Consider the following 71,830-nt stretch of genomic DNA (forward strand, 5'->3'; position numbering starts at 1 on the left):
AAAGATACGTTCCTGCAGAACTCGGTTTGGGTTATTTGTGATTTATATCTTTATATATTCTTAGATTTCATTTGGCGAAGCCGCCGGGGTGTGCCGTGAGTGCTCCAAAGGAAGCGCCGTTTTGACGAGTGCTTGGCAGAGGATTTCTTCGTAGAATTACACCAATAATCTTAGTATTGAAGGTGTTTAAATCTTGTGGTAAGATATGTGTGTAATTCTTTTGTGAGACTAAGAGATTATTTCGTGAGGAATTGTGGAGTTAAACACTGCATGAGTTCTTGAGTGCAATTAGGGGATGGGAAACAATGATTAAGAATGTTTGAGCGATTCGAGTCTTTGATTGGTTTAGCAATATTTGTTACTTTTACACAAGTAAAAGTTGCTTTATAAGTTAAACGAGTAGTGGCACGTCCACACAACTCTATCAAAGAAGTATCTCAAAAGATTCGGAGATAAAAGAGGAAGAGGGTACAAGAAAGGAGGGGCACATAAGTCATCATAAATAGCCAAGAACTCTCCTCCTTTTCGCCCAAAAGCCTCTTCTTAAACTTGTCTGGTCATTCCTCGGACAAAAGAATGGCGACGCAAGATCCTGAGCTCAACGTCTCCAACAACGAGCTGCTCGCGGTTCGAAACCTGAGGTCGGCACTTGAACGAAGTGTTCTTCCCTTAAAGAGATTGTATGGGAAACACTACCCTCCTGGTTTCCGCAGAAAGGTGAAGTTTCCATCTTCTTCCTCCTCCACCTCCTCCTCCGCTGCTTCTTTGCTGTGGTTTTCCCGTTTCGTCTGAATTTGTGGCCACTCGTTGCCCCAAAAGCTACATGCGTTTGCTTGTGTAGTTAGGGATAACACTTCGCGCATGATTAAACTTGCGAAGGACGCGTATGTACTGCAGGTGGTGGCCGAGATAATAGCGACGTATCTGCTGGTGTTCGTGACGTGCGGGTCGGCGGCGCTGAGCGCGAGCGACGAGCGCAGGGTGTCGAGGCTGGGGGCGTCGGTGGCGGGAGGGCTGGTGGTGACCGTCATGATCTATGCGGTGGGCCACGTCTCCGGGGCCCACATGAACCCTGCCGTCACCCTCGCTTTTGCCGCCGTCCGACACTTCCCATGGAACCAGGTAAGAAAAAGCTGCGGAAAGAACACTTCAGCAAAAGTCGATCCTCCTATAATCCCTATGCCATGCATTTTTCTCATCGTCCTCGTCACACTCTTGGCTTTTGCCTCATTCAAAGAACACGATCGCTACAGCTTTTCCTGTGTTTTGGACGCATTTCAAACTCGTGGATTCATGCCATGCGGCTCTTTCGAGCTTTTGGCATCAAGTCTTTAAGAGGAATATTTAGTTAAGCAGTGACTATTTGCAAATGCACTTTGCCTAGGTATAAATTTGCATCACAAGCTTTCTACTTGGGAGGGAGTGCGACAAATGTTCCCATTTAGAGAATTGACTTCACCTTTATCTTTGGGACCCATGATTTTAAAACTAGATGCTGTTCCCATTGAAGTGGTCATGAAATAGGAATTAAGTGCAATAGAATTAACTGCGTCTGAAATTGAAAAACATATTATGTTATGAACATTGTTATATATCTTTTTCTTTTATGTGTTGAGTGATTTTTTGCAAATAAGAGAGATGTAATTTTCGGATACGGAAGAACATGAAAGGCAACACAACTTTAAGGAAAAACACCGAGTACAGCACAGGGGATCTAGGTTCGGACATAGGGACTCGCATTTGGGCTATTACAGAACCACGTCTGGCACCTGGGTCCTTGATCTGGGCCATGGGGACCCGAGATCTGGCCTCGGGATCGATGCTCTAGGCCATCGAAATCTAAGTTCGGGCACCACGAACCCAGGTCATCACTTGGTCTTCACTCAAAACAGCAAGTACGATCCTGCAAATTCTAATGTTGGATTTGGACCCGGGTCATCACTTGGCCTTCCACTTCAACATAGCCCGAGTTAAAGTCGGAAAAGTATTCCAACCCAAAAGAAAATGATGGAAAGGCATGGACTTAGACGCCCATGTGTCGGTTTTGCCCGATGCTGATCTATGGATTGAATGCAGGTGTATTTCCTCTCACTTTGGAACGAATTGGGATAATTGATAGAAGGGGAAATTAATATATGTGGCACAGAAAATGATGCGGTGTGCGACACAAATTATTGTAGGAGACGGCACGAAGTGATGTCACCTGTGCCGGTGTGGGAGCAAAGGATATTATAAAGAACTCAAGTCATTGTAGGGTTTTAAATGAGTAGAAGCCAATTAATGGGGGATTAGGTGAGTTTGAATACGTAAGGAAGAGTAGCATTGTTAATTAGCCAGAAGAAGTCACATTCGCGACTGGTCATACATTTTCGTTAACATCAAAAGGGACAGAAGAGCGAGAGCGACCCGATGCCGAGACAAGATTAAACTAGAGAGAATGTTATTATCGGAGTTACATCAACATAGTAATATAGTAACGATAGACTGTATAATATAAATGCAATTGGATAGGAGACTTCACTCGAGAAGTCTCCTAATGGAAAGGCTGTAGAAAATGATGGAAAGGCATGGACTTAGACGCCCATGTGTCGGTTTTGCCCGATGCTGATCTATGGATTGAATGCAGGTGTATTTCCTGTCACTTTGGAACGAATTGGGATAATTGATAGAAGGGGAAATTAATATATGTGGCACAGAAAATGATGCGGTGTGCGACACAAATTATTGTAGGAGACAGCACGAAGTGATGTCACCTGTGCCGGTGTGGGAGCAAAGGATATTATAAAGAACTCAAGTCATTGTAGGGTTTTAAATGAGTAGAAGCCAATTAATGGGAAATTAGGTGAGTTTGAATACGTAAGGAAGAGTAGCATTGTTAATTAGCCAGAAGAAGTCACATTCGCGACTGGTCATACATTTTCGTTAACATCAAAAGGGACAGAAGAGCGAGAGCGACCCGATGCCGAGACAAGATTAAACTAGAGAGAATGTTATTATCGGAGTTACATCAACATAGTAATATAGTAACGATAGGCTGTATAATATAAATGCAATTGGATAGGAGACTTCACTCGAGAAGTCTCCTAATGGTCAGAGCCCCCCCCTCCCCCAAATGGCCGACTCTGACCAACCAAAAAAGCTATGAGTGGCCTCATGGTTGGGTCCATTCCTCTTAATTGAGGAAGGAATTGGCATTGTCAATCCATCTGATGACATCGAGCACTTCTTTGGGCTTTCTCCTTCGTACCTTGATTGTAAGGAAAATTATCTAAAAAGTTCTAAACTTAATGCAATTGTGCTAATTCAGTCTCTAACATTTTTTTCATTACCAATTCGGTCCAAAACGTTTTGCATTTGTGCCAGTTCAGTTCATTCGGCCACTTTTGGCCCATTACAAATCTAGTTTTAATTTCAAGTAACAAAAATGAACTGACTTCTCAACTAACTGGTTTGGCACTTTCATGTGTATTGCAGGTCCCATTTTATGCTGCCGCTCAACTACTAGGAGCAGTCTCCGCTGCATTCACGTTGCGCGTGCTCCTCGATCCTATCAAACATGTCGGTACCACTTCGCCTTCGGGGTCAGACGCCCAAGCCTTGACCATGGAGATTGTGGTCACGTTTTCCATGATGTTCGTCACTTCGGCTGTGGCCACCGACACCAAAGCTGTTAGTATCACGACAATGCTTTATTTGCAGCTAAAATTGAAACTGTAGAGCTTTTCTTATCAATCCACTTCCATTGCAGATTGGAGAGCTCGCAGGTATAGCAGTTGGCTCCGCCGTATGCATAACATCTATATTGGCTGGGTAAGAAACAATATCACTGTCTGTACTGTAAAGTCGAATCTATTAATCGCATTTGCGAAGCAAACAACAGATGCAAGATAGGCATTGCTAGGTAAAACCAGAACAAAGAATAATAAGTCTTGAATGGGCAATCTCTACAGTAAGTACTGTGTTCTGGCAGGTTGAATCTTATAATATGACATGCTGTCCCATAACTAGAGACTGAATTGAACACCGGAAGATTGGGGAACCTTAGCTACTTGACCATTGTTATAGGTGCTAAAAAGCCATACCAAAAATCGAAGGGACTCAATAACAGCAATTTGGTCCGCAAAAAAATTGAAATTTTGCGAGGTAATTGGCTGACCGTTGTATATAAATTAGTCACGACGATAGCTGAAGTTTAGCTCACATCGTAATCCCCCACTACTTGCCTCTAATACTAATTGAATTCTGCCCATTTTGTGCTTTCTCTCTAATACGGAAATTAAGCAAAATGATCCAACTTCACTGGAAAAACATGCTCCAAAAGATTCGAACAAAAGAATATGTTGCTAAGCTGTGATATGCAGACCGATATCGGGTGGATCTATGAACCCAGCAAGGACCATAGGACCAGCACTTGCCAGTCAATACTTCGAGGGACTATGGGTGTATGTGGTCGGGCCGGTGACAGGGACTCTTCTAGGGGCTTGGTCTTACAATCTTATCCGGGTCTCGGATAAGCCGGTACATGCGATTGCACCGTCGTTTTCATTCCAACTTCGAAGAACGAGGAGCTGCGATGGCCAGGCGATCAATGAACCCTCTTGATGCTCTGTTAAAAAAGGGAGAGGTTTGCATTGGTTTTTAGGAAAGCCAGCGTAATACATCTGCTTGATCCTTAGTATGGCTGTATTTCTCGTGGTGACATATATATACAGCAATGCCAACGGATGCACTAGTGTTCTGACATCTAAAGTGCTGGCACATCTGCATTTTTCTCTCTTTATGTCAATATGGAATGTAATGTTCAAGTTTGCTTAGTTAAGCGAAAGTCCATTTTTCGATCCCTTAACTTTTGCATTTTTTTCCCTATTAAGTTCTCAAACTATGTGTCTAATCGAGTTCTTCAGTGCGCCTAACTTTTCTAATCGAGTCCCTCCTGCTCCAAATGCGATTAATTGGAGTTGCATGTGCATTAGAGCCAACAAGACACTGACTTCCCCATAGAAATAAGTGGAAGTACTGATTGAAACCAACAGTCTAGACCTGGTCAACACCTTAAAGGAGTTCAGGTCAATTCACGTGGAATGCTTACGCCCTTATCGTGAACTCTCCTTTTCAAATATTTAGGTAGCCCAATACTTTAAGCTAATTTAAGATCCGTTTTTTTTACGGAAAATATAAGAGCACTTTGTTAATCTTCAGATACCACGCGAGTTTGTGCAACAGTGGCATTCTCAGGGTTATACTTATCTCCATTTTGGAGCAGTTTGCCATGCTCTAACATTCTCTGGCAGAAAGGGTCTTCGTGTGGCTGCGCGCATGGCTCTCCTCGATACCAAGTTCCTTGAGTGTCAACATGCTTGTATACGGACCGTAGAAATCACCCTAAATGCTGGCACAGTCTTTGTGACCCTTTTTCCCAATTTCAACTTGGCACTGTCTTATCGTCGCCAGTTGAGTGTCCTTAAAGTCCAACTGGAAATAACTGGTGCACCTCAAACTCCTGATTCTATTGCAGCCACCCTCCATTACCAAATGATATATCGTGTCTAGAATCATCTTAAAATTGTCTCTCTATTTATTTCTGTGGACAACAACCAGGCATCGTTTTGCATTCATGTTCCTAGACAAATTTCTAGATCTAAGTTGGTTAAGCTCTTACCAGACACATGGGTGATCAACTACGAGAAACTCCATAAGAATGCTGCTCCTATCCAAGCCACTAAGTCCAAGTTTTCTAAAAGGAAAGATGGTTCTGTGGTCATCACATTTGATCACTCTCATGAGAAGGTGGAAAATTCTATATTCCCCACCATTCTCACTTTGAGACCGTGTCTCAGACAACTATCAGAGGATTGCTGTTCAGATCCCAAGGATCTAATTGAATCATTTGATTTTGAAGGACGGCCAATTCATTACTTTAAAGACCCATGCATAGGCCATTGTTTTTGGGATCTTGACTGTTAGTGTTATGGCTACTCAAATTTTTATCACTTGCATCAGTTTGAAGAATTCTCTTCTTGTCAGAGGGAATTTGCAGCAGGGGCAAAGATTGTAACTTTTGTTTGAGTGACTGGATTACCTTGGTCTGTGAGGATCCTCAAAGAGGTGGATCTTTCTTTAACATCTTCCGCAAAGGATACATATACCTGGTGATTTTAGCAACAAATTCTCTCAGGTAATTGACAATTCCAAGAAATTGTTTGACTTGTTTGTGAGAAAGCTTCTTATATGGAAATTTGAGCAATTCTTTGGCAATATGATCACTAGGCTCGAATGCCCCATCTTTTAACTGCATGCCCAAGAATTCTACCTCTGTTTGGGCAACCTTCATTTTTTTTTTTTCTGAGAGAGGACGATGCTATATTGCTTGACTATGGCAGCAAACCGGGAGAGAAGGTTGCGGTGAGATCTCTCATCCTCGCTATAAAGCAGGATGTCATCAATGTAAATCAGAGAATTTGAACACCAGTATCTATGAGTGCTATTAGAGAGATAGGGTTTGCATAATTGGATGGGAAGATCAATATTCCCCATCGCAAGTTCGTGAACCGCAACCCTCCAAAAGGGTCTCTCTAAGCCCCAACCTTTTTATTCTCTCGTCCCTCCTCGACCCCACAATCCTTGGACCGATCAACATATTGTCCATAGCAAAACTTTCGCGCCCTCTGAAGCGTTTGGTGGATGGGGGACCTTCTCCTGTCCTCACCACGATCAGGTCCCCGATATTTTTCATAAAAATTCCATTTTTCATGACCGTATTTCACTACAACCTGCACAACATGTGCCTATTGAAGCCATACAGCAAAAGCTGATAGACTGTAGAGAACAACAGTTCATACTTGGAAGAGTTTGGGGTTCTGTTCTGCATGTCCAAAGATATCTATATAATAGTGTCCCAAAACGAAAAGAGAAGAAAAGAATGTTGGTATGATAGTGAAGTCTGCACAAGCCTTTCGCGTCTTAAAATATCAAAGGATGGTATGGTCTTCGAAATTGCAAAGGCGAAGGTGTACCTGCCAAACCTGAAAATGATGAATGTGCTTCCATGTTCTTTTTCTAGAACTTAGTAACTTTTTCCCTAACACGCACTCGGACCATAACAAACATAAACCAAACTCCAGTATTTAAAAACTCATCGTATATGCAAAGGACTTGACAAAGTCTTTGTTTTGTCTATTGTAGAGACAGTTACCAGGTCGGGTCGACTGTACTAACTATTTATACGAGACATGGACTACTTTGCAGATGCGTTTGTTTCACTAAAACTTCATGAAAATTATGGTTAGTTTTTATTTGTTGGGTGGTTTAAGGAAAGTAATCTCATTCTTACCAAAATGGGAAATCATGTTAAAATATGTCTCGAGTTTAAGCCCATAGTATATAATCCGATCCGAATAAAGATTGCGGAAAAATACAGAAATTGTTTCTGCGTTGAAGTGACTTTCAATAATGGATAATTAATCTTGAACCTTGTGTTTGAATACAAGTTCGTTGAAGCACACAACAATTTCCGCACATAAATTGAAGTCTATGTTCTCTGACAGGAAAGTCCAAAATGAAATTTGATTTTGGACTTTGACTCGGTCAACATGTCAGAGAAAGAATTTGAAGAAATAAAAGATACGGTTCCTGCAGAACTCGGTTTGGGTTATTTGTGATTTATATCTTTATATATTCTTAGATTTCATCTGGCGAAGCCGCCGGGGTGTGCCGTGAGTGCTCCAAAGGAAGCGCCGTTTTGACGAGTGCTTGGCAGAGGATTTCTTCATAGAATTACACCAATATTCTTAGCATTGTAGGTGTTTAAATCTTGTGGTAAGATATGTGTATAATTTCTTTGTGAGATAAAGAGATTATTTCGTGAGGAATTATGGAGTTAAACACTGCATGAGTTATTGAGTGTAATTAGGGGGTGGGAAATACTGGCTAAGAATGTTTGAGCGATTCGAGTCTTTGATTGGTTTAGCAATATTTGTTACTTTTACACAAGTAAAAGATGCTTTATAAGTTAAACGAGTAGTGGCATGTCCACACAGCTCTATCAAAGAAGTATCTCAAAAGATTTCGGAGATAAAAGAGGAAGAGGGTACAAGAAAGGTGGGGCTCATAAGTCATCATAAATAGCCAAGAACTCTCCTCCTTTTCGCCCAAAAGCCTCTTCTTAAACTTGTCTGGCCATTCCTCGGACAAAAGAATGGCGACGCAAGATCCTGAGCTCAACGTCTCCAACAACGAGCTGCTCGCGGTTCGAAACCTGAGGTCGGCACTTGAACGAAGTGTTCTTCCCTTAAAGAGATTGTATGGGAAACACTACCCTCCTGGTTTCCACAGAAAGGTGAAGTTTCCACCTTCTTCCTCCTCCACCTCCTCCTCCGCTGCTTCTTTGCTGTGGTTTTCCCGTTTCGTCTGAATTTGTGGCCACTCGTTGCCCCAAAAGCTACATGCGTTTGCTTGTGTAGTTAGGGATAACACTTCGCGCATGATTAAACTTGCGAAGGACGCGTATGTACTGCAGGTGGTGGCCGAGATAATAGCGACGTATCTGCTGGTGTTCGTGACGTGCGGGTCGGCGGCGCTGAGCGCGAGCGACGAGCGCAGGGTGTCGAGGCTGGGGGCGTCGGTGGCGGGAGGGCTGGTGGTGACCGTCATGATCTATGCGGTGGGCCACGTCTCTGGGGCCCACATGAACCCTGCCGTCACCCTCGCTTTTGCCGCCGTCCGACACTTCCCATGGAACCAGGTAAGAAAAAGCTGCGGAAAGAACACTTCAGCAAAAGTCGATCTTTGGGACCCATGATTTTAAAACTAGATGCTGTTCCCATTGAAGTGGTCATGAAGTAGGAATTAAGTGCAATAGAATTAATTGCGTCTGAAATTGAAAAAAATATTATGTTATGAACATTGTTATATATCTTTTTCTTTTATGTGTTGAGTGATTTTTTGCAAATAAGATAGATGTAATTTTCGGATACGGAAGAACATGAAAGGCAACACAACTTTAAGGAAAAACACCGAGTACAGCACAGGGGATCTAGGTTCGAACATAGGGACTCGCATTTGGGCTATTAGAGAACCAGGTCTGGCACCTGGGTCCTTGGTCTGGGCCATGGGGACCCGAGATCTGGTCTCGAGATCGACGCTCTAGGCCGTCAAAATCTAAGTACGGGCGCCACGGACCCAGGTCATCACTTGGTCTTCACTCAAAACAGCAAGTACGATCCTGCAAATTCTAATGTTGGATTTGGATGAGTTAAAGTTGGAAAAGTATTCCAACCCAAAAGAAAATGATGGAAAGGCATGGACTTAGACGCCCATGTGTCGGTTTTGCCCGATGCTGATCTATGGATTGAATGCAGGTGTATTTCCTGTCACTTTGGAACGAATTGGGATAATTGATAGAAGGGGAAATTAATATATGTGGCACAGAAAATGATGCGGTGTGCGACACAAATTATTGTAGGAAACGACACGAAGTGATGTCACCTGTGCCGGTGTGGGAGCAGAGGATATTATAAAGAACTCAAATCATTGTAAGGTTTTAAATGAGTAGAAGCCAATGGGAGATTAGGTGAGTTTGAATAGGAAAGGAAGAGTAGCATTTTTAATTAGCCAGAAGAAGTCACATTCGCGATTGATTATACATTTTCGTTAACATCAAAAGGGACAGAAGAGCGAGAGCGACCCGATGCCGACACAAGATTAAACTAGAGAGAATGTTATTATCGGAGTTACATCAACATAGTAATATAGTAACGATAGGCTGTATAATATAAATGCAGTTGGATAGGAGACTTCACTCGAGAAGTCTCCTAATGGTCAGAGTCCCCCCCCCCCCCCCTCCAATGGCTCGACTCTGACCAACCAAAAAAGCTATGAGTGGCCTCATGGTTGGATCTGTTGAAAAAGAACAAGCGGTAAGTATGGTTCAATAACCTCTAAAGAGAGCAAAGAGTAGAAGAGGACACACCCAAAAAATTGCTGCTGAAAAACTCACGTACATTCAATTCAACAGATCACAAGCCTATTGAATAGGCATAACATCAAAAACTACTCAGCAAGAAAATAACAACAGGATAACAATAATAAAGACCCACTAAAATATCCCACTAACTAAAACGTGTAGAAACAAACCCCTACAAATTGGGACTCCACTACTACATTATTGAAGACATGTAAAACTGAAATTTGACCACTTCAACACTACTTCACGTGCTGGTGTTGTGTTTATTCAATACTCCCTCTCAACACCAGCTTCTACTCTTTTCACCATACCGAGCTGATGACAGAAACTTTTGAACTTGTTGCTACTCAAGCTTTTTGTAAACAAATTTGCAACTTGGTTTTCTGTTTTGACATGCTCCAACTCAATTTCTTCTTGCAAGACTTTATCTCTGATAAAATGATGATGCACCTCCACATGCTTAGTTCTTGTGTGAAAAACTGGATTCTCCGCCAAACGTATTGCCGACAAGTTGTCGCAGTACAAAGAGACACCATACTCTGTTGGTTGATGCAAGTCTTTCAATAATTGCATAAGCCAAGTGCTTTCTTGAGCTGCCATCGCTGCTGCTCGGTATTCTGCTTCCTTGGTTGACAAAGACACCGTTGGTTGTCTTTTACTACACCAAGAAATTACCCCGGACCCAAGCATGAAGACATATCCGGTAGTTGAACGCCGGGAATCATGGTCACCTGCATAGTCGGCATCACAGTAGCCAACTAGTCTGCAATCTCCACCTTTCTTGTACATAATACCATAGCCAAGCGTGCTCTTCACATATCTCAAGATTCGACGAACTGATTCCAAATGAGTCTTCTTTGGATTTTGCATGTAGCGACTCATCACACCAACATACCGAGCCCTCGGTGCTTGTTTTAGCCCATAGAGAGCCTTCCGGAGCTTACACACAAACTCAGGATGATCTTGATTCTGAAAGCCCATTGGTTGGCTCATGTAGATCTCCCGATCTAGCTCCCCATGCAAAAATGCATTTTTCACGTCCATTTGCCACAAGTTCCAACTTTTGCTTGCTGCAAGTGCCAGTAGGACTCGCACAGTTGTAAACTTCGCAACTGGACTAAACATTTCATCATAGTCTAGTCCATATTGTTGAGAGAACCCTCGAGCTACCAGACGAGCTTTGTGCCTCTCTATTGATCCATCTGTGCGGCGCTTTATCTTGTACATCCATTTGCAAGAAATAGGCTTCACATCTCTTGGCTTTGGTATGAGCTCCCAAGTCTGATTTCGCTCTAATGAAGCAATTTTCTCTTCCATAGCCTTAATCCATTCCGAACTCTAAGACGCTTCCTCAAATGTCTCAGGCTCTTTTGCATCTGCCTCTTCTACTATGGCGGCATTAGCATACTTAGGATTTGGCTTTCGGGCGCTTGTTGACCTTCTAAGTGCAGTTGGTGTACTTGCTCCACTTGGCTCATCTTCTTCGCTTGGCCTTTGGTATACACCTGTTTGCCAAGGATTTTGAGTTATGCCTTCTTCAACATCTACATCGTCGTCTGCAACCTTTGTTTCACTTGAACTCAACTGGAATTGAGAAATTTCTAACATTTCCTTAAAAACATCCGAGTCCGGTAGTACTTCCTTGTTCGAGGACCACTATGAGGAAGCTTCATCAAACACCACATTCCGAGATGTGTAGCATTTCCCGGTTGTTGGATCGCAACATCGCCACCCTTTTCTTTGACTGTCGTATCCTACAAAGATACACCTAACAGCCTTTTTCTCCATCTTACTACGTAACTAGTCAGTTACAAATACATAGCACACGCATCCAAAAACTCGAAAATGACCAACAGCAGGCTTCATGTTCCATATTTTTTCAAAAGGTGAACAAAAGCATAACCTTTGTTGAGGAAGCCTCTTGGTCACGAAGGCCGCAGTCTTCATCGCTTCCGCCCAAAACCGTCCCGGAACATTCTTTGAATGAAGCATACTTCGACAAACTTCTGCTAGATGCCTGTTTTTCCTTTCTGACACCCCGTTTTGCTGCGGAGTGCTAGCACATGTGAACTGATGGCGTATTCTGCACTCCTGAAGGAAATCTGTGAACTCATTTGAGATGTACTCTCCCCCATTGTCGGTGCGTAGACAATGGACTCTTTTACCAACCTCCGCTTCCGCTACCTTCTTGAACTTTGTGAATTTTGAAAGAGTTTCAGATTTTTCCTTCATAAAGTAAACCCACACGTACCTCGAGAAGTCGTTAATGAAGGTCACCATATACTTCATCCCACCAACGGAGGCTTGCTTAATTGGTCCAAACACATCAGAGTGTATCAACTCTAATGGTTCATTCGTTTTAAATTTGGACTCTTCATACGGCAATTGGTGCGCTTTTCCATACTGACAGCCTGCACATATAATGTCTGTTCTCACTTCAAGTTGTGGAAGTCCCTTCAACATCAACTTCTTCATCATCACATCTAGCTTGGAATAGCTAACGTGACTTAGCCGCATGTGCCATAAGTTTGCCGTCTCATTCCTTCTCGTCTTGTCTACATATGCGGTTTCCGCAGATATCACGTAGACAGACTCCATTTTTCGTCCCTTCATTACCGGCTCTTCTGTAATCTCAAGGTCTCGATATATCTTCGCATCTGGAACATGATAGACATTTTGGAGTGACACCTCGGCATCGCTACATTGGGGAGAGACGGCCGTATTACCGATGTGGGCTATCGGTAACTTTGAGTTATTCGCAGTCACCACCACCCGACTTCCCTTGTACTCCGACAAGTTCTGCAACTTTTCTTTATCACCGGTCATATGGTTTGAGCAGCCCGAGTCAACGATCCAATCATTCTCATAATCGATTTAACTGAATGTTGTTGCTGTAAGGGATAGCTCCTCCTTATCTACAGCAAAGAAAGCCTCAGCATCCCATTCATCTTCGTTTTTTGAAGTAGCAGCATTACTCTCGATGGCCTTCTTTTTTGACCAGCAATCTTTTGCCATATGACCTTTCTTATTACAGTTGTAGCACTTCCCTTCAAACTTTTGGCCATTGCCATGGTTCTTAGAATCTTTCCATGCATGAACGCTCCCTTCATCTTGATGACTTCTCGCCTTGTCATCGTTCTTTTTGGATCCACCGTCGGCATGCCGCTTGGAATTCCACTTGCCTTTGTTGGCATAGAGTGCCTCTTCTTCATTCTTCAACGAGACTCCTCCCATTTGCTTAGCTAATGCTTCTTGACCAGCTAGCAAGTTTTTGAATTCGACAAGCGACGGCTGAGTTTGCCATCCTTGTATGGCAGCAACAAAACTCCTGAATTCTGGCTTCAAACCATGGATGATCATCCGCTTCATCCTGGTATCGCCAATCGGAGCCTCCGGATCCAATTCAGTAATCTCTCAGCATAACGTCTTCACTTTGTGGAAGTACTGAGCGACCATCATGTCGCGTTGCGCCATCGACAACAACTCACTTTCTAAGAGTTGGAGCTTCATATCGTTCTTCTTAGAGAACAGCTTGGCGAACGTATCCCAAGCTTCTTTGGGAGTTTCCGCATTTCGGATATGCTCCAGCACATCCTCTTCAACTGTCGTCTTCAAAACGAACATGGCTTTGCCTGCTTTAATCTTCCACTTCCGCAATGTCCCATTCGCATCTTCAGCCTCTGGTTGTCTCACATCGTTTCCATTGACAACCTCCCACAAATCCTGGCCCTGCATATAAGACATCATGCAAGTGGACCAAGAATTGTAGTTTTGGTTGCTGAGCTTCTTGATTCTGCCAACGACTTGAAGATCACCCATCTTGGCAGTAGAGATGCTCACAAAATACCCAGAACCTGGCTCTGATACCGGATTATTGAAAAAGAACAAGCGGCAAGTATGGTTCAATAACCTCTAAAGAGAGCAAAGAGTAGAAGAGGACACACAAACAATTGCCGTTGAAAAACTCACATACATTCAATTCAACAGATCACAAGCCTATTGAATAGGCATAACATTAAAAACTACTCAGCAAGAAAATAACAACAGGATAACAATAACAAAGACCCACTAACATATCCCACCAACTAAAACGTGTAGAAACAAACTCCTACAAACTAGGACTCCACTACTACATTATTGAAGACATGTAAAACTGAAATTTGACCACTTCAACACTACTTCACGTGCTGGTGTTGTGTTTATTCAATAGGATCCATTCCTCTTAATTGAGGAAGGAATTGGCATTGTCAATCCATCTGATGACATCGAGCACTTCTTTGGGCTTTCTCCTCCGTACCTTGATTGTAAGGAAAATTATCTAAAAAGTTCTAAACTTAATGCAATTGTGCTAATTCAGTCTCTAACATTTTTTCATTACCAATTCAGTCCTAAACGTGTTGCATTTGTACCAGTTCAGTTCATTCGGCCACTTTTGGCCCATTACAAATCTAGTTTTAATTTCAAGTAACAAAAATGAACTGACTTCTCAACTAACTGGTTTGGCACTTTCATGTGTATTGCAGGTCCCATTTTATGCTGCCGCTCAACTACTAGGAGCAGTCTCCGCTGCATTCACGTTGCGCGTGCTCCTCGATCCTATCAAACATGTCGGTACCACTTCGCCTTCGGGGTCAGACGCCCAAGCCTTGACCATGGAGATTGTGGTCACGTTTTCCATGATGTTCGTCACTTCGGCTGTGGCCACCGACACCAAAGCTGTTAGTATCACGACAATGCTTTATTTGCAGCTAAAATTGAAACTGTAGAGCTTTTCTTATCAATCCACTTCCATTGCAGATTGGAGAGCTCGCAGGTATAGCAGTTGGCTCCGCCGTATGCATAACATCTATATTGGCTGGGTAAGAAACAATATCACTGTCTGTACTGTAAAGTCGAATCTATTAATCGCATTTGCGAAGCAAACAACAGATGCAAGATAGGCATTGCTAGGTAAAACCAGAACAAAGAATAATAAGTCTTGAATGGGCAATCTCTACAGTAAGTACCGTGTTCTGGCAGGTTGAATCTTATAATATGACATGCTGTCCCATAACTAGAGACTGAATTGAACACCGGAAGATTGGGGAACCTTAGCTACTTGACCATTGTTATAGGTGCTAAAAAGCCATACCAAAAATCGAAGGGACTCAATAACAGCAATTTGGTCCGCAAAAAAATTGAAATTTTGCGAGGTAATTGGCTGACCGTTGTATATAAATTAGTCACGACGATAGCTGAAGTTTAGCTCACATCGTAATCCCCCACTACTTGCCTCTAATACTAATTGAATTCTGCCCATTTTGTGCTTTCTCTCTAATACGGAAATTAAGCAAAATGATCCAACTTCACTGGAAAAACATGCTCCAAAAGATTCGAACAAAAGAATATGTTACTAAGCTGTGATATGCAGACCGATATCGGGTGGATCTATGAACCCAGCAAGGACCATAGGACCAGCACTTGCCAGTCAATACTTCGAGGGACTATGGGTGTATGTGGTCGGGCCGGTGACAGGGACGCTTCTAGGGGCTTGGTCTTACAATCTTATCCGGGTCTCGGATAAGCCGGTACATGCGATTGCACCATCGTTTTCATTCCAACTTCGAAGAGCGAGGAGCTGTGATGGCCAGGCGAACAATGAACCCTCTTGATGCTCTGTTAAAAAAGGGAGAGGTTTGCATTGGTTTTTAGGAAAGCCAGCGTAATATATCTGCTTGATCGTTAGTATGGCTGTATTTCTCGTGGTGACATATATATACAGCAATGCCAACGGATGCACTAGTGTTCTGACATCTAAAGTGCTGGCACATCTGCATTTTTCTCTCTTTATGTCAATATGGAATGTAATGTTCAAGTTTGCTTAGTTTAGCGAAAGTCCATTTTTTGATCCCTTAACTTTTGCATTTTTTTTTCCTATTAAGTTCTCAAACTATGTGTCACGCCCTGAAATCTACCGGAACGCAACATCCCGTCGACGGTTGATTATGGTGCAACGCTCCCAGGAAGCATTGCCGACCCAACGCCCAATCAGAGATCAAACACATACGGAAGCCACGTATATAAATAAATATATACACCCATACAATAAATCGCATGAGACTAAGGATAGCCAAGCAATAAACAACGATCAACGCAGAAAATATGTACATACTTATATCGCTATTTTAAAACTCTTTTACAGTGCTCCCAACAACTCAAATAAAACACCAACTCCTAGGAATAACCAAACAGCCACTTCTCCGATCTGCTCCGTCTCCACAGGGGTGCACGCTCAACGACCGCTGGATGAAATGCAGCATCCCAAAAAGTGGTGGTGTCCTCGGCATCCTACGGATGGGGTCTGAAAATGTTTCGGTTTATACAACCGTGAGACGAATCTCAGCGAGTATGACCCCCTAAACCTAGGCTAGGCTAACATGCAATCTCCTGACCGGAAACAAATATTTATAATCACAACACGACAATAATCAAACCATTCTCAGACCCTGTAGGTTAGACGGATCAACATATAATAATCACGGCACATACGTGGCACGCATGATCACCCGTATGCCAATCACATGCTCATGCACTGATTCTCACACCTTCGTATGCCAGTCTGTGCATGTTCATGCATGCAAATGTCGTCGACATGTCATGCGCATTTCTCCGGCCCACTGGCCCACACTGGCACACTTGCCCAATTCATCATTATTACGACTCGAGTCATTAATTTTTCACGGCCCGGTGCGTCTAGCCTGCTTCAAAGTGCATGAGGCGCAGCAACCGATCTGGCCCAGTGTCTCTAGCCTGCTTCAAAGTGCATGAGGCGCAACACCGATCTCCTTGCGAACCAGAGCCTGCTTCAAAGTGCATGAGGATGGTCGCCTTCCGGACATACCGGGCATCGTCCTGCTTCAAAGTGCATGAGGACGGTATCGACCCGAAGGTCCTTAGGTGATCACACAACTTATTATTATCTGAACCCAGCGTATAACGCTTCAGGGTATTTTAGGTGATCACATGCTCATGGCAGACACGCATTCTCGCACAATTTCACCACATGCCACACTCTTGGCATACACAATGCGTGTCCATGTTATGCAATGCAATGCACCACGAGCGCCAATGAAATCCAATCACTCAATATCACAGCATGTGCTCAATTGGCCCAATTAATACCGTGTGGCCCAACGTGCGATTCACAATTCAAACACATAATTCAAACCAATCATTGGCCAATCGCACTCCACAAAATCAGCCACACAATGTCACGAGAGATGAATACAAGCCAAGGCACTCAAGGTCGATCTCCCACACTAATATACCAAACATACTCATGCTCGATTTAGACGCATTCAACTCATCCTCAATACAATCAATTTATTTCCGTTCTCACCCAACCCATTCAACATTGATTCCGCACATTTATTACAATTCAATGTAATGTGCCTAAGGCCCGCCTTGGCAAATTAGACTTAGTCCTCATTCTCATTGGTACGGGGTCAATAGATAGGATTTATATAAGTCCTAAATAACCACTAAAAATGCCTAATTCCTTGCCATCAACCAATGACTCAACTAAGTACTCAACTTGGACAAATTGCACAAATTCGGTACTCAATGAACAGTACCAGGGGAGGACACATTTTGTCCACTAAACCACAATTAAACACCCTCATTAGGCTCTAATCTCAAACTCCAATCACCCAACAACCAAATACACTTAATTAGGCCTCAATTAAGTCCAAATAACACTTGAATTGCCTAATTTCAAGTCTTGAATCATTGAACTCAATTAGTGCCACACTTAGACAAATTTGTGCAATTTCGGTACTAATGAACAGTACCAGGGCAGATTAAGCCTTAGTCACTAGTTCACACTTAAACAATCACATTAAGGCCTAATCACATACCCTAATCACCCAACTACCAAATACACTTACTTAAGCTTCAAATAAGCTTAATTAGCCCCTAAAATGTCTAATTCTAAGTCATTAACCATTGAACTCAATTAGTACAAAACTTAGACAAAAATACACAATTTCGGTACTCAGTGAACAGTACCAGAACAGGGGCTGTCTTGGGCCTTAATCCACCATTAAAACATCTCATTAGATCCTAATGACCCATACAAAACATCACACGCACAATTAAACCTAATTAACCCTCAATTAGGCCTAATTAACCCCTAAAAATGCACAATTAAACTAATTAAGAGTTTAGGGGTTTATACTCGCCTATTAACGATTCGGGACGACGGGAACGGGCGGTCGATCACCGACGAGCGGTAAGGATCGACGGCGGCGTTCCGGGTGCAAGCCGGCGGTCACGGCGACGACGGAACCGACGATTAGCTGCTGTTCGGTTCTGTTTGAGGCCGAAACAGGGGCTGATGGTGGCTGGTCTTGGGCAAAACTGGTTGCTGGTGGTGCTGAATGGGCGGGGACAGCTCCGGCTGGTACTGTTCCGGCGTGAACAGTACCAGACCCAGCAGAAACAAGAAACGGAAGAAGAAAATACGAAGAAGAAGAAGAAGAAAATGGGGGTTCTGGTTCTGCCGAGTGAAATGGGAAGAAAAGAGAGAGAGAGTGGTCAAAATGAGTCAAAGTTTGGTTGGGTGGAATCCATGTGTCAAAATCTAGGGCTAATGGACAATTTTGCCCTTGATCCAAGGGCTAGAATTCAATCTAATCCATTAATCCAAGGGTGAAATGGTCATTTGTCCTTAACCATGGTTGACCAGACCTGAGTTAAGCCCTAACTCACCTTGGTTAGTCCCCTAATTAAATCCAAAATTCGGAATTACCAAAAATGGGTCCAAGGGTATTTTGGTAATTTTTCGGTCCCGGGTCAAAATTCCAATTTTCGCACACACGCGTTCCATATGTGCGTGGCCAACATAATATGGCGTCGGAATCGCGAAATTCACTTTTTAAGTCCTCGAAAACTGACTGCAAAGTTTTGGGAAAAAAAATAATATTATTTTTCCAATTTTTGTTGATATTCCACTTTTTGGTCAAAACCACTCTAAATGTGCGTGGCCACCCCAAAATGACATTGGGCGCGAAAAATAACCTCAAACGGCCTCAGAATCCGGCCTCGGTGCCTACAGGGGCAAAACCGTAATTTCTCACCCCCGGACCGAAATTCTAATTTTCACTCGTACTAACCCCAAACGTGTATGGCCAGCGTAATATGACGTCAGATTCCCAAAAATAGTCTCTTAAGCCTTCGAAAATTGACCTCGAAATCCAGGCTCAATTCCGTGAACAAAACTCGCTAAACTTTCAATTTCAGGGTCTCTCGCTAACGGGCGGCTGTTAGGAGTTACGCGTATCGACCTAGGGCTATCCATATCGTAATGGTCTCGATCATTGAGAGAATGAGAAATTATCATAGTTCCAGAGGTCACGATCGCTCGGTTCAAGTTCAAGACTGGTTGGCCACGTGTACTTTCGGTCTTGCAGAATCACCTGCGATCCGATGGTACATCATTGGCCTTGGCCAAACCAGATCCGTTACCTTTCCTAAGATCGGTCCATACTGGTTCATAATATTCTCTCGTCATTTCTCGAGATCGGTGCCCAATTCACGATCTGGTCCCTGGTCCACGTACCATTTTCCTAGTTAGCCGTACCCCATTGGTTAGTATCCCGAGAGTGATCAGCTCTGGGCGAGACTTACTAAAATGAAATGCGAAATATGGTCAATTTATTGATCCCGGAATTACATCGAAATTCAGGCTGTTACACTATGTGTCTAATCGAGTTCTTCAGTGCGCCTAACTTTTCTAATCGAGTCCGTCCTGCTCCAAATGCGATTAATTGGAGTTGCATGTGCATTAGAGCCAACAAGATACTGACTTCCCCATAGAAGTAAGTGGAAGTACTGATTGAAACCAACAGTCTAGACCTGGTCAACACCTGAAAGGAGTTCAGGTCAATTCACGTGGAATGCTTACGCCCTTATCATGAACTCTCCTTTTCAAATATTTAGGTAGCCCAATACTTTAAGCTAATTTAAGATCCGTTTTTTTTACGGAAAATATAAGAGCACTTTGTTAATCTTCAGATACCACGTGAGTTTGTGCAACAGTGGCATTCTCAGGGTTATACTTATCTCCATTTTGGAGCAGCTTGCCATGCTCTAACATTCTCTGGCAGAAAGGGTCTTCGTGTGGCTGCGCGCATGGCTTTCCTCGATACCATGTTCCTTGAGTGTCAACATGCTTGTATACGGACCGTAGAAATCACCCTAAATGCTGGCACAGTCTTTGTGACCCTTTTTCCCAATTTCAACTTGGCACTATCTTATCGTCGCCAGTTGAGTGTCCTTAAAGTCCAACTGGAAATAACTGGTGCACCTCAAACTCCTGATTCTATTGCAGCCACCCTCCATTACCAAATGATATATCGTGTCTAGAATCATCTTAAAATTGTCTCTCTATTTATTTCTGTGGACAACAACCAGGCATCGTTTTGCATTCATGTTCCTAGACAAATTTCTAGATCTAAGTTGGTTAAGCTCTTACCAGACACATGGGTGATCAACTACGAGAAACTCCATAAGAATGCTGCTCCTATCCAAGCCACTAAGTCCAAGTTTTCTAAACGGAAAGATGGTTCTGTGGTCATCACATTTGATCACTCTCATGAGAAGGTGGAAAATTCTATATTCCCCACCATTCTCACTTTGAGACCGTGTCTCAGACAACTATCAGAGGATTGCTGTTCAGATCCCAAGGATCTAATTGAATCATTTGATTTTGAAGGACGGCCAATTCATTACTTTAAAGACCCATGCATAGGCCATTGTTTTTGGGATCTTGACTGTTAGTGTTATGGCTACTCAAATTTTTATCACTTGCATCAGTTTGAAGAATTCTCTTCTTGTCAGAGGGAATTTGCAGCAGGGGCAAAGATTGTTACTTTTGTTTGAGTGACTGGATTACCTTGGTCTATGAGGATCCTCAAAGAGGTGGATCTTTCTTTAACATCTTCTGCAAAGGATACATATACCTGGTGATTTTAGCAACAAATTCTCTCAGGTAATTGACAATTCCAAGAAATTGTTTGACTTGTTTATGAGAAAGATTATTATGTGGAAATTTGAGCAATTCTTTGGCAATATGATCACTAGGCTCGAATGCCCCATCTTTTAACTGCATGCCCAAGAATTCTACCTCTGTTTGGGCAACCTTCATTTTTTTTTTCTGAGAGAGGACGATGCTATATTGCTTGACTATGGCAGCAAACCGGGAGAGAAGGTTGCGGTGAGATCTCTCATCCTCGCTATAAAGCAGGATGTCATCAATGTAAATCAGAGAATTTGAACACCAGTATCTATGAGTGCTATTAGAGAGATAGGGTTTGCATAATTGGATGGGAAGATTTGGAGAGGAACATATGGTTTAAAGGAAAGAGGGCTTGTTCAAAGAAAAATATTCCATCACCTGCGGAGTCTGAGTCCTCATCACCGCTGGTGTCTAAATAAGTTTAGACGGCACAATAGTTTTTTTCTTGAAGGTTCAATTTCAAGGGAGAAGAGGGACTCGAGATCATCCTCTTCTATGGAAATTCCAGTCTTTCTGTGGTTAGAATCCACAAGATTTATGCTTCTTTTCATTGCTTGAGGACAATTTTTTTGCAAAATGCCCTTTTCTTCCGCAAATAAAACATGTCTTTCTTCTTTCTTTTCCCATATCGTACGCTATCTTGCGCCACTTGCTCTTACGGAGGGATTTCCATTTGCCCCTTTTTTTTTTCTGATGGATGGAATATTTTTTGAAATGTTTCTTTTTCCTGGTTGAGCAATCACAAGAGTCTTTCCTTAGTAGACAGGCTAATCCTACCATCCTCATGGCTAGTGAACAAAAGCCACAATCTGCAGAATCTTCTGAATTACAAACTGAAGAGGATACAACAACCACAACTTCCGAAGAAGTTACTAGTACCAATGCTCCTACTTCTGAAGGTGGAAAAATTCTATTTTCCCCACCATTCTCACTTTCAAACCTTGTGTCTCAGACAACCCATCAAAGGATTGCTATTCAAATCCCAAGGAACTGATTAAATCCTTTGATTCTGAAGGATGGCCAATTCATTACTTTAAAGACCCATGCACAGGCCAATGTTTTTGGGATCTTGATTGCCAGTGTTCTAGCTGCTTAAATTTTCCCGAAGATGAAGAAGATGATAGTCCATCTTCCCGAAAAAGAAATATAAAGAAACAAGATTGTCTCTATCAGAGATTGTAACTTCTGTTTGAGTGGCTGTATTGCCTTGGTCTATGAGGATCCCCAAAGAGGTGGATCTTTCTTTAATTCTCATTTTCTGGCTTTTTTTTTTCTTGTCCTACTATAACTCTTAACTCCTAATTTTTTTTTGGGTTCTGTGCACAATATTCATTCATAAGTAGAATTAATTGGTTATATGTTCAAACTCTTCAACTTCCTTGCTTCATTAGTAATATGCAGGGTAAGTATAATATGCAATTGAGTCCTAAAACTTTCAAAAATTGAAATCAAGTTCTAAAACTTGTCACGAAAGTACAATCTAGTCCTAAAACTTTCAAAAAGTGCAATCAAATGAATGACTTAATTGGATCAATATGACAAGTTTTAGGACGTGATTGTACTTTTTAAAAGTTTTAGGATTCAATTGCACTTTCGTGACAAGTTTTATGACTTAATTACACTTTTTGAAATTTTATGACTTAATTGCACTTTCGTGACAAGTTTTAGGACTTTTAATGCACTTATCCCTCTAAATTATTCTACGTATTGCCAGTTTTAGCGCCCCTTTCTACGTCTTCTTCTCTTCTTCTTATCCTTCTAGATTGGTTCTGCATGAAAGAGTTTGTGGAATTCACATGCATATCCTTCATTTTGTAAAAGAACTGAGGAATTTTGGAATGAGAATTCTCTTCTTCATTGCCACAGAAACGTAACATATATACAAGAAGATACACCTATCAAACAAACTCCTAATTAGGCTAAACTACTAAAAATACAAGGACCACACAATAAAAAGTAATAAAAGATATGCACACAAAACTTTCTAAGTAAACAGCCTAAATAAATGCAGATCACAGCTGCCTTTCCAATACCCCCCTCAAGTTGGAGCATGGGGATCTCGAATGCCCAACTTGCGAAGAATAAAGTTAAATTGATCCTTTCCCAACTCCTTCATGAAGATATCAGCTGGCTGCATTGAACTACGTACGTAATCTGTTTGAATGTTACCATTAAGTATCTCATTACGAATAAAATGACAGTCCACTTCAATATGCTTGGTACGCTCATGATAGACAGGATTGGCGGCTATATGTAAAGCTGCCTGACTGTCGCAATACAAGTGCATAGGTTGAGAATGTGCCACACCAAGAGAATCTAATAATCCTTTCAACCACTTAAGTTCACAAACTGTAGTAGTCATAGACCTGTATTCAGATTCAGCGGATGAGCGAGACACTGTCCGTTGCTTCTTAGTCTTCCACGAGATAGGAGATTCTCCTAAAAGAACAAAGTAACCAGTCAAAGATCGTCTAGTCAAAGGACAACTAGCCCAGGCAGAATCGCAGTAAGCAGACAATTTGAGATCACAATTGGCACGCAATATAATACCCTGACCTGGATTTCCTTTCAGATAACGCAGAATTCTCACAGCTGCCTCCCAATGAGCTTTCTTTGGCCGATGCATGAACTGTGCAAGAATATGCACACAGTAAGACAATTCAGGTCGAGTTATTGTTAGATAAATAAGCTGACCCACTAGGTGCCTATACTGAGCAGGGTTGTCTACATCATCGCTCTCAGTAAGGGCTAGCTTGTGATTTTGTTCAAGAGGAGTTTTAGCCGGCTTGGAACCCAGTAATCCGACCTCAGAAATCACATCCAACGCATACTTACGTTGACACAAGAAAATACCATCTGAGTTTCTTACCACTTCAATCCCCAAGAAAAATTTCAGCTTCCCCAAATCTTTCATATGAAAACAACGACTCATATAGTTCTTGAACTTTTGCACAGCGGAAATATCATTACCGGAGATATTGAGATCATCAACATAAATAAGCACATTCAATTGAACAGTCCTAACTCGAAAAGTGAACAAGGAGTAATCTGAATATGATTGCTGAAATCCATAAGCTTTCAAAGATGTAGCCAATTTCGCAAACCAACATCTAGGTGCTTACCGCAAACCGTATAGAGATTTTCGGAGTCTGCATACTGATTGAGAGGCAAATCCAGGCGGCATCTTCATGTAAACCTCTTCCTCTAAATCGCCATGTAAGAAAGCATTTTGAACGTCCATATGATGAAGTTCCCAATTCTTTGCAGCCGCAACGGCAAGAAAGGTGCGTACAGTGCACATTTTTGCCGTAGGAGCAAAAGTCTCCTGATAATCTATGCCTTCAACTTGATTATTTCCCAGTATCACCAACCGCGCCTTGTATCGTTCAACACTTCCATCAGAATTGTACTTAATTTTATACACCCACTTGCTCCCAAATGCTTTCTTCCCAGGCGGCAAATTTTCGACTGTCCATGTGCCATTATCTTCTAAAGCCTGTATTTCTTTATTCATGGCCTCTCTCCACCGTTCATCTTTAATCGCTTCCGCATAAGAGTTTGGTTCGTGTCCTGCAGTAATTGCTGCCAAGAAACACTGGTGTTGCGCAGAAAATTTTTCATAACTCACATAACGTGCTATAGAATAAGGTGTACCTGAGGAATCAGATCGGGCAGATGAGCATGTCGAGGGGTTTATTCTGATGGCGTTTGTCACATAATCTTTCAAACGAACAGAAGGTTGCTTGACCCTTTGTCCCTTGCCTAGCTGCTCTTCGACGACTTCACTTCTTTCCACATCCTCATTGTTTGTGTGGATCAATTCCTCCATTTCATGATTCACTTCATTTTCTCTATCTACACTTTTGGCGACGACTTCACTTCTTTCGACGTCCTCATTGTTTGTGTGGATCAATTCCTCCCTCAAGTCACCAAGGCGGGCTCGCCTTGGGGATGCTGTCTAGGGATTTGCACAGAGGTAGGCAAGAGAGAGACAGGGACAGAGCAGGCGACATTCTCTTCTGTCGAACTTGAGATCAGCTGAGGGCAAGCTTTTCGTGTTCTTCTTCGGCACTCGAAACCTTTGAACAAGAGTCAAGTGACAATTCGGTGAGATCACATGCGATTAGCTCTGTATGTATAAATAGGTTGAGCAACGCTGAAGATGTTTCCAGCACTTAAAAACTTGGATTCTTCTTCTTCTTCAGGGCATGTTTTGTTTCCTAGTTTTCGTTTTCGTTCTCGTTCGGGAAGAGCCTGGAAGATTGACTTGGCCTCTGGAAGTTATTGAATGAAAATGTCGTTTTATTTGACAAATTTTCGTGACTTGAGCTGTCGAGGAGTCCTGTGGAGATAAATGGGGCGAATAGGGGACACAAGAAGACATGGGGAGAGATATCTTTTTTCTCCTCACGAGCTCGAGCCGTACACTTGGAAAAGCAGAAGTGGCGGATTGACACTTCTCCTTTGGATCCTCTTTATCAGGTTCAAAGCATATGCCAGATGGGCCTGTGCCACGTAATGTGCCCATATCGTGGCTTAACTTTCGTTACTCCAAATTATTAAGGACGCGAACATTTTACCATTTTTGTGTTTTGTAAGAATAATGTATTTGGACTTTCTAAACTCAATTAATCTTTATGAGTACAAGTAAACCATGCGATCCATGTCCATCGCAGAAGACTCTACCCACAAGCTGCAGATGTAGTACCCAAAACTACTTTGGATAGCAGAGTCGTGATTCGAATATAAAATTTTAGTATCCTGATCAAACACTTTTGGTAAACACTCAATCATTATGTCTGTTTAATTGCAATGTATTTTTCATTTTCAAAAGAAGATGTTTAGTACACTAACAATGGAAAAATCTACTTTAGGAATTATGCTCTAATCTTTTTTTTCTTCTGTGAATTGAAAGGCGAGGAGAGGGGAACAATGCAACTACTCCCTTTTCCCTTTATCATAAACGGCTCCACACACCTTCTATGGAATGTTCATCGAAGGAGCATTGGGCTATTGTTTTCATTCAAACGTTCTACACATCGGTTGATTAACATGATATAATATGATATTAGAAGAGCAAGCAAAACATTGTTCGGGGGTTGAGCCACGCCAACAGAAAGCTCCTTCTCCACAGAGTAGACAAAGAAACCTAATCATCCAACTTGGACATAACAAATGTACAAGAATAGTACATGGATGTTAATTGCGTAAATTATTAATTTACTTACACTTTGATGTATTAGTTAACAAAACTAATTGGCCCATGAAATTGTTCTTCTGATTTTTCATTTGGTAGTCAGCTATAATGGGAAATAAATTATTTTTATCAAGTGATAAACAATCGTAAAAGAAAATTCTTAAGGCCATGTCTGTTTTCTCGAGTAAAAAGAGTAAAATGGGTAAAATGGAGTTCTGTGATTTGAGCCACATCACATTAAACTGTAAAGGTCTATTTACCTCCTTACATTTGTTGGACAAACATAACTTTATTTTCCCCACACTCTATCTAATATTAATCCATTTAAGACGATATATTGTAACATTAAAGTAATATGAATGTAATTTGACATGGTAGTCAATAAAGCTGAATTCACCTCAGTATTCCATTTATCAGAAAATGTATCATTAATTTATCAAATTAATTATAATAAGAAAAAGTCTTAATTATACTTATATGTTACTTTACATGAATTCTTTTAGTAATTTTGCCAATCGAAAAAGCAATATTAGTAAAACAAATAATAATTTGCAATTCGGTGTTACACTGGGTCTAGTCCCCAATGAGATGGGAGAGCAGCAGCAAGCCAAACACACTCGCGGTTGGATCAAGTGGTAAAACATAATTTAAAAGATATTTTCAACAGGAAATAGTATTCAATTTATCTAAAATCCTAATTGTAAAGGATGATAATGTGTTTTTTAAGAAATATCTGTTAATTATACATATCGCATTGCATTAAGATTAATGAATTTGAAAAGGCTAGGGGAAAAAACCAAGAAACCTCACGCTACCTGTCAAGGCTGTAGCAATTATTATTTGGGAAAACAAGTGATTTGCATAATAAATCAAATAGGATAATTAAATTAGATATTCTATCACCCTAGAACAGACTAAATAAACAAGTACTATATCATCCTTTAAAAGTAATACATACTCCTGACTTTTTTTTTTTTGTCTTATCCTACTCTAACTCTCAACTCACTCTGCGTTCTTGCAGAGCATGAGAGTCGAACCCGCAATATGTGTGCTCTTTAGGGAAAAAAACATAAAGAAATTAGAAACCATGCAGCACAAAGGAATTTTTTAATTTGGGTGAAAAGTGTGTCTAGTCTAGCAAAAAAAAATGGAAAAAGAAAAAAAAATTTTGGATGAGCCCCATCATTTGCCTACGTGCTAGGAAGCTGATGAAGCACTATGCTCGGAAAATGAAATATCTTGAGCTGGATGGATTTTTGCTTTTGACTTTTTCATGATCTAAATTTTACAACGCATAAGTTTCGACATTAAAATTTGACAGTAAAATTTAACAGAAACTTACGCAGGGTAAATTTATTACAGGTGTATGTAAAAAAAAATAGTTTGGGATAAATTTATTATTAGTGTATTAATTTAAGATTTTTCGTGATATAAACCCTAAAGATTTATACGCAAACACGTATCTTTCATGCTTTTTTGAGGTTTGAATTATTAAACCGGCCGAAAAAGCCCAATGGAGTGCTTCATATGGCAAATGCCCAACTGAAGCCCCAAAAGTATCGACGTCTCTTTGCTCTCTCTGTTCTGACATTAGCCCAACCCAAATGCATGCATGGTTCCCCTCCCGAAACCGACCACCAGCACCATCTTCCCGGCAAAGATCCTCAACTGCAATTCAAATTTCGTCTCCATAAAGCACAAGCTGATCGCATTCTTGAACCTCTCTTCTTCCGCCAAGCACATCGCTCAGATCCACGCCCAAATACTGGCCTCTGGCCTCCTCGGCGACGCCTTTCTCGCCCGCGAACTCGTCCGGCTCTGCTCTCTGCCTCCCTCCACCAAATGCCTGAGCCACGCTCGGCTACTGGTCGAGCACGCGGAGATCTCGGCGCCCTCTTCGTGGAACATCCTGATCAGGGGTTTCGCGTCGAGTGATTCGTCGAGGGATGCGTTGCGGGTCTATCTTGGAATGCGGCGTGGTGGGATTAGTCCCAACGAGCACACTTTCCCTTTCGTCTTGAAGTCGTGCGCGGCTCTCGCGGTGCTGCGCCAGGGCAGGCAAGTTCATGGCGAGGTTTGTAAGTTTGGTGTGGAGAGTAACGTTTATGTTCAGAATGCTTTGATTAGCTTTTACGGATCCTGCAAGAAGATCTCGAACGCATGTAAGGTGTTTGATGGAATGTCTATGAGAACAGTCGTTTCTTGGAATGCTATTCTGACTGCCTGCATCGAGAATTCGCGTTTGGCTGATGGGATTCGATATTTTGTGGAGATGAGGAACTGCGGATTTGAGCCGGATGAGACCACAATGGTGGTCGTGCTCTCTGCTTGTGTCGAGCTGGGGAACTTGAGCTTGGGCAAATGGGTCCATTCCCAAGTGATTGAAAGAGGCATGGTTTTGAACTGCCAGTTGGGTACTGCCCTTGTTGACATGTATGCAAAGTGCGGCACTGTTTGGTGCGCTAGTTTCGTTTTTGACCGAATGGGAGAGAGAAATGTGTGGACTTGGAGTGCAATGATCCTGGGGCTAGCCCAACATGGCTTTGCTAATGAAGCCCTTCGGCTCTTTTCGAACATGATGGAGAGTACATCTGTACGCCCAAACTATGTGACCTTCCTTGGAGTTCTCTGTGCTTGTAGCCATGCGGGACTGGTGGATGAGGGATATAAGTACTTCCGCGAAATGCAGTATGTTCATGGGATTAAACCAATGATGGTACATTATGGTGCTATGGCAGATATTCTGGGTCGTGCTGGGCGTCTCGGAGAGGCTTATTCTTTTATAACAAGGATGCCAATTGAGGCTGACTCAGTAGTATGGAGGACATTGCTCAGTGCAAGCAGCATTCACGACGCTGAGGACAAAAGTGGGCTGGGCAGTGAAGTTCAGAAGAGGCTGCTTGAATTGGAGCCGAGAAGGGGCGGGAATTTCATTATGGTTGCAAACATGTATGCTGAGGCTGGGATGTGGGAAAAAGCGGCAAAAACAAGGAGAGACATGAAGAACAAAGGGGTAAAGAAGATAGCTGGGGAGAGTTGTGTCGAGTTAGGCGGCTCTGTTTATAAGTTCTATTCTGGGAATGATTCTCGGGATGGTTATGAAGATACTTTTCATATGCTTGATGATCTAAGCCTGCACATGAAAATGGTCAATGAATGGTAACTTTAGTTGCCTTCTCAGCTAGCCAATGGAAGTCATCTATAAACTCTATTTCCATTGTCCTGTTCTCTTCTAATTGATTTACTTTTAGTTATTCCTTTCGTTCTTCGCGGCTTTGCTAATTTGAAATCAAACCTTTGGGGTCCCCCGTGATTTTTGCAAAGTTGGTTTTGGATTGTTCATAAAAATTTTCCTGGGTAATGACTGCAAACTTGAACTTCTACCCGTTTTGCAATCCAAGTACCTAAACCTTTTTTTTTTCAATCGAATACTTTACCCACCCATCGGTGGCCGCGTTGGTTTGCGCTCAGTTCTTTTCATGAGAAGTCCTGGGTTCAAACTCGCCCATCGGTGATTTAAGTGGGGGGTCGTGGCGGTGGGATGCTGCGCTAGCCCCCCTCGAGGACTAGTCGAGCATCACCGCTGGTTTGAGCCCTAGCTCGCCGGCCGCGCGGACACCTCGATTATCAAAAAAAAAAAAACTTTTCAAATGGTGTTCAATATTAGGTCTCCGTTAACTTGAACTTCATGTCAAATGAATTTTAAAGACACGTCAAAATTATGTCGTGGACAGCTACATCATTTTATTTCTCAAGTCAACACATTGTATTTCTATCTTCCTTTTCTTTCTTTCCCAGTTTTCTTCGCTTTACTTTTCCTTATTTTCTCCACTTCTTCTTCCTTGGTAGAGCGGTTACCATCGTCCTCTCTATCCATTGCCGCCGTCACCATGGTCCACATTTCAACAGCCAAAGTATATGAATCTCAGTTAGATCACACGACGAATCCGGATCACATGACCTCTGGGCCATGGCACAACCTGCGACCCGACAGATCTGGAGGTCGCGTGACTACTCGGTAGTCCTGGCTGGTGGTTATAGGCGTTGGTGGTTGGCGGGTCATTGGTGGTGCGGTCTTTATGACAAAACCATGGCTCCTTCCTTAAACCCAAGAACTCCAAACCTTAATGGGAATATAGAGAACGGAGGATTTGGGAGTGTAGAGAGACTCAGCAAAAACACTGCGTGGGATTGTTGCGGAAGGGAGGGAGGGAGGGAGGATAAATGATTTTTTTTTTAAAAAGTAAAATGATTTGGCAAACACGTGGACACACGATGCGATCATATTGGATAGTCATTGAATGGCGTTATCGTACCAACATTTTCCGTCTATGAATTCAATGGAGAGGTCACATCAAGCGCGATTCTAAAAGTTAAGGTATTCGATTGAATAAAGAAATAGTTTAGACTTTGATCGTACAAGGAGCTTAAATAAGGTGTCGGGGCGTCATCATTTCTTGTAAAACTAATTGAAGCATATGGAGAGCCCTTTTCAGACAAAGGGACACAGGCAAACTGCAACTTTAAAGTGAAATAAGCCACTGAGTACTACTAGTACCACAACAATACACAACCCTTCATTCGATATGAGTAGCCGAAAGGATAAGCACAGGCATATATAAATAGAACTGGATGGTTCAGCAATGGCCAAAGATGCTGCAGGCTCATGAGAGTCTTCATCAACAATGAGGGGTTCATCATTTTCGCCCACGCCTGCAGACCCACTCTAAAAGAAAGATGTAAGATACGCCAGAGGGCAAGCAGCGCTCGATGAATGGCATATAGTGGCTGATTTCTCCATGAAGAAAATCACCGAATGTACAGATGGAGTATTCATAAGATTTTCGTTCCCACTGACTTTCTGCATTCCCTATCGTCTGTATTCTAAGTCCTCCTAACAACTTCTATTAATTAAACTATTAAAACAGTAACATTGGCATGCCTTGAAGATAGCAGTGCGGAATGAATTTATAAATGGCCAACAATCTGTTGAAGGGATGTGTAAGTGCCGAATACCACGACGGCAACGCCCATCAATATGATTGCGCCTATTGTGACTGTTTCACATCCTAAGGTCCTGTAAGTGCCTGTAATCTTCAAGTAGCATATGCAAGGTAGTATGATAGATGCGGTGATACTGAGGAAAGCTCCAACCAGTGACATCAGATACGCGAAGAAAGGGACGGCCAAGGCCACAACAACGGTGCTGATCACCAAGAGGGTACTGATCAAAAGACTGAAAGGCCTCTTGTTGTAGTAGCAAGGAAAGCACTGCTTGGTAGCGTTGACGATTGGTGTCACCATCAAAGCATATTTGCTTATAGGGTTCACCAAGGTTGTGTAAATGGCCACGCTTGAGCTCAGTTTTCCTAGAGGCAGGTTTAATGTTATTTGCGATTGTACCTTGTCTCCAAACATCAGGTACCCCATTACAGCCATTGATGCATAACCGATGGTACAGAGGATAAAGCACAATATAAGAACCTGCAACAAAAATTATAAGTGATGAGTTTCACTAAAAAGCCCAAAACCTTTCGCTCAGTAGCTTCCGTTTCTTAAGAGCCGAGTTTGACAAAAAGGAAAACCGGAAACCATGCTGTTACTTACATTAGAGAACTGATGTTTCTTCCTCATAGAGGTATAAAGCGTGGGAAAAACTGGATGGGCGCAATAACAGAAACCATATAAGCTAACGGCAGTAGGAACTCCACTCCAATTTATCAGCGTTCCTGTTTGATGAAATCCAACTCCATCGAACGCAGTCCATAGAATCGAGACAAGGATGATGCCAGAAGCTAAGACCCCACTTGCAGATATATAAGAAAGCAAACTCAGATTGTCCAACCAAACCGAGGGCAAAATTATTAGCGCGACAATCAGCACCAAGCTCTGTTTTCCGCTGATGAACCCTCCAATGTTGAATCCCATGTCCGGGAATAAGTTATGCAGATTATCTCCCTCTAGAATCAGAAATCCGGTAGCAACCAAGAATAGCTCTATGTACATGAAAACTGATACCAGGACACGCCCCTTGTTACCAAATGCGAGCTCTCCGATGTCAGGGTAAGTTCTAATACATGAGTGGACATCCATGCATCTCTGAATAAGCAGGCCCGAGTAAAAGGCTGCTATGGCTATAGCAAAGAGAAGTATTAAACTCAACCAACCTCCGGATGCAAGTGCATATGGTGTTGACAAAATTCCCACTCCTGTGTAACGAAGTCACAACTTTTTAGCATAAAAGAGATTCTCCATAAACTACATAGACCACACTAACATCATGAAAGTTAATTCATTAGCTGAGACATTTCGACATAGAGTTGACTTTGAAATCTTCAAATTATTTAAGGTCAAGATGCTCATTGAGATCACCAAGACTTCATCTTTCTAGGTTACTCTTTGAAATTTAAAGCATGACTGATGATTAGTTACCAGAAACACGAAAGCTGAACAGTGAACACCACTTACACCATGGTTCCACACAAAAGAATGTGCGCTAATCATCAACATTACTAGTCAACCAGCTCTACCAATATAGCGCGTACAGCAACAGTCTACAGTGTTCTAAGGTGTGGTCAATTAGAGAGGGGAAAACAATTAGAGACCTGACAAAGCGTTGAGGCCATTGAAACAGGTTTTGAAGAAAGAAGTGTTGCCTTCACAGGGATTTTCACACTTCGAGTCTCCTTCCTCGAGTTTGCGCGCTAATCCTTGTTGCTTCTCATTATACAAGAGAGGCTCATTCAAGTATGACCCATCACTTGAATTCGCCTCCATAGTGAGAGAGAGAGAGAGAGAGAGAGAGAGAGAGAGAGAGAGATGAAGGTGGTGGTATGAATAACAAAGGTGATTCCTAGGGAAGACTTGGAAACCCTTATCAAGAAACAAGAACTTGGAGATGGCCTTCAAACTCAAAACCCTGGTTGCTCTTTTAATAGCAATTGAATGCCCTCTTTTTCAACACACATTTTAAAGGTCAAACATATTTTAAATTTCGTCTTTTTTTTTTTCTTCCATTACTTGGAATTGCCAACGTTGGGTTGTGTTTTTCACGTGACCTTCGTTGTTTCTTCTCTCCGCCAATGAGACGTGTCCGGTTGACCTTCGTTGTTTCTTCTCTCCACCAATAAGACGTGTTCGGTTGACTCATGTGTTTTGACTTGTCCTTCTGCAGCTAGTTTGGACTATTGCCATTATCATGAGTTTTCAAGATTGATTCTTAACCTAGTAACGTTATTTTGCCAAGTATCGACAAAAAAATAAAAAATTAAACACCATATTTGCCAAGCACGACGTAGCTCAGTTGCTTTAATGGGAAAAACATTGTTCCTACCTCATCTTGTGATAAAAAATTTGAATCTTGATCTCTTACCTTTCAAAGAAGAAAGATGTTGCTAGCCTATTCACGTTATAATTTTTGCGTCTTTAAGGGTTCTTGGATTGAAACTCGACATCTATGTACCTAAACATTTCGTGCGATAAGCATCATTCACACGTTACATGCCTCATAATAGGTCTTAATCCCAGAAAAAGACATGTCGATGTGGTATTGCCTCATCAACATGAATAATGCAATATAGGATCTGAAAGTGCATGTTTCTCTTGGTTCATGACCGTCCGTATTACCTTAACCCTATATCTACCACAATATAATTTATCGAAAATTTTGATTAATGAGGGTGCGTAAAAAGACTAGTTGTCGTTTCCCTAGATCAATTGCAATTAATAACTAATAGTGAAAATTGTCTTGGGTTTTTTCTTAAAAGATTGGGTCTCGACAGTCCATTATGTGGGGTTTTTTTATTCATTATTTGATGGCCAACGTCAAATCTGAAAAGTTACTATCTCAATAATGAAAGTTATCACTACTAAAGTTACTATATTTATAAGAGAAAATTTCAAACATATTGAGACAATCACTATCATAGAATGTTATGTCGTGCTTCTTAGCACAAGATTATAGACCAATAGACAAAGTCTACTAATTGGATATGAGTAAAGAAGTGTTATCTGTATTCACTTGCTAAAAGCACAAGTAGCGGTTAATACCCGCAATCTTCAAATAATCTCATTAATGAGGAGGTCTCATAGTTCAGTTAAGACACAAATCTGAATTAGGATAAGTAGCCTAAATTCGAAACGATTTGCACTTGATAGTGCAAGGGATCAAACCTACGCCTTTCATCTAATCCACATACATACAACAAGGTCGTTTTTAAACTATACTAAGCTAACTCTATGGGATTGCCTTCAAAATGTTTTTTTTTTTTTGGTAAGGGCCTTCGAAATGTTTATATATATATATATAAAAGAACAAACCAAAGTGGAGCATGAAAAGTGAATAGTGAAGGGTAGCTAGATGGGTATCGCTAGAAGTTTAAAGAGTACGTAAAAATTGATGTACTGTTCAATGGAGAGGAAGGGACTGGAGTGGTCCTAGGTCCTCCCACGAGACCGTATGACATGAAAACGAGAATTCATGCATAAGAAGCCAAAATACATGAGAACAAGAAAACAGATGGCAACAAACTCGTTGTCGTTTAAATTGTGAATTCTGTGTTCCCTCCACTTCACGGGGGAAAATTCGTCCACAACCCCAAACCCTGAGGTTAGATTCTGGCATCTTCATTTTGATTCGTCACCCTTTTCTGTTGGGTTTCTCTGTGTTCGCTAGATAAATTCAAAATCACCACGTCATCGATAGGTTACCATTACAATTTTTTTATTTCTATTGTTGTGCTAAGGTCCTGAGGATCGATAGGCATCTCTCTCTCTCTCTCTCTCAGAGTGAGCGACAAATGCAGCATTTTGGACTGTAGCTGCGGTTCTCCGTTAGCATTTTGCGTATCGAAATTCCAGCGAATTCCGCGTTTCAGGATTGATTTTGGTTTGTTTTCTTCTGAGGATAATGACACCCTGTCAAGTCAGTCCTCCAGGGCCTCAGATTAATTCATTTTGCCCATTTTGTCTTGTCATCTCATCTCCTGAATATTCAACGGAGTTAGGCCTCCATTTTTGAAAGTCTCGTTCTTCATTATCAATGCAACAAATAGATATAGAAGTAAAAAATTCCATTAAGTCCCCCAAAATATTTTGTTGACACTTAAATTTTTCGTTAAGGGGTCTCTCACATTTCATGGGAGGGTCACGACAAGAGTCAGTGATTTATATTTTGTAATTTTCTTCTAAATCCACGGTACTTGATACTTGATGACAAGTTTTGATTGACGAGCCTCTTGTCTTTATGATGGACCTAAAACTTCAACTTCTAGGAGTAAGTATAAAGAAAAGTTCTCAATTTCATGATCAGGTCTACTGAATTCTTAGTTTTAAAATAGCTACCTCCTTCTGTCTTCACGAAAGATGACCTTAATTTCACATGGGCCACTTATCAAATTTTGCATATTGTTTTTAATCTGATTATAAGCTCAAGTTTAAGGATCGATTTATCTTTTCTCTCATGTTAGAAGTTGCACAAAACTAACAAGAACTCTTGACAACATCAAAAGACAAGACATGTCCGAGTAGATGGTACACGTGTGCGACAAAAAAACCCCCACGACTCTCTCTGAACATGTGTGCGATAACCATCAGAAGATTGTGTAATAGCAAATACGATCTGCAGATAAGGGCATTTTAAATCGTATGGAACAGTTATATTAAGATTGAAGAGATCATACTGATAGGTATCAATCAGCGGCGTCATCCAATGTAGTTAGGCAAAGAGAGAGTTTAAAGAGCAAGAAGCCAAATCGGTTCAATACATTTAGTGCGCACTACCTAATATAAAGCCAAAGTATCTAGGCGACAAAAGTTAGTGGACTAACGTTTGTCAAAGTTGGAAACTAGGTTTTGTGGCTCCGATTCTTCGTTCAAATGATTTTCTCAAAGAAAATAGATAAAGACAAGACATCAGCCAAAAGAAAGGCAAGGGAGGGACAACTTCCTTCCCCAATACGACGTGCGTTCTGTGAGATCCTGAGAACCGGGCAACATCTAACACATCATTCTTTTGACAATTAGCAAACAAGACCATGAAAAGGGAAGTTCCGAAGGAGAAAAAAATACCTTAAAAAGAATGACCGGTTTTTCTTGGCTTTCATTTGGGACATTCAAGGAAAGTTCAATGACGATATATTGTATAGGACGGAATCTCTTATGTTTAATGAATTCTTTACTCTAGAGATGATGGGAATGTGTGTTTTGAAAAGGAAAAATGGCTAGAATCATACGAAAAAAGAAATTGTTTTTCTTGATTATCTAGAACTTAATTACTTCGACTAGGAAAGCTCTGCATGAGGGGACTTGGAATTCTCATGATGGATACTGAGAACAGTCATTCTCTTGCGGATAATCTATAGTTTGCCAGATTAGACAAAAAGATATTGAAAGTAGTACGAAATGCAATTGATAGGAGAAAGAGATTATGTGACTAATGCTTCCTCTCTCTTTTTTCGTTACATATATCACTGTGTGATTTTCCAAAGTGAGGGGTGTATTTCAGTAAAGTTAGAGTAGACTGGTGATGCAACTCAACTGCATCCTCCATTACTTGATTGTCTATGAGTTCATTGTTTAGAAGAGTCCATTTACCCTCTAATGTTGCATTTGATAGCCCGGATTTAAGTCTGGATATAATGACAAATTATCCTATCCGGTGTTTGGTGACGTTCTCTAGATCGAATTAACCCGGATACATCCGGATAAAAATGTTGGATAAGAAATCCGGCCTAAGAGGTGGGATAAACCTAGATTGGATATAAAATTTGAAAAATAACAAAAAAATTCATATTTTTATCTTTTAACAGAGTGATAAAGTGATGCATTGGATATTGTTTCGCCGGCACCACCTACTGAGGACCACCACCAAAATTACCAATCATCGTCACTTCCGACCATCGACAATCACCGTCGCCTCCGATCACGCCGGTCATCACTACCGGCTAGCGATCATGTACTAACGAGTGATGGTGAAAATGGGCCTAAAGACGATCGTCGTGCCAGGCCCACATAGATCATCATCCTTTCTACCCCAGTCGCATATGTCCTTCAGGTCAAGCCCAACCTTTCACGCATGACTCACGAGGTGGCTGTACATGATATGATATATTTACAATCCAGGGATACATTAGGTTGTACTAAACACATAAGATATGATACATTTACAATTCAGGGATATGTGGAGGATTTCAAAACCCCCATTTATCCTATCCTATCACATCTCAATACGAATATGACCAAACGTAGCCTACGTGGATAGGATCTCAATTAACCGTGAGATTTAAGGGAATCGGTTCATATCAAGATAAGACACGAATCTCTCTTGGGACCCCAGCTCCCCTATTATTCAAATTCCAATCGATAGTTTAGAAAAAGAAAATCTTCACGTGTAGATGGAAAGCAGTAGAAAAATATCATCACATGGAAATGTTTTCAGAACTCTTCTTGACCTTTAAGCTTAGCAATCGAAGAATAACCCATAAAAGAAAAAAGGTTTTACATGTCAGATAATGTGTAAGAAAAAAGGTTTTTTTTTTAAATTCTTTTTGTAGCAAAAAAGACGCGCACAGATATGAGTGCAAAAATTAAAAAAAAAATGGACGAAAGATCAATTTCGTCTGAATGGTTTTCATTTATTAAAGGGATTCGAATAATGATAGGATTTATAAATATTGATTATACATTTGGGATTTACGTGACACTTGAGGTTTATTATGAGATTTATGTAAAATATTTTTAATTATTATTATTAATCTTGTAATACACATAGTCTTTGTCTGGAATCTTCAATATAGTGTTTGCAAGGTTTATAAAACTATTCCTTGTGACTTGTCATGTGTGGAACAAGTATTACATTTGTAACCAATGGAAAATTAACAAAAACAAACTAGCAATATCAGTACGTGAGATGAGAAAAGGCAAATAATTTCTTAAACTAAAATAGCTTCTCCAATTCCAAGGAGATTTATAAAAATACTTTCATCAAAGATTACCATCAATAGGGAAAAATAATAAAGAGACAAATAGAACTTTTCTCCAGGAAAAGTTTCCTTAAAAGCAAACCTAAGATATGTTTTTTTAAAATTCGAAAGTGAACGAACAAATATCAAGCACAAAAGTAGAATGAAAATTACGAATGTTGCTTTCACAAATAAATGATTGGTTACATTCCACGCTAAATCTAAAGTGAAACATGTATTGAATCAACAAGTAGGACAAATATCCCTATTACAGCTAGAAGGCAAGTTATAATCGACATTTAAATTTTGAAAAACTCTACTTTAATTTCGATTAATGGAACACAAAACTATTTCAAGAAAAATAAAATGTACATAATGAGTGACAAAATTAAAGATAATTCTAAAATTTGAAAACATTATTGGATATGTATCCGATTTTTTTTTTATCTTATGTGTGTAAAACATGACATCAATTTGTTTTATCTAATAATTGACTTTCAAAGTTCGAGCAAATTTTGTGTTGTCTATTCAATCAACTATTGAGTATATATAACTGTTTTTTGATACTTCGTTAATGACTATCTTACCGTCAGCTCTCAAATAATGCACACTAATAATTTAATTAAAGTTAATTGAGTCTAAATTGTTTTCCATTATCCAACAGCAGCACGGGCTGCAGTGATAGTTTTTATGTAAATTTTTTAGGTTGAAAGATGCTTTAATTGGAAAAATAGATCGAAAATCGCCACCGTAAAGAAATTGTTATACAAGCAGCTTTATCCGTCCTTGATTTGATAATTAAAACTACCCATTCTCTCTAATTAATGGTGTATAATTGCTTTTGGTCTAATATTGGACTAAAGGTACCAAAGTAGACATGCTTTTTTGCTCCTTTTAGCTAAGAAGCCAGTGTTTGTGTTAGGAGTGTCAACGGTCATAGGAGTGTCAACGGATCTGTAGATGAACGATTTGGATCCAATCGAGTTATTTATTTTATTTTCCTTCTTTTTCTCCATGCAAAAGAGACTCTCATGTCAAAGGATTTCACTCATGCCTCTTTCAAAGCAACCGATCATCCAAAATGGCCGCCTCAAAAAGGACTTCTCATGCAAAACGCACTTAAATCTACCCACCCTCCCATCAAATCACCGCCTGTTCAAACCCTTGCGATGACGATATACCATTTGAGTTCGACGAGGCCGATGTCTGGAACAATGATGTTGGAGTGCCCTAATTCGAAACAATACGCAACAACAAATCAATGATGTTCAAAATTCGCGCACATCGAGAAGACCGCCGAAAAGGATTGACGCTTTGTCCAACATCATTGCCAGTCGATTGGTCAAAGATTAGTCTGCGATGCTGCCACACCGTTGAGGAAGAGTTCAGAGTGACAAAGACGGCGACGGGAGACAGTAGGGTTCCGCCGCATGAGTACTTAGCAAGGAGGAGAGGGGCTTCCCTGTCGGCTCATGAAGGTGTTGGCAGGACGCTCAGAGGCAGAGACCTAAGCAGGGTGAGAGACGCCATTTGGCAGAGATGCTAAGTTGTGGACTTTAATTTCCTTCAGCCACACAAATTACATGTTTTGGGTCTGACCGAACCCTCATAAGTTTTTACTTATTACCTAAACCGAAAGGAAACCTGGCCCCCAAAAAAAAAATGACATTTCGGTTCGGGCGGTCCTCTTTTATTTCCTGCTTTAGTTTGAATTTGTTTCATAATATAGAGATATTAGTCAAGTTGGTAACAAATGTTATGTGATAACAATTCTTTCTTTTTCTAATTTCACCATTCTCGATCTACTAAACAATAAATAATCAATTGATAAGCCATTACTTATAGTACTTAAAGACTTCTTTATCGATTTATAAGACGGCTTTGCTATCTTTTTAATTCATGAAATGACAATTTTTGAAGGAAAAGAAAGACGGTTGTCCCTCCAAAAATCCAAATCTTACGAAGAATAATCATCGTTATTAAATTTTGTAACTGTCTTTTTCGAATTTGGGCGTGGAAAATTCGAGGAATATATGGTCCAGGATTTCGGAGGATAAAAAATAAGAAAAAAGATTCGCTTGTCAAGTTGCGATCTGAAATCCAAATTCCTGGGGAGAGGTATGCCTCACGGGTTTTCCTCATTAGATGAGACAACATTTATAGCAACGATTCAACTGACAAAAATATGATTTTCTCGATATCCACACAATGAGAGAGAGAGAGAGAGAGAGAGAGAGAACCTGATAGAGCATTGAGTCCATTGAAGCAGGTCCTGAAGAAAGTGATGTTGCCAGCATCTTCGTCCACATTCAATGGCTGAAACTGCTGCTTATTGAGAATCAGAGCAATCCTGATGGATAAAAACTCTTGCTGATTCTCTTCATCCTCCATTCTAGACAATGCCCCGTTTTTTCTCTTCTTTTGTTTTCCTGGTGGGTGAGTAAAGAGAGACTCGAGAGATCGATCGAGAAAGAGAGTCAAACAAGTGTTGCTAACATGCAACATTCAAGCTGACGATTCAAAGGCGAAATTTTAGTAACATGTGGCATTGTAATACGCAGCGTTAGTGTGTGTATTAAGTCGGAGATCTGGGGATTACTTGTCACCATCATGGAGAGAGAGAGAGAGAGAGAGAGAGAGAGTGGAGATGAGAAGTTATAACTGAGGCTAAATTTTCGTAACATGTGGACTCCAGATACGCAATGTTAGTGTGTGTATTAAGCCGGAGATCTCAGGATTACTTGCACAAACTAATAACGAGTCATCATCATGCATAGAGTGAGATGAGAAGTTATTACGTAGACTTAGGGTGCGTTTGTTTCAAGGAAAGTGTTTTCCGGGAATCCGTTTTCCGGACTTTCACCCGTTTGGTTCGCTGAAAATGATTAGTCAATCGAAAACACTTTCCGGTCAAGGAAAACATTCATGTATAAAATTTGGAAGGTGAATTCCCTAATCTAATAAGGTGAAAACACTTTTTGGAATTGCTTTCATTTACTTTTTTTAATTTTTTAATATTTTAATATTTTATTTCTTTTCTTTTCTTTCGTTTTTTCTTTTTTTATTTTTAAAAATAAAAATATTTGAAAATTCGAAATATTTTTTTTGCTTGAGATAAAATCATGAGATTGAAATCATTTTCCAAATGAGATCCACACATCAGAAAATGTTTTCGGTAACATATCACCAAACAAAGGAAAATTAACTATTTTTCTGGAAAATGATTTTCCGGAAAACATTTTCCAAAAACGTTACATTTTCCGTGAAACAAACGCACCCTTAGGATATGTTTGTTTGAGTGAAAGAATTTTTATTGGACTTTCACGCGTTTATTTTGCTGAAAATGAACAGTCAATGAAAACCATTTACGATGAAAGAAAATATGCATGCTTAAAGTTGGGAAAATGAATTCCGTAAACCTCAAAAGTGGAAAACATTTTCCTGGAAAATGATTTTCCGGAAATTTTTTTACTTTATCGTGAATTTTCTCCGAAACACACTCTTAGTTAATTTATGTGGACCGACAAATTTATAGCCATTATAATGTGATTCTTGCTATGAGGCCTAGACAATCAGGGCGCGTTTGGTAACGCTTCTGTTTCTCTATTTTTCTGTTCTTCTGTTCCTTGGAACAAAAAAAGAACAGAAATCCGTTTGGTAACGCATTTTATTTTTCTATTTCCTGGAATAGAAAAGTGGCCAAGAAATAGATTTGGAGCAGAAATAAGAAGTAGAAAAAATCTACTTCTTTGTTCCTAGAAATAGAAATAGAAATAGAAATAGAAATAGAAATAGAAAGGTCCGGTCCTCAAGCCGCGACCTCAGCTCCTCCTCTATCCTCCGTCATCTGCAAACCATCTCAAAGCACCGGTCCGGTCCAATCTCGGCGGAAATAATAAAAAAATTAAAAAAATTATAAAAAATTATAAAATTCCAAAAATTCATAAAAATCAAAAAAATTCTTAGAAAATCCATAAAAATCAGAAAAACTCAGAAAACCCATAAAAATTTGCAAAATTCTGAAATTGAAAAAATTAAAAAAAAATCATAAAAAGCTTTCTGGAAAATAAAAAGAGACAAATTTCGGGAAAGTAAAAAGTTTTAATAAACTTTTCCCAAAAAAAATCAAAAATAAAAAATTCACATAATGGCTTAGAATAAATTAAAAAAATTACGAAAATTCATAAATATTAGAAAAATTTCAGAAAAATCCCATAAAAAATTAGAAAATTAAAAAATTTCCAAAATTCATATAAATCAAAAAAATTCTCAGAAAATCCATAAAAATCAGAAAAACTCATAAAACCCTTAAATATTTGCAAAATTCCGAAATTGAAAAAATTAAAAAAATTTCATAAAAAAATTTCGGAAAAATAAAAAAAAACAGATTTAGGGAAAGTAAAAAATTTTAATAAATTTTACCCCAAAAAAATATAAAAAAATTCACATAATGACTTAGAATACCTGTGACCACCCACTTTGAGTGAAATTTAAATTTTTGAGGTGCCCAAGTGGTATTTTTGAAGATTCCTTAGTTTAGGGATTAAAAGTGGTTTTAAACCCCTAAAAAGGATTAGACAAACCAATAAATCATGCTTATTGGTTTTTTTCACTTATAACTTGCACTTATAGTTAAATAAAAGATATAGATTTGAATGCAAAAAATTGGAAATAAAAATTTTGTGCAGTTACCAAACGCATTTTTATTCTTTTTCTATTCCAGGAATAGAAATTTTGTGCTGTTACCAAACACATTTCTGTTCTAGAAATAGAAATTTTGTGCAGTTACCAAACGCATTATTTTGCTCAGAAACTCTTCCAGGAAATAGAAATAGAAAAAACTATTTTTGAAAAGAAATTGTTCCCAGAAATAGAAACGTTACCATACGCACCCTCAATAGCTGTGATCATATGCTCTACATGTGCAGTATTTTTCAGAGAGAAAGAGAGAGAAGTTGGAATCCCTGGGAATTTTAGATTGCATTCCTTAAACGTCGAGATCATTCAATTCAAATGAGAATATCTTAGTCGATATCAATATCAACCAAGTTTAGTATGATCTGCTGTATTTATGTGGATGAATTATTCCCTTATTTTCCGATAAAAACCATATATGGAAAGATGAGAAAAGAAATTCACTCCCTCACTAAATAATGAGAAGTGCATTAAACCATTTCAATTTAGTAAAAAAGGTGTTATCTTCCGACTTTGCCTATCCATTTTGTTGTTTATTGTTGTTAAACCTCCATGGTCCTTTTCAATTAGTATGGGCCATGCAAGCGAATTTCAGGGATAAAGTTACTTCTCGAGTTTTGCATCAGAGATGCACATGGCATTTTAGGAAAAATTATCCAAAAAGTCCTAAACATATTATATGATAGTCAATTTAGTCTTAAACTTTTCAATTTGATCAATTTAGTTATAAATATTTTAACAATTTGCCAATGTAGTCCTTCGGCTAGTTTTGACTAGAAATTACCAACCGTCCTACGTGGCATGATTGGTGCTGGCATGGATGATTTTTGCAATTTTTTTAATAAATTTTCTGAATTTTTTTATAACTTTTTTGTTTTTGTTTTTATTTTGGTTTTTTCTTTTATTTTCTTTCTTTTTTTCCACTATTTATCTTCTTGGAAGGGCCGATAGAGGTCGCAGGGGCCTCGGTGATGGTTGGTGACACCTAGTGCTATCGAGTACTTGCAGGTCCTTGCCCGAATTAGGGGCTTGACCCTCGCCTCACCTTGCCTCGCTCGTGGCCGGCTAGGGTGCCAACCATCACCGAGGCCCCAATAGCACCCGCCGGCCCTTCCGGGAAGATGAACAGTGAAACATAACAAAAGAAAGACAAAAAGAAAGAAAAAAGAAAATATTGAAAATTACAAAAATATATTAAAAAATTACAAAAAAATCCACGTCAGCTCCTATTGTACCACATAGGATGGTTGGCGGTTACGTTAGTGATTTCCGATCAAAATTGACCAGAAAAATTACATTGGCAAATCGTTAAAAGGTTTAAGACTAAATTGGCCAAGTTAAAAAGTCTATGACTAAATTAACTACTATATAATAAGTTTAGAATTTTTTGGACAATTATCTTGGAAATTATAACACGAAATTGAAAAGACAAAAAATTAGCATTTAACTCTCTTGAAAATCATGTGCTCAGAACATAGTAAAGAAAAGTTAATTGGAGTTAATTAACGTAACGAAATGTATGTTTAAGGAGGTAAAATTTATTATTTTTAATAATCGAGGTGTAATGTGTACCGATCTCAAGTTAATGGAATAAAGAAAATTTCCTGAAATTGGTACACGCTTTACTTAATTAGGAATTGTTAAGACCATCTATATAGACACATAAATACGTATGTGAAAAATATTACTCTACATTAAACAAACATAATTTCAACCCTTGAACTTTCATGAAAAATTATCTGACAAAAAAAAAATTTCATGAAAAATTGTTTGAGAGTTCAGTTCTACTACAAGAAGGATAGCAATCTGTCTATTAATACTTAAAGAACCGACCAAGTGGCTTTTCTAAACTTAGGTGAATCTCTAAGCCCGAGTCCAATTAATATACAGGTAACAACAAATAGTTAAAGAGTGATAAGAAAAGTAAATCCGATAAATAAAATGAAGTTTCGAAATTATGACACTTTTCTTGTCCCTCCATCTTATTTCCACTAAATTAGGTGTAATCTTACATACTCGAGAACTCTTGTATTCGTCCTATGTGGGAATACAAAACACACATAATAGTACTATCTACATTTAACACAATTAGTGGTGTAATTTTTTTTCTAATTAATCATATCATGGACTCCATCAATTAGTATTCTTTCTCAACTGAGTGAGGTGTGTAATGTATGTCGGACATCGTCGACCCTGTTTTCGTAGGAACATTTGCAAATTAAAGATTGGACTACACAACTAGACTAACAAATAAATGGGGCATCAATGATTATGTTGGAATATGTCTTGAGTTTGGGCCAATTGGATGAAACCGACCCAATGAAAATAATGGATGTTCGACCCCTGTTCTAGAGTTGTGAGAGGAAATGCAATGATGGCTATTAACGGCCATTGTGCCACTCCGTCTTGGTGTTGCTTTGACCATGCAAAGAAAGGAAGAGAGACCATGTTGGTCTAGACCAAAAGAGCTAACTTTGCTCGGATGAAGAAAGGGAAAAGAGATTAATGATGGATACTCCAGATACGGGAAAAAAAGAAAAAAGACAAAGAAAGCAATGATGGTGTCTGTTCATGAAAGAATGCTTCCTCGGTCCATTGTGGCTGTTATGCAAACTAGGGGTGTCAGAACCGAACCGGAAAATCGAACCGAGATACAAACCGAACCGAACCGAACCGAAAATTTCGTGCATTTCGGTTCGGTTTCGGTTTGGATCATTAAAATTAACCAATTTTTTTTTTTCAGTTCGGTTTATTTCAGTTCGGTTCGGATCGGTTCGGATCGAACCAAACTGAAATAAACACTCTCCCTCTCGCCGAGACCATCTTCACGGCCCTCCACACTCTTCTTCTTCTTCCTTCTTTACCTTCTTCTCTCGGTCTTTCCTCTCCGGCGGTCTCTGCCCCGTGTTTTTCACCTTCTGCGAGCTCGTCTCCAGAGAGTCGCTCTTCTCTCCGACCAAGACGGAGTACCTCGCAGCCGCGCTCTACGAGGTCAGAATCCACGTAGAAAGGGAAACCGCCGCCGCCGAGGCAGTGCGAGTACGGCCTCGCGGGGTCGCCGGAGATGGCGACGCCCGGCGAATTAGGCGCCTCGGGCGAGTGGAGGAGCTCGAGGGCCCGGGTTGGGGGGAGCTCGAGGAGCGCCGTGAAGGAACTGGCGCTCTCCGTCGGCGGGGCTATCAGGCGCCAGATGTCCTTTGGTAAACGGCGATCGAAACAGAGGCTTCGCTCAACTCAAGCTAGCCTAAACCAATTGAAACAGAGGCTTCGCTCGAGCGAATTTGCCCAGGTAAACAGCGAGGTTGAGGGCCGAAAAAAGGGGCTCGCCGAAAAGTCGAGGTCGCGGCAGTGGAAGGAGGGGGCGGGGGAGGAGGAGGGGGCGGAGGAGAGGGGAAATGGCGGCGGGGGTGGGCGGGTGGGTGGTGGCGGCGGAGGTTGTGAGGTGGGTGCTTCAATGGCGGTTGATCTGTGTGGTAGTGTTTTCGTTTCTCTGCGTCGTATGCTCCGAGTCGTCTCTGACCCTGTGTCTTGGGCGGGAGATTACTGCACAGCAATATCGAACTGAATAAAAAAGAAGAAGAAACCGAAAACCAAACCGAACCAAATCGACTTATCGGTTCGGTTCCAATTCGATTCGGTTCCTATTTGGTTCGGTTCAAGGAGGCACCCTTAACGGTTCGGTTCGGTTCGGTTTTTCAAGAAAACCGAATCGAACCGAACCGAACCGTTTACACCCCTAATGCAAACCAAGTAGCCGATTAGGTAGCTATGACCCAATGCTCGAATTCCCTCCCATCTTTATAGGTTTGCCCGTCTCCCCAATTTCTTTGGAATCTTTTATGTTTGGATGCCCCTTCGTCAGGCTTTTTGTTTAAGAACTCTTGAGATTAAATAATATTGACGACGTTTCGACAAGAAAAAATTCGTTCAGCCATACAAGTAATGTGTTTCGGGGTTATGATCCAAAACCGAACCGAACTGCTAGAAACTTGTTCTTTTGCTTATTGTTTAAAAGGAAATCAATCCGAAAAGACCCGAAATTTTCTATTCGGTTCGAATTTCGGTTTGATTGTGTGAATTTTCTTTTGTACCGTCATAATATGTTATATTTACTTTAATTTCGAGTTGTTTTAATAATAGAGAGATATTAATCAAGCTGTCTCACATGTCAGGTGATGACAATTCTTTCTTTTTCTAGTTTTACATTCTCGACGAAAGTCAAAGACAAATCATCGATTGGTGAGCCATAGCTAATAATATCTAGAGATGCCTTTGTCGACTTTTAAGGACGGATTTGGCTGTCGCAATTCAGTGTTGCCAGAAGATTGTACCAAGTAATAATCATATTATATTACAATAACGTTTCTAACTTTTTTGAGTCATGACACGACAATTTTGATGGAAAAGAAAGACAATTGTCCATCTAAAAATCCAAATGAAAAAAAAAATCATCGTTTGAAATTTAGTAACTATGGCTATGTTCTAGATGGCTTTTGTTGCGAATTTTGTTTTTGTCAGGAAAGACAACTTTCATTACTATCCGAAAGATGAATTACAAAAGTTTTCGAGATCAAGACATAAAATTAACCATGAGGATGGGAAGGTTTAGAAAGCCAGTTGGGTGAAAAGGAACCAGTTTTGTGGGCCTTGACGATTCAATCTGCGGTCTGATTAGTGTCTCTAGGCTCATATCTTAATTTGACTCCACGCAGTTGGGCCAATCGAGATTTGCAATCATTCATAATGAACCGGGCAGCCCATGAGCCTCCATTCGGCTTGATATACACTCCATCACTGATATGTTATCTGAAGAGATCTCTACGCATAGATTAGTTCCCATCTCGTCTTTAGTTGGTGCGCCTTGTGTATGCTTAAGCGACAACAATGCCTCCCTCACGGCTGGGATTTTGGTGACAAGGGCAGAGGGACGTGGATTTGTCTTACAAAGCCGTCCATGAGAAGGCCAAGGGAATTCTTGCAGATACCCGTGACGGAACCGACCTTGAGTCGACATAATGATTTCACAAAAGAAGCTATTGCTTGAAAGAATGGGAGCAATTATATCTTATCTTTAATATTCTTGACTTGTAAACTTGACGAAAATATTGTTAAATATTCCTTTCTTGGCCTCAAAACGACAATCCTTTGTGTAAGCCCATGACCAAGCCTACATTACCGTCTTTGAAAATATATTTTTGATCAATCAAAAGGTATTCATTATGAATATTTCCGAAAGCCTTTGACATAGGTTATGTGAGATATCTCTAGTGATAAAAAATCAAATTCCCACACCAATGAATGGGAACAAAAACCCTTTACAAGAGATTGTGAGAAAACCTTTCTCATTAAGGCACTCCAATTTAGCATTTTTAACAAACTCTTCTGAATAAACCAAAATCATCTTGTTCAAAACTGTCATATAAAGGAATTTTGACAAATTGATGACATTTGCCAAAAATTAATTAACAATTGCTTGAATGTCATTTAAAGTCTTCAATGATTTCTTGAAAATTAATTCAAAATTTCCGTTTGATTTTAGGGTTCTCAAATTTCCTGTTTGATTCGCTATATGTAATCTCGAAAATGTTTACTAATTTCCCTAAATGGATGGATTCTTCATCATCCCCAGTGATGCTCTTACACATTTGGCATGCTTATTGCAATCTAGAGTGTTTCCTTTGGTTGAAACTTATTTATACATGGTAAGACTTCCATTTTTAGTTGAAACCCATTTTTACATGGTAAGACTTCTTTTTTTAGTCGAAACCCATTTCTATGTGGTAAGACTTCTCCTTTAAGTCGAAATCCATTGTTACATGATGAGACTCCCTTTTGATTAAAATCCATTTTTTACATAGTGAGACCTCTTCTTTGGTCGGAATCCATTTGTACATGGTATGATTGTAAATACCTTCTCATATACAATTAACTCCATTATCACAAGGTAGGTATCCCTTACCTTTATCCATAGTTTCCACCCAACAAAAAGGCACAAGAGAGAAGAGTGAGAATGTTAATGAGATAAATGCACAACACACGATGCAAAGGCTTGATGCACTTCTATCCAATGGTCGGAATTGATGACCTGACCTTGAACAAGTGAAAACATAGGATTCTTGTGGCCGGGGTCATGAGAGACCGATTCCCTTATCTAGGATAGGCTTACACTTTAGGGTTCTCATGAGTCTCAATAGCAAGCTTTCGAGGGCTCATGTCTCGAGGCTTAACAACAGGGTCATGTCTATTCTTTGCCCGGTGTTGTATCGGGTTTACACTCGACGAGTTGCAAGTTTTTCTTTATCGCACTTAGAATAACTTGTCTTTTAATTTCATTGGGTGTTTAATTTCCAAACCACCTTCAATACAGCTTGTTAATTTCTTTTCTAGACTAGGTTAGGATTAGTCTAGAACCTCAAAATTGAAAATCAAAAAAACATGTTGTGATCATTAGAAATGGCATTGAGACTTTTAGGAGAAAAAAAATGGTAAATCAAGATTGTATGACCACTTTGGATAAACAATCACCTAGTCAGGTACTGAAAGGGCGTTAATAGAACTATTAATGCAAGCAATTCTTCATTTCTAGAATCTTTGGTTGCAAGGAATCGAGATGATTCTCCCACATCTCAATTGGGTTTCAAACCAACCCCTGAAAAAAGGTTAGTGGCGACTCCTAGTAACATGCAGGCTCATAATGAACAAAAATGGGATAGTCCTAAATGTCGCCTGAGGTATGGGGCTTGGGAGCACCCCACCCTTGAATAGATAAGCCTTTTGAGTCGTCCATTTGGATGAATCAATTGATGTTTGCATTCTTGGGTAAGTAATTCTAAACCCGTCTTGCGAGGGGTAGGTCACGACAGATTCGTACCATTGGGCATGTACCATCAAGCCTTCATCAAAAAGTAAGATGCTGTGGATGGTAAGCTCATGAGCGTTCATGGAGAATTGAATTTCAAGATTTACCATGATATTGTGATTCCACATGTAAAACCCGAGATAAAAGAAGTATTAAGTTACCAGACATTCGAGCTAGTCTTGATAATACATGTGCCTATGGAAGCAATTGTACATTCCCCCAAGATGTCCAAGTCTGTCATCATGTGTGGAAAAGTTTTAATGAAAAATTAATATATCCTTGGCAAAGGTTTAGGGATACATGGCCAGGATATTCGAAAACCTTTGGGAGCTTTCAAGAGATTGAATGTAACAGTCTGAATTTTCGATCCTTTTCCCGGGATTTAGGAAATGAATTTGATCAATGCACTTATAGTGAGATCTCACCCGGAAATGCGCATTCTCGGGATGCTAACCTTAGGGGTAGGGCCGTTACGGGATTGAGTTCGCACGACCAAAGAACTCGACCTGGGTTCGATCTTCGACCATATGGATTGACGAGGGAATGTTTTGAGCCAACCGAGACCGGTCTACTTGATTGATCGTGTCCGAAGGGAACTAGCGACAGACCCTCGCAATTATATGACAACCGAGGTCGTCTCGGGTGGAGTAAACTTAAACGTGATTTGACTTAGTGTCGATCACGGGTCGAGAGCGCGTAATTCCAGAGAGCCACCCGTTAGCCAGAGATAAGCTAAAGTCGCGATTGTTCAATTTTAGTCATTTCTTAGAATTCGGGCCCAGGAATCGAGAATTTTGAAAGTGACAATTTTGGACGGCCGATGACATTTTTGGCTTGGCCAACCTAGGGGTCACCCATTTCTGCAAAAAAAAATGGATTTCGGTCCGGGGCCGGAAAAATTACGGTTTTGCCCCTGTGGGCACCGAGGCTGGATTCGGAGGCCGTTTGAGGTTATTTTTCGCGGCCAAGGTCATTTTAGGGTGGCCACGCACATTTAGAGTGGTTCTGGCCAAAAATTGGAATTTCGACAAAAATTGAAAAAACAATATTATTTTATTCCCAGGAATTTGCAGTCAGTTTTCGAGGACTTAAAAAGTGAATTTCGCGGTTCCGACACCATATTATGTTGGCCACGCACATATGGAACGCGTATGTGCGAAAATTGGAATTTTGACTCGGGACCGAAAAATTACCAAAATGCCCTTGGATCCATTTTTGGTAATTCCGAATTTTGGATTTAATTTTGGGATTAACCAAGGTGAGTTTGACTTAATCCAGGTCTGGTCAGCCTTGGGTTAGTGACAAAGGACCATTTTACCCCTAAATTATTGGATGAGAAGGAAAGATAGCCATTGGATCAAGGGCAAAATTGTCCAATTGGCCTAGATTGAGACACATGGATTTCACTCACACCATCTTTGACCTATTTGACCAGACCCTCTCTCTCTCCTCTCGCCTATTCGGTCATTTCCCCCGTGCAAATTCTTCTTCTTCTCCGTTTCTTGTTCTAGGTTCGGTTATCGCATTTTTAATCGTTCACGCCGGAACAGTACCGGAGCCTGGCCGGCCGCCCACTGCCCGTCGCCACAGCACCCTTGGACCTCCCTCTCACCTGTTCAGCCACCACAGCCCCGGTTTAAATCCAGAATAGCCCTCTCTCTCTCTTTTTCTCTCTTCCCGTTCTGTAAACAGTATCGCCGGAGCTTCGCCGGAGCTCCGATCACCGTTCCGTCGACACCCAGCCGTCCAGCACATCCATACGTCGCCGCCCAGCACCGTCAGTACAAAGTCCGTATGGTTACTGTTCACCGTCCGTACGGATCACTTTATTCCCAGCCGGACCGTACGGGCCGCGCGCGGTGTCCACCGGCACCTCGCCGGCCACCGTCGGCCCTGTCCGTACGGTGTCCGTACGAAAGTACTGTTCACGCCCCCGTTCGTACGTCGCTGGCGACGCTGCTGCCGCTGTCCCGGCCCGTTCCAGCCCCGTTCTGTCTCGCCTTTTTGGGTAAGTGTTTTCCCCAAATGTCATTTAGGAGTTCGGGTATCGTAGGGCATGTTTAGGGTTTAGTTCGGGTAGTTTATGTGGCTATTTTAGGACTAAATTGAAGGCTGATTGTGTGGGTGTTGTGGGCTGAATCGGAGACTGAGTTGGCAAGGAAATTTGCGAGGTTTAGGAGGCTCGATGATGGCTGAGGTGTTGTGGATTGATTGTGACTGAATTGTGCGATTGATTGGTAGAATTATGCCTTGAATGGCACTTTGTATGTGGCTGTGTGGCTCGTGATGGTTGGCTGGTTTGGTGTGTGTTTCGGACTGAATGTGGCTTGGCCGTGTGCCTCGTGTGTGTGGCCGTGAGGTGTGTGACTATGGGAGTGTGATTGTGCAATGAATTTGTGTACCAAGAGTGTGTGGTTATGTGTGCGTGTTCGTGTGACGAGAATGAGTAATCGTGAAATGTGTGTGAGGTGTGTATGTTTGACCATACGTGGTGGATTGTGTGTAAGGCGTGAGGTTGTGTATGACCATGAGTGTTGCTAGCCATGTGTAAGTGTGGTTTGAGTGGAACGAGGGTACGGAAATGTAGGATTGGTTGGAAAGGATCCGTCCTGAGGCGTGTAAGTTTACGCAGGACGATGCCGTCTCTGACGAGGTGATGATGCCCGGCCCGACGGGGTGTCGATGCCTGACGTGGTCAGAAGACCGTTGGCCTGATGCGTTTTACGCGGGCGCGGTAGAAGGAAGGTGTGTGTAGGATTCCGTCCTGAGGCGTGTACGTTTACGCGGGACGATGCCGTCCCTGACGAGGTGACGATGCCCGGCCCGAGGGGGTGACGATGCCTGATGAGGTCAGAAGACCGTTGGCCTGATGCGTTTTACGCGGGTGCGGTAGTAGTGGAAAGGTTGAAAATGAGTGGGATTTGACAAGACAAGCGAGAGGATTGTGGAAAGTGACGCATGGTGTGAGTAGCGTGCGAGTGTGTTTGTATCGCCTGATGTGATGCTTAATTATGGGGTAGAAACTGCTAGGCACGGTATGGGACGTGCCCAAGTGGTTTCGGTCTTATAATTGAGGCACGCGCGCGTTTGTGATTCTTTGCTGTGATGTGTTGGCTGTGTTATTGTCTAACGTGCAGGAACGTGCGTGATGGATTCCAGGTAGGGTCGCATGTGATTGTTAGTTTGGCCGATCGTTGTGTGTTATGTGTGTTTTCGTCTGGCGGTACGTGAGTGCCTATGTGGGGTTTGGGGTTGTACACTTATTGAGATTCGTCTCACGGTTGTATAACCGCCACTTTCAGACCCTCGGCCCTAAACCCGGGAAGTGCGCCTTTTCTTTTTGGAAGTCCGGGGAGCTGCTGTTGGTGCCCAGTGGAGCTACAGGTGAGTTCCAGAGATTCAATCCAGAAATTCAGAAGCAGAATGGAAGAGGGCGACCCTTAGGTTTTTCCCTAGGGTGTTTTAGGGGTTGTATAACTTGAGTTATCCGATAGTGAAGTTAAGATAACCAAACCCCTGAACTTTTGTTTAAACGGTGATTGAGCATGTTAGTCTGTATTTATGTCTGTAATATGATGTTTGTATATTTGGTGTTGTATGAATATGTGGTTGCTGGATTGTTATGTTGTTCTACCCCGTTGTCGTCATTATTTGTCCGGGGTTTTGTTATTCGCTTCCGCATGTGACTCTGATGTTTGGGTTGGGTCGGCGACGTTCCTGGGACGTCGCATCATTTCGACCGGAGCAGGGGATGACGTGAGCTCGTTGGGGTTCGGGGCGTGACATCCCCGTTTGAATTGATATCAGAGCAAGGTTAGCTCGATACAGGTAAGGTCGAGACCTGGAGTGATAAGGATCGACGACGTCAGGGTAGTCAGTTAGGGAGCCTTCGTTAAGTGTGTGTTTATGTTAATTGTGCGTGTTTTGTGAGTACGCACATGTGATTGCTGAGTGGTTTGTTGTAGTTATATTGATGGTTGAGACGAAGGTGCGGCATGACTTGAGGTGAGTACGAGATCCCTGTTGAGTGTTTAATGGTGTTGGTTTGATGTTAGGTGATTGATTTGATGGTGGGTTGCTGGTTGTTAAGTGCTGGTTGTTGAGTTCTGTGCTTAGGGTTTGGACTAGTGTATTTGGCCTAGACCTCTGATACCCGTGTGGACTTATAGTAAGAAGGAGAATAGTAGGAAGCTGATTCAATGAGCAGCGAAGGAAGAGGAGTAGGAAGAGTCCCAAGAAGGGGTGCAGGAAGAGGAGTACGGGGTCGAGGTCGTGCTAGAGCTAGAGCCGTAGAGGATCTGGGTATGGATGCTAGGGTAGTAGAAAATCCTGGAGTGGGTGTTAGAGCTGCAAGGAACCCCAGAGCTGATGCTAGGCCTGCGGAAGATCCGCGAATGGAAGGAGTTCTCAGGGTATTAGAAAGAATTGGGAATATGTTGGATCGGCAAGCCCAAGAGCGAGATAATGCGACCGCCCAAGCTGCCGAGGCTGCAGCTGCTGCAGTTAATGAAAATGCTGGTATTAGAGGGAATCAAGCCCAGCAAGGGCAGGTTCAACCAGCTGGGGTTAAGCAAATGCCCCAGTTAGTATAGCAATTTATGAAATTGAAACCGCCTAAATTTCATGGTCGTGGTGACCCCGAGGCTGCGCCAAGGTGGGTAGAAGAACTGGAGAAAACTTTTAAGGTTTTGGGGTGCACCGAGGAGGAGAAAGTGACATTGGCGGTTTACCAGTTACAAGAGGGTGCAAATGATTGGTGGAATGCTGTGGAAGGTAGAGTGTTTCCTGTAGGAACGGCCCCGACTTGGGCTGTGTTTGTGGAGAATTTTTATGAAAAATATTTCTCGGAAAATGCGCAAGAGAAGAAGTTGATGGAATTTATACGCTTGCGTCAGGGACAAATGACTGTGGATCAGTATGAGGCCGAGTTCGCGAGATTGGCTAAGTTTGCACCGACCATGGTGGAGAACCCGAGAGATAGAGCGCGAAGATTCTGGGATGGACTGAAGCCGGATCTTCGGAGTCGGATATTATCGTATGACATTAAGGATTATGGAGAAATGTATAGGCGGGCTCAAATTATTGAGCAGGATATGATGGAAAGAACTGTCGCATCTAGATCACCACATATCTCAGCCGGGGACGATCGGCAGCTGGGGAAAAGGCCGATGATGGAAAACCGACGTTTTGTCCCTCCGGCAAGAAGGAATATTGGAAAGTCGGTATATTCATCTAGTTCAGCCTGTAGACGGTGTGAGAGATACCATAGGAATGGTCCCTGCCCAAGTGTGACTGGGGCATGTTTTGGGTGCGGTGGAATGGGACATCACATAAGGAATTGCCCGAATCTTCAAGTTCGACCACCCCCGTCAATGCAGGCACCTCGGATTGGGAATCCGACTAGTACAACCCCGCCGGCTAATTCGAGCAGACCGCCGGCACAAGGACGTGTGTACGCCTTGACGCGAGAGGGAGTTGAGGATGCGCCAGGCGTAACCCCAGGTATGGTTCTTTGTATAATTAGGTGGCATTTGTTTTATAGATTCGGGGCGTTGCACTCGTTTGCGTCTGTTTGATTTGTTATATGGCTGGATTGAAATTATTTCTAGAAGTACAAGCATGTGTGATTATGCCATTGATGAATAAGATGTGCATGCTGTTGGGATGTTCAGGCTGTGAAATGGTGTTTGGTAGTGTAGAAAGCGGAATAGATTTGGCTTTGTTAGTTATGTGTGATTTCGGTTTGATCTTGGGCTTGGATTGATTAGTTAAACAGAATGCTGTAATGGATTGCAGCAATAGGGTGATTCAGTTTAGTCTGGCTGGACACCTTAGATTTGAGATTGTAAGGAGTCGAGAAGGAACCTCGATAGTCGCACTGTTGACAGGATTTAAGTAAGAGATTTTATTGGATGACCAGTTTGGAAGGACTATACGGACTGTAGAGGATATGTTGGGAATATGTATATTAGATTTTAGGGGACTGTAGAGGATATGTTGGGAATATGTATATTGGATTTTAGGGGCAAATGTGAAGGAACAAGTTTTAAGGAATAAGACGGTCCCATTGATCAAAGACGTTTGAGATTATTACGGGACAAAAGGTACCATTTGGGAGAAAGGAATAATGAGACGTCATCACTCCCATCTGTTTGGATAGCAGGTATAGTTGTAAATTTCGAAGACGAAATTTTATTAGGGGGGAAGAATTGTAACAGTATGAATTTTCGATCCCTTTCCCGGGATTTAGGAAATGAATTTGATCAATGCACTTATAGTGAGATCTCACCCGGAAATGCGCATTCTCGGGATGCTAACCTTAGGGGTAGGGCCGTTACGGGATTGAGTTCGCACGACCAAAGAACTCGACCTGGGTTCGATCTTCGACCATATGGATTGACGAGGGAATGTTTTGAGCCAACCGAGACCGGTCTACTTGATTGATCGTGTCCGAAGGGAACTAGTGACAGACCCTCGCAATTATATGACAACCGAGGTCGTCCCGGGTGGAGTAAACTTAAACGTGATTTGACTTAGTGTCGATCACGGGTCGAGAGCACGTAATTCTAGAGAGCCACCCGTTAGCCAGAGATAAGCTAAAGTCGCGATTGTTCAATTTTAGTCATTTCTTAGAATTCGGGCCCGGGAATCGAGAATTTTGAAAGTGACAATTTTGGACGGCCGATGACATTTTTGGCTTGGCCAACCTAGGGGTCACCCATTTCTGCAAAAAAAAATGGATTTCGGTCCGGGGCCGGAAAAATTACGGTTTTGCCCCTGTGGGCACCGAGGCTGGATTCGGAGGCCATTTGAGGTTATTTTTCGCGGCCAAGGTCATTTTGGGGTGGCCACGCACATTCAGAGTGGTTCTGGCCAAAAATTGGAATTTCGACAAAATTTAAAAAATTAATATTATTTTATTCCCAGGAATTTGCAGTCAGTTTTCGAGGACTTAAAAAGTGAATTTCGCGATTCCGACACCATATTATGTTGGCCACGCACATATGGAACGCGTATGTGCAAAAATTGGAATTTTGACCCGGGATCGAAAAATTACCAAAATGCCCTTGGACCAATTTTTGGTAATTCCGAATTTTGGATTTAATTTTGGGATTAACCAAGGTGAGTTTGACTTAATCCAGGTCTGGTTAGCCTTGGTTTAGTGACAAAGGACCATTTTACCCCTAAATTATTGGATGAGAAGGAAAGATAGCCATTGGATCAAGGGCAAAATTGTCCAATTGGCCTAGATTGAGACACATGGATTCCACTCACACCATCTTTGACCTATTTGACCAGACCCTCTCTCTCTCCTCTCAGCCTATTCGGTCATTTCCCCCGTGCAAATTCTTCTTCTTCTCCGTTTCTTGTTAGCGGTTCGGTTCTTGCATTTTACGAGTATCTTGTTCACGCCGAGGAGTACCAGTAGCCCTTGAGCCGCCGCCCGGCCGTCGCCACGGCACCCTTGGACCTCCCTCTCACCTGTTCAGCCACCACATCCCCGGTTTAAATCCAGAACAGCCCTCTCTCTCTCTTTTTCTCTCTTCCCGTTCTGTAAACAGTATCGCCGGAGCTTCGCCGGAGCTCCGATCGCCGTTCCGTCGACACCCAGCCGTCCAGCACGTCCATACGTCGCCACCCAGCACCGTCCGTACAGAGTCCGTATGGTTACTGTTCACCGTCCATACGGATCACTGTTCACGCCGGACCGTACGGACGCCGCGGCTGTCACCGGCACCTTGCCGGCCACCGTCTCGCCACGTCCGTACGGTGTCCGTACAAAGAAATCTTGTTTACGCCCCGTTCGTGCGTCGCCGGCGACGCTGCTTTGCCGCTGTCCTGGCCCGTTCCAACCCCGTTCTGTCTCGCCTTTTTGGGTAAGTGTTTTCCCCAAATGTCATTTAGGAGTTCGGGTATCGTAGGGCATGTTTAGGGTTTAGTTCGGGTAGTTTATGTGGCTATTTTAGGACTAAATTGAAGGCTGATTGTGTGGGTGTTGTGGGCTGAATCGGAGACTGAGTTGGCAAGGAAATTTGCGAGGTTTAGGATGCTCGATGATGGCTGAGGTGTTGTGGATTGATTGTGATTGAATTGTGTGATTGATTGGTAGAATTATGCCTTGAATGGCACTTTGTATGTGGCTGTGTGGCTCGTGATGGTTGGCTGGTTTGGTGTGTGTTTCGGACTGAATGTGGCTTGGCCGTGTGCCTCGTGTGTGTGGCCGTGAGGTGTGTGACTATAGGAGTGTGATTGTGCAATGAATTTGTGTACCAAGAGTGTGTGGTTATGTGTGCGTGTTCGTGTGACGAGAATGAGTAATCGTGAAATGTGTGTGAGGTGTGTATGTTTGACCATACGTGGTGGATTGTGTGTAAGGCGTGAGGTTGTGTATGACCGTGAGTGTTGTTGGCCATGTGTAAGTGTCGTTTGAGTGGAACGAGGGTACGGAAATGTAGGATTGGTTGGAAAAGATCCGTCCTGAGGCGTGTAAGTTTACGTTGGACGATGCCGTCCTTGACGAGGTGACGATGCCCGGCCCGACGGGGTGTCGATGCCTGACGTGGTCAGAAGACCGTTGGCCTGATGCATTTTACGCGGGCGCGGTAGAAGGAAAGTGTGTGTAGGATTCCATCCTGAGGCGTGTATGTTTACGCGGGACGATGCCGTCCCTGACGAGGTGACGATGCCCGGCCCGAGGGGGTGACGATGCCTGACGAGGTCAGAAGACCGTTGGCCTGATGCGTTTTACGCGGGCGCGGTAGTGGTGGAAAGGTTGAAAATGAGTGGGATTTGACAAGACAAGCGAGAGGATTGTGGAAAGTGACGCATGGTGTGAGTAGCATGCGAGTGTGTTTGTATCGCGCGATGTGATGCTTAATTATGGGGTAGAAACTGCTAGGCACGGTATGGGACGTGCCCAAGTGGTTTCTGTCTTATAATTGAGGCACGCGCGCGTTTGTGATTCCTTGCTGTGATGTGTTGGCTGTGTTATTGTCTAACATGCAGGAACGTGCGTGATGGATTCCAGGTAGGGTCGCATGTGATTGTTAGTTTGGCCGATCGTTGTGTGTTATGTGTGTTTTCGTCTGGCGGTACGTGAGTGCCTACGTGGGGTTTGGGGTTGTACACTTATTGAGATTCGTATCACGGTTGTATAACCGCCACTTTCAGACCCCCGGCCCTAAACCCGGGAAGTGCGCCTTTTCTTTTTGGAAGTCCGGGGAAGCTGCTGTTGGTGCCCAGTGGAGCTGCGGTGAGTTCCGGAGATTCAAGCCGAAATTGAAGCGGAATGGAAGAGGGCGACCCTTAGGTTTTTCCCTAGGGTGTTTTAGGGGTTGTATAACTTGGGTTATCCGATAGTGAAGTTAAGATAACCAAACCCCCGAACTTTTGTTTAAACGGTGACCGAGGATGTTAGTACGTATTTATGTCTCGTAATATGATGTTTGTATATTTGGTGTTGTATGAATATGTGGTTGCTGGATTGTTCCGTTGTTCTACCCCGTTGTCGTCATTATTTGTCCGGGGTTTTGTTATTCGCTTCCGCATGTGGCTCTGATGTTTGGGTTGGGTCGGCGACGTTCCTGGGACGTCGCATCATTTTGACCGGAGCAGGGGATGACGCGAGCTCGTTGGGGTTCGGGGCGTGACATTGAATATAAGAGGCTTAGATTACCGTGGAGGTCGTGAGGCCGAGGTAACTGTGGAGGCCGATTTGGAAGAGGAAAGACTAATCAGAGCTTATTCATCCCGTTATTGAGCAAAACGTTTCCTGGACCTCCCAAAATGCTGCAAGAAGAGGATTGATCTATTGAGGATGTAACCAAGATGTTCCAAGAAGATACCATATGCACTATCTTGGCATGTGAGGAAGCTATGACTTCTGCAAATCTTGATGACCCTTCAGAGTAGGGCGATTTACTAAGGGTGCGTTTGTTTGAGGGTAAGTATTTTTCGAGAATCCGTTTTTCGGACTTTCACCCATTTGATTCGTCGAAAATGATAAATCAACTGAAAACACTTTCCGGTAAAGGAGAGCATTCATATATAAAATTAGAAAAGTGAATTCCTTAATCTAAGAAGGTGAAAACACTTTCTGGAATTGTTCATCTTGAATTTTTTAATATTTTTTATTTTCTCTTCTTTCTTTTTTTTCCTTGTCTTTTCTTTTTTTTTCTTTTTCCTTCTTCCTCCCTCCACCGGTCGCCAGCCTTTCTTTTTCCAACATAAAAATAATTTAAAAAGTACAAATTTTTTCGATAATTTTCATCATCGGATGTTCCTCACTAAACAATTGAAAATATTTTTTAAGTCTTTTTTAAATTTTAGCCAAACACCATAAAACGAACTCATTTTCCTGGAAAATGACTTCCTGGAAAGTATTTTTCAGAAATGGTATATTTTTCATGAAACAAACGCACCCTTAGTATAGCCATATATTTCATTGTTCTCCCCCTATATGGGAATGATTCGTTATTTAAATTCATTTCTCAATTCATTATATAAGAAAGCTCAATGAATCCTCAAATCTTGAGCCGTTGGTTCGAGGTGGTTTATAGTGTAATACGTCCTTATTATTTCATTTTAATAAAGCATAGACTTTAATAAGGATGTGTGAAAGTACCCCAAACCAAGCCTATAATGATGCTTGGGGCTTGGACATCCACATGCTTCCTATTTCCTAATTCTTTATGGAACAAGGAAGTCCGAGGATATGAAGACGAGTTCCTAAAACAATTTTCAAAAACCATCATTCAAAGAGATTCCGAAAATAACATGCATTCCATTTATCATTAATCTATAATAACCGTCTACATCACATCTTCGGCATCATTCTGCATACTCATGATAAAAACACATGTGATTCGGAATTGCATGAAGAGAGTTCCTCATATTCCGACAATGATGATAATTAGAGGGGTATTGAACGTGAGTGGAACCATCATGAAGAATCCAAGCCATCCACTGCAGAACAGACGATCACCATAAATTTGAACCAAAGCGAAGACGATGGTTAAACTTTTGAAGAAATATCAAGATGTATTCACTTGGTTCTATGCTAGGGTTTGGATCCAGAAATTATGGAACACGCCTTACCGACTAATCCAAATGTGCCGCCTAAAAAACAAAAGCATAAAAAAACAAGATACACGGTTGAACTTTTGAAGAAATATCAAAATGTATTTGCCTGTCCCTATGCTAATATGTCGAGTTTGGATCCATAAATCTTGGAACATGCCTTGCCGATTGATCTAAATGTGCTAAAACAAAAGCTTAGAAGGACAAGACCGAAATTATCTAAGAAAATTGAGGAGGAATTCATGAAGTTACTAAAAGTAAAGTTCATCGAGGTGTCGCATTATTTTGATTGGATTGCGAATATCGTCCCCGTGATGAAGAAAGATGGTCGAGTCAGAGTATGTGTGGAGTACTATCGAGATTTGAACCATGCTATTCCAAAGGATGATTTCCCACAGCCTCACATCATCATGCTGATCGACAGTATTGGTGGTTTTGAATTATTCTCTTTCATGAATGGGTTTTTGGGATACAATCAAATTCGGATGAAAGAAGAAGATAAGAGAAAGACTTTCTTCATAACCCCATGAGGAACTATTTGCTACAAAGTAATGGCTATTTGGAGGTCAAATAGAGAAGGATTTTTTAATGTGACCATCTCCGAGTGCTTGAGTAAAGGAGGTCAGTAACTAGGAACCAGGAGAAGTAGGGAAGGAGCAATCTCATTTCCAACTACAGGCATTTAGATTTTGCACAAATTCATGCCTACCCATTTGGTATAGTCGTTGCTTGAATTTACGTTTAGTATACATTTTTTAGAACTATGTGAGACAACTTCCTAAAGATTGATATAAGTTGATGCAGTTTTGGAGGTGTTGCGACTGCATGGTATTTGTCAAATACGTTATAAAAGTTGTAGTACTCATTTTCACAGTTGAAAATACGGCAGGAAAATTATACCAAACAGTCTTGTAGTCTAGTTAATTGGGTCACATAATTATAAAAATAGTTCACAATCTGGTCCTCAAGTCTGGAACTCGAAGTCCACCTCTGCAGTAGAGACTGGTCCAGCCCACTTCCATTCTCCATTCCCATTTATGCTTCAGACATTGTGACCTTGATCACTTGTTTCTTTCCTTTTTCCCTTTTTAAACTTCCCAAGCATAATAAGCAACAAAGCACGTTTCGCATTCTATGTCACTCCACGTTTTTGCTTTCAAAGCATGTTTCTTCTTTTCTGGTTCGCCCTTTTTCTTCTTTAGGGGGGGGACACTTTGGTTTGATATGTCTAGGCTTTTTGCATTTGTTACAAACAACTTCCTTTCCTTTGTTGTCATCTTTTACTTTGGAGAGTCTTTCTTCTGATAACCTCATTTGCCTTCTTCCTTTGAAGTTCTGCCCTTTTCTAATCAAGCTTTTGAATCTTCGAGTCAGGAGTGCCATGTCTTCATGATTATCATCCTCAAATGTCGTTGGTTCACCTGCATCATTGTAGTCAGCCTTAAAACCAATAATTTTCTTACCTTTGCTGCTAGTTTCTTTGTTCAAATGCTCAGCTTGATAGGATATCAAGGTTCCTATCAGTTCGTCCATATAAATGGGTTGGATTCTCATTGTTTCTAGAACTGATTTCTTCACATGACTCCACTCTTTTGGTAGTGCCCTTAGGAGTTTGTTTACTTTTCCAGCATCAGTGAAGATCTTTTCTTGGTTGGCGAGACTATTCGTGATTTCTCTAAATCTCATGAACATCTGAGTGACGGTCTCATCAGATCTTGAACATCTCTTAATTTCCGAGAAAGATGTTCATCTTGATTTCTCGTACTTGATCTGTTCCTTCAAATGTGAATTGAAGTCTATCCCAGATTTCTTTAGCTATAACACAAGAAGAAATCCCATTAAATTCATAGAAGTCTTTGTGATTTGTCTTGTTGAGCTGCGGCGGCTACAGTAGCAACTGCAGTTGGTTGCGTGTTTTCACCTTCATGCAGAGCAGGAGCTCTTGTTGGTACAACAGGTCCATTGATGATGACTTTCCACATGGGTAGGTGAGTCGCTTAATGTAGGCTTCCATGTGTTATTTCCGATATCCATAGTTGGTTCCATTGAAGTATGGAGGCTTGTTAAGAGCATAAGAATCAGGAACACGAAAACTGCCAAAGTTAGACACTCACGCAGATTTTTATGCTTAGAAGTAAAATACTTCAGATAACAAACAACGAGATAGTAAGCCACGAGTATCTAATATCAATTGTCGGGGCTAACAATATGACCCAGTAAGGGTTGAATAGGTTGAATGAGGATACTAAAAAACTTCCGCGGAATATAACACAACAATCGGTAAGGGATATGGGATGTTAAGCAGCAAGGAGATTTGTTATAAGCCTCTTCAGTACCACAACACCAAAAATCAGACATGGATCAGTGATATAAAACAGAAATTCAAATGAATATAAACAAATAGTGAAAGTAAGGCTAGGTGAAGAAGGAGAATGGTGATCTTCTACTGCCATAGCTGGACTCGCTAAAGAGAATGTGCTGCTTGTAGATGAAGAATTAACTCGTCACTAGAATTGATGACCAGAGGAACGTATCACGGTGGCTTGAGACGACTGAAACTTGCCGGAGATGATTGAGTTAAAAACGCATTCAGAGATCACATGTTGCAGTTTAAGGTGTGATTCCTGGAATTTCAACAAATATACTGAGAAATCAAAGAAAATTTCGGACTAATTCAAAAAACAAAAAAAAACAAAACCAGAGAAGGATAATGAACTTAGCTTCGATTTTGCTACTAGATTTGCAGGAACCGAAGAGCACTGAGTGGAACGTGGAAGAATCCACTAAAACTTTGAAAGAACTTGTAGTAATCGTGAAGATGAGCTCGATTTCGTTCACGGATTCTTTATTCAACCAATCAAGGCAGAAAAACGAGAGAGACACTAATTCTTTAAACGTATACCTCACCATCATCAATGGTAACTCGTCGTCAGCACAGTCAAAACTCATCATCAGCACGTGCAGGTTGTAAGCGAGTTAGTTGACGATCTTCAATAATGATACCAATGAGATTAACGAGATAGCAGGATCAATTATCCTTCCACCTTAATTAGTAACTAAAGACCTCCAAGAACACTCTCTTGACTCTAGTACTTCTAAGTTACCATGAGATAATTCTACTCATATTGACACTTGTTCTCCTAATCATCACAGACTAGTTTCTCATCTTTGCTGATATAAAAGGAAGGAACATTGTAGAAAAGAGTTAAGGAAACTTTTCACTTACGTTTGGTACTGTTCATTCGGAACTGTGCAGTCTTCTCTCCCGATTCAGGCGATTGTGGCACTGTTCATTCGCCTGGATTTTCACCGATTCTGATCACTCTAACCGACGGTTCTTGCTGTTTCTTGGTGCTGGGCTTCGCCAGTAGCTGTTTTATCACTGGACCGGAGGATTTCTCTTATGGTAGCCCCTGCTAATCGGGTAAACAAATCTGGGAATCGGCTCCTTCGCTGTTCTTAGTTCCTGTTCACCGCCTGGATTTTTCCTCCGATTCTGGTAGTTCAGACCGGCGAATCTTGCTGATCCTTGGTACTGGGCTTTGCCAGTTGCTACTTTGCCTCTTGACCGAAGGAATTCTCATGAGGAGGCCCCTGTCTTTTGGCTGCGTTGTCTCGTGACCGGTAGTATTCTCACGAAGTGGCCCCTATTAATCGATGCTTGAAGATTTTCGGTGGCCTTCCTACTGTCTTGCCCTTCTGATTGATCATGGCATTTCTTTTCTAAGCTTGGCCATGGCTGGAAAATAGTGCATTGGGGAGTCTCTCCCTCAATCGAAGGTACCTATGGAGTTGGCGGAACCTGTGCAAGGCAAGGTACTCTCAAAGCTCCCTAAGCATCCTTCTGTTGCTAATGCTGGCTCCTCCAAAGCCATTCGGAGAATCGCCCCTTCTGTGGAAATTGCGAAAGATGATATCCCTGGTGCTTCAATGGAAGCCGGTAATTCCGTTGCTGTGGCCCGTCAGTCACAACATCCTGGTAGTCGTGGACGAAGCAGGGGTCGGTATTCGGTCAACTCTAGTTGTTTTGAAGCTGGTAGTGGGAGGAATCCCAATGTTATGGAGCCTTCGAAGCTCACTACTGGTCCTGCTGAAGCGGCGACCACAAATTCTGGTCCTCTGATTCAAGAAGGTATGCAGCCTCATGGTAGAGGACGTAGCCATGGAAGTTCCGCTCCCAAATTGGTTCAAAGAGATTCTTCTCTTATTCGGGCGAACCAAGGTCCAAGAGATGGTGCTGATAAGTTGATACAGCAACAAACTCAACGTTCTTGGGCTGCCATTGCAAAATCTGCAAAAAAAAGGTTGTTCTCTTTCCTACATCCCCCCTCTTTGATTGATGAGAAACCTATTGTCAAGATATCGGATGAAATCCTTCATAACTCCGATCCTAAGTGGAAGGAGTGCCTAGTTGGTTACTTTGTGGGCAAAAAGTTGCCTTTCAAATTGACTGAGACTGCTGTCAAAACCATCTGGGGAACTCAGGTCGTGGATGTTCTTGCTAATGGTGATGGTTTCTTTTTCTTCCATAGTCCCGATGATTCTTTTCGTCGTAGAATTGTGGATGGGGGCCCCATAACCATTCTTCGGGTACCTATGATATTGCAACAATGGCATCCGGCAATGAAGTTGGAGAAAAACCAACACGAAACCCTACCTGTATGGGTTAGATTGAAAAACATACCTATTGCATTTTGGTCTGCTTCGGGTATAAGTGTTGTGGCAAGTGCCCTTGGAAGACCCCTATATGTGGACATCCAAACCGAGAGGATGCGTATGATCTCTTATGCAAGGGTATGCATTGAGATTAAGGCCTCACAGACCATGTTAGAGTCTGTCGAAATCCTTTTGAATGGTGAAAACTGGTTTGTCATGGTTGAATATGAATGGCGACCGATGGCATGTATGAAGTGTGGAACCTTTGGCCATAGATGTGCTCCGGCCATTGGATCGTCCACTGTTGTCAAAAAGGCCCCTGTGCCAGATGTTGTTGCTGTGAATGAGCCTCCTCCGAAAGGTGCTCAATAGGAAACTGTCCGTAGGAAGCAGTCGGGGGAGCATTCGCGGATCTTGGCTAATTCGGCCTCCCCTGCTAAAAGGTCTGATTCTGTCAATCTCAAGACTAGTATAGTGACCACTCAGAACTTGTTGCCTTCTGCGCACTCTAGGACCTCAGCGAGCACTGCAGGCCCTGCTTTGATTGTTGATCTTCAGGTGCCTATCCCTGATTTTGGGAAGGATGGCCACCATATTCCCACTGACCTTGCCTTATCTTCTTCGGCTAACTCTTTGGGTTCTTCTGGTTCGGATGCTTTTATAGATGGTTCAGCAAGTGAGGTAGGCAGCAACTCGGAGGAGGAGTTGGCCTCCCCTGTCTCCCCTAGCACCCGTCGGAAAGTTTCTGTGAATCGAGGGGGTATCCCTGAAGCTTCAGGACGGGTTCTTGGTATGCCTATTCCAAGCCTCGATGGCCCTTCCTCTGTGCACATCCAGCCCCTCTCTGGTGATCCTGACAAGGAAGATAAAAACTCCCTTCTACTTGCTCCCATGGTGAAGGATCCCACCCATATAAGCAGTTCTTCCACTGCCAAGTTGGCCAAACCGAAACCAAAAAAACGGGGCAGCACTAAAAGGCGATAATCTTTTTCCCGCTATTTATATGTTTTTTGGGGTATGGAACATTAGGGATCTCGTTAACCCCCTTAAACAAGCTGAGATCAGAACTTTTGTTAGATCTCACAATATCTCGTGCCTCGGCATCCTTGAGACGAAGGTTATACCGTCTCTTTTTGAAAATATTTCCCTTGGTCTCTTGCCGGGTTGGGTGTGGATGGCCAATTACAATTTTTCTCCACGTGGACGGATTTGGATCGGTTGGAAACCTCATGAGGTCGATCTGGGAATTCTCTCTATGTCTTCCCAAGCGATTCATTGCCGTGTTCACCTCTTGGCTCTTAATAAGACCTGTGTCCTTTCGGTAGTATATGGTGATCATACTTTTGTTGCTCAGCGTTCTCTTTGGGAGGATCTTGTGAGCTCTAGTGGTCTCTTTGAGACTGATCCTTGGCTAGTGGCAGGGGATTTTAGTGCTATTCGTTTTAACTCGGACAGGTTCGGTAGCTCCAATGTTTGGATACCTGCTTTTGATGAATTTGGCATTTGCCTAGACCAGTCCGGTCTAGAGGACTTGAGATATATTGGCCATAGATTCACGTGGTCAACATCATCAGGTGACACACACAAGCAAAGGAAAATCGATAGAGTGTTAATCAATGACCAGTGGTCCAGTTCTTTTTCCTTCTCGGAGGTAAACTTTCTAGCACCGGGTGTCTCGGATCATTCTCCAATGTTAATCAGAATCGCTCCTACTGTTCCTTCCAGAAAGCCATTCAAATTCTTCAATTTTTGGATGACGCACCCATCTTACTCGGATATTGTATCCCAGGTGTGGAATTCCCAAATTGTTGGTTCACCCATGTTTGTCTTGTGCCGGAAGCTTCGGCTACTCAAAGGACGCCTCAAACAACTTAACAGGGATTCTTATTCGGATATCTCCACCCGTGTTGCTCAGGCCAGGTTAGATCTTAATTCTACTCAACAAGCTATCTCCTCTGATCCTTTTAATCCAAGGCTGGCAATCTTGGAAAAGGAGCGACTTTAGGAGTTCTCCTTGCTCAGACTTCAGGAGGAAGCTTTTCTAAAATAAAAATCCAGGAGTAGATGGTTAAATGATGGGGATAGAAACACGAAATATTTCCATCATTTTGTCAATAAGAGGCAACTGCATAATCGTATCCTCTCTGTTTATGATAATGTTGGTGTTGTCCTCAATGACCCGCCTATGGTCAGCAGACATATTGTCTCCCATTTTGAGAATCTTTTCTTGGCTAGCTCTACAACCATTCGGCCTTCCCCTGCGGAAATTAGCCTCGTAGTGGAGCGAGTCCTTAATGATGATCAGATACTTTTCCTCTCTCAGGAAGTCACGAATGTCGAGATCCACAACACTATGTTTTCCCTTGCTAAAGGAAAAGCTCCTGGCCCCGATGGGTTCAACGTGGATTTCTTTATTTCATCTTGGGATACTGTGGGCTCCTCTGTTATTGCAGCAATCAAGGATTTCTTCCGCGCTGGCTCTCTACTGAAGGAGGTAAACACCACAATTCTCACACTTCTACCGAAGGTACCTAATGCCTCTTCTATGAATGATTTTCGTCCCATCGCTTGCTGTAATACGGTATACAAATGCATAACCAAGATCCTGGCAAATAGAGTTGCCTCAGTACTGCCGTTGATAGTTAGCCCTCCCCAGAATGCTTTTGTAAAGGGACGTAGGATAAGTGATAATATCCTACTAGCTCAGGAGCTTTTCGCTGGCTTCCACCATGAGCCTTACTCGCCAAAGTGTGCTATTAAGGTGAACTTTCAAAAGGCTTACGACACTGTTGATTGGGGTTTCTTGGAATCGGTATTGGAAACCTTTCGCTTTCCTCCGATGCTAATTAAACTCATTATGGAATGTGTTACATCCCCAAAATTCTCTGTAGCCATTAACGAGGAACTTCATGGCTTCTTTGCTAGTGAAAGAGGTATCCGCCAAGGGGATCCTTTGTCGCCCTATCTATTCGCCTTGGTTATGGAGATACTCTCTGGGATTCTTAATGCTCAAGCTCGGCTCCCGGGTTTCAAATTTTATTGGCGGTATAAGTCTATTTGCCTTACCCACATCTTCTTCGCGGATGACGTCCTTCTCTTTGTGGAGGCAAATACGACTTCTGCTACCCTTTTGAAGGAAGGCCTTACCTTATTTTCTCGATGGTCTGGGCTAATTCCAAATGCCAGCAAAAGTGAGATTTTTATATCTGGTGGGTCGGCAGAGCTCAGGGAACCGATTCGGCTTACCTTTGGCTTTAGTGAAGGTACGCTCCCCTTGCGGTATCTAGGAGTACCTGTTACTGCGACTAGACTAAGTAAGACTGATTGTAGCTCTTTAGTAAACTCCATTACTGCTCGAGCTCGGTCTTGGTCTCAACGTTTTCTATCCTTTGCCGGTCGGTTACAACTTATTAAATCGGTCATCCACTCTATTCATGTTTTCTGGGCTAGTGTCTTCACTCTACCCCTCTCGGTTTTAGCGAGGATCGAATTAATTCTCAGACAATTCCTATGGAAGGACCCAGACCTAGGTGTTGGCGGGGCTAAAGTCCCTTGGTCCGAAGTTTGTCGACCAAAAAAGGAAGGTGGCCTGGGTATACGTAGGCTCATCAACTGCAACAGGGCGGCTATGCTCAAGCACATTTGGATCCGTTTCACGGATAAAGAGTCTTTATGGCATAAGTGGATCCATTCTACCTTTCTCAAGAACAAGAATTTATGGGTTGCGCCCAAGCCGACTTTTTGCTCATGGGCTTGGAAAAAAATTCTCGACCTCCGACGAGAATTCCGACTACAGTTTAAATGGAGGATTGGTGATGGAATGTCAACATCTTTCTGGTTCGATTATTGGCATCCCAGAGGACCCCTTTACGAGCTCTTCTCTAATAGAGATATATATTGTTCTGGTATCCCCTGAAATGCCTCAGTCCAGGATTTCCTGTCTTTTGACTGGCAGTCTTCTAATATACTGCAAACTTTTAACGCTTGGTCAGATGCTATCCCTATTCTTCACGGGGAGAAGCCTGATCAATTAATCTGGCAAGGCCATTCCTCAGGTATTTTCTCGACGGCCACGGCTTGGGAATTGATTAGAAACAAAAGCCCGACTGTTCCATGGAGCTCGTTCATATGGGATCATAATATTACGCCAAGGTATGGGTTTCTACTATGGCTCATCACTCTAGACAGGCTCCCTACTCAGATTGTTTTGCTAAATTATCGTAGAATCTTGGAAGGTCTTTATGCATTCTGTAGATGTAGACCAGATTCTATCGATCATTTATTTTTTGGGTGTGCAATCTCGGGTATCCTGGCACTATTCTGGGCAAGAAACTGTAATCTCTCTTGGCGTAATAGATCGTGGCAAGAAAAGCTCCAGTGGGCTGTCAGGTTCATAGGTGGAAGCAGCTTTCGCCACCGAATTGCTCGCTTCTCCCTTGGGGCGCTTTGCCATATTATTTGGTCGGAACATAACCATATCCTCTTCAGGAATAAACCCCTGTTTATGCAGGCTCTACGCGGGCACCTTTCTAAGCTCGTAAGGGACAGAGGGCTGTCCTACAAGTCTATTCAAGACTCCCCCCGCAACAGAAGGATCCAATCTAATTGGGGCATCTCGCCTTCTATCTTTGAGTAATCCCATTGCGATGGTTTAGTTTTTTGCCCTTTTGTATTCTGTTGGCCATTGTTTGGCCTTGTTTTGCAACTCTTGTGTTGCTTTTTTACGTTGACTAGTCGGTACACCTTGCACCAATCGAGACACCCTTCCGTGTCTCTTCATGTGTGGGGTTTTTGTGTTCAGCTACTCTTTATATATTGCGTTGAAAAGTTATAACAATACTTACCTTACCAAAAAAAAAAAAAAGGAAGGAACATTGTCATCTACAAAACTAATTCACCTTCTGCACTTATCATAGTAGATATAAGTATAAAGATAGTTTTGGAATCTTCAAAATTCCATAAGGATGGTTTCCAAACGGAGAGTGAGTTTAATCATTTATGAATAAAATTATCGATAGCTTGAAGGTAAAAGATAACTCTCTTGTGAAGTTATCGACAAAACAATGTGAAGTCATTGACGAGAGCTTTAAAGTTTCTTGACAAAGTTATCGATGTCAACGACGATCAATCGACTCAAAGATAACCGTTGGGTGGTTATGTCGACACCAGTTAATTTAGGTTTTGGGTAACTTCTTTTGGATAAGTTTTCATGAAGTAACTTCCACTAACCACCGAAAATATTATGGAATTATTTATTTTTTCAAATTTAGTAACAACCATTTGTAACTGTCTGAAGGGGGTTATAAATACTCCAAGTGCTCTTTTTGTAAGGGCCCTTCTTAATCAATCACAGAACTCAACATTCTTTATTTTTGTCTTTACTTTCCCGTGATTTATCTTTCCTACGCTTTAGATGGCTAGCCACTATTGCTTCCATTCTCAGTAGCTTTAAATTACTTGTCATTTACTTTCCTGTTCAAAATCAACAAGGGACCCTTCATATCATTTGTTGATTCACACATCAATCCATATATATAGAAAAAGTATTTCATTGTCAATTTAATTCTGGTGAAACATCTTTTTGGATAATATTGAAAGGTATTTCATTGACACTTTTTGATGAAACAATGGTCTCGTAATTTTATTGTAGTATTCATTTTATATTGAAGTAAGTTGTGGGATATTGTTTAAAAAAATTAAGAATTAGTTTTCTTTCTATACGAGCTAGTATGTAGTCGTTATTTTCATGTTTAGATGGCCTTTTTACAATATAAAAGTGGAAAAAGGATACAAAAAGGATAGTAGAAAAGGATAAGTAAATGAGGGTGGCATTTAGGTGATAATTGCATCTTAAGAAGTTTTTCCGAAATAAATTGTATGTAGTTTCATGTTTATTCATTGTTTTAGTTCGGGGGTTGCATTTCTCTTATAGTAACTTTAGGTTGTATTTAAATCACTCTTGTTATTAAAATATAAAATAAATAGATAATAAATATCTAAAAAGGACAAAAAACCTGTACCTCTTTAAGGAGTGGATTTCATGTTTAGAGCTATTTTTGGTTAGAGAAATGATTAAGCAACAACCCTTACTGTAAGATTAACATGTTATGGACCAAAAATAAATAAATAAAAATAATTATAAATTATTGTGAGGTCTACTCTTTTAAGAATTTGTGGCTCACAACATGTTGTTAATCTCACAATGGCCTAAAGGCTGTTATATTAGCAAAACTCTTTGATTAATCCCGTCTAATCATGACCTAATGTATGTGTCGATCACTTAAATTGGGGGTTTCCATGTTTACTTGGCCTTGCTGCTTTATAAAAGTGGAAAAAAGGATAAAAAAGGGATAGTAGAAAAGGATAA

The 71,830-nt window shown here is 41.5% G+C and overlaps 4 protein-coding genes across 4 annotated transcripts; 3 read left to right on the forward strand and 1 right to left on the reverse strand.

The window, feature by feature from the left end:
- The first annotated feature begins 437 nt into the window (after window positions 1-437).
- Window positions 438-4,819, forward strand: LOC130138582 (aquaporin NIP2-1-like). Its single transcript, XM_056312995.1, has 5 exons — window positions 438-717; window positions 898-1,122; window positions 3,475-3,669; window positions 3,749-3,810; window positions 4,362-4,819. Exons 1-5 carry the CDS (start codon window positions 577-579, stop codon window positions 4,600-4,602), a joined length of 864 nt encoding a protein of 287 aa, XP_056168970.1. The 5' UTR covers window positions 438-576; the 3' UTR covers window positions 4,603-4,819.
- A 3,269-nt stretch (window positions 4,820-8,088) lies between these two features.
- Window positions 8,089-15,821, forward strand: LOC130138583 (aquaporin NIP2-1-like). The gene is made up of 5 exons (XM_056312996.1): window positions 8,089-8,335; window positions 8,516-8,740; window positions 14,485-14,679; window positions 14,759-14,820; window positions 15,372-15,821. The coding sequence occupies exons 1-5, from the start codon at window positions 8,195-8,197 to the stop codon at window positions 15,610-15,612; spliced, it is 864 nt and encodes a 287-aa protein (XP_056168971.1). The 5' UTR covers window positions 8,089-8,194; the 3' UTR covers window positions 15,613-15,821.
- Window positions 15,822-27,771: 11,950 nt separating this feature from the next.
- LOC115688160 (pentatricopeptide repeat-containing protein At2g36730-like) lies at window positions 27,772-29,433 on the forward strand. Its single transcript, XM_030613917.2, has one exon. The coding sequence runs from the start codon at window positions 27,827-27,829 to the stop codon at window positions 29,375-29,377; it is 1,551 nt and encodes a 516-aa protein (XP_030469777.1). The 5' UTR covers window positions 27,772-27,826; the 3' UTR covers window positions 29,378-29,433.
- A 1,336-nt stretch (window positions 29,434-30,769) lies between these two features.
- LOC115688161 (amino acid transporter AVT1I-like) lies at window positions 30,770-33,044 on the reverse strand. Its single transcript, XM_030613918.2, has 3 exons — window positions 32,820-33,044; window positions 31,822-32,423; window positions 30,770-31,698 (listed from the first exon to the last, which is right to left on the reverse strand). Exons 1-3 carry the CDS (start codon window positions 32,989-32,991, stop codon window positions 31,183-31,185), a joined length of 1,290 nt encoding a protein of 429 aa, XP_030469778.1. The 5' UTR covers window positions 32,992-33,044; the 3' UTR covers window positions 30,770-31,182.
- Window positions 33,045-71,830: the final 38,786 nt, after the last annotated feature.

The sequence above is a fragment of the Syzygium oleosum genome, unplaced genomic scaffold (genome assembly GCF_021117445.2).
Source record: "Syzygium oleosum isolate NSW1041296 unplaced genomic scaffold, Sole_v2.1 Sole_v2.07, whole genome shotgun sequence".
Classification (NCBI taxonomy): domain Eukaryota; kingdom Viridiplantae; phylum Streptophyta; class Magnoliopsida; order Myrtales; family Myrtaceae; genus Syzygium; species Syzygium oleosum.

Bases quoted from the DNA above. Each gene is read 5' to 3' on its own strand.
- LOC130138582 (XM_056312995.1), top strand. From the start codon at position 577: ATGGCGACGCAAGATCCTGAGCTCAACGTCTCCAACAACGAGCTGCTC. The intron at 1,123-3,474 runs GTAAGAAAAAGC...TGTGTATTGCAG, and splicing joins GACACTTCCCATGGAACCAG to GTCCCATTTTATGCTGCCGC. The intron at 3,670-3,748 runs GTTAGTATCACG...CTTCCATTGCAG, and splicing joins TGGCCACCGACACCAAAGCT to ATTGGAGAGCTCGCAGGTAT.
- LOC115688160 (XM_030613917.2), top strand. From the start codon at position 27,827: ATGGTTCCCCTCCCGAAACCGACCACCAGCACCATCTTCCCGGCAAAG.
- LOC130138583 (XM_056312996.1), top strand. From the start codon at position 8,195: ATGGCGACGCAAGATCCTGAGCTCAACGTCTCCAACAACGAGCTGCTC. The intron at 8,741-14,484 runs GTAAGAAAAAGC...TGTGTATTGCAG, and splicing joins GACACTTCCCATGGAACCAG to GTCCCATTTTATGCTGCCGC. The intron at 14,821-15,371 runs GTAAGAAACAAT...TGTGATATGCAG, and splicing joins ATAACATCTATATTGGCTGG to ACCGATATCGGGTGGATCTA.
- LOC115688161 (XM_030613918.2), bottom strand. From the start codon at position 32,991: ATGGAGGCGAATTCAAGTGATGGGTCATACTTGAATGAGCCTCTCTTG. The intron at 32,424-32,819 runs GTCTCTAATTGT...TTCGTTACACAG, and splicing joins TGGCCTCAACGCTTTGTCAG to GAGTGGGAATTTTGTCAACA. The intron at 31,699-31,821 runs GTAAGTAACAGC...TTTTTGTTGCAG, and splicing joins AGAAACATCAGTTCTCTAAT to GTTCTTATATTGTGCTTTAT.